Source organism: Heloderma suspectum, chromosome 1 (genome assembly GCF_057233095.1).
Source record: "Heloderma suspectum isolate Gila_16-S chromosome 1, 16-S_ref, whole genome shotgun sequence".
NCBI classification, from domain to species: domain Eukaryota; kingdom Metazoa; phylum Chordata; class Lepidosauria; order Squamata; family Helodermatidae; genus Heloderma; species Heloderma suspectum.
In genome coordinates, this window is record NC_139458.1 from 72,188,237 (window position 1) to 72,245,460 (window position 57,224).

General features: G+C 46.8%; 1 protein-coding gene across 1 annotated transcript; it reads right to left on the reverse strand.

The window, feature by feature from the left end:
• Positions 1 to 10,585: 10,585 nt before the first annotated feature.
• On the reverse strand, positions 10,586 to 56,803 carry LOC146357389 (cytosolic phospholipase A2 epsilon-like). Its single transcript, XM_084846401.1, has 17 exons — positions 56,593 to 56,803; positions 54,975 to 55,015; positions 52,614 to 52,656; positions 50,675 to 50,738; positions 48,480 to 48,637; positions 47,501 to 47,578; positions 42,011 to 42,048; positions 41,079 to 41,238; positions 36,796 to 36,932; positions 34,371 to 34,593; positions 32,365 to 32,479; positions 31,340 to 31,477; positions 30,461 to 30,568; positions 27,820 to 28,011; positions 26,195 to 26,361; positions 25,173 to 25,359; positions 10,586 to 11,614 (listed from the first exon to the last, which is right to left on the reverse strand). The coding sequence occupies exons 2-17, from the start codon at positions 54,983 to 54,985 to the stop codon at positions 11,403 to 11,405; spliced, it is 2,031 nt and encodes a 676-aa protein (XP_084702527.1). The 5' UTR covers positions 54,986 to 55,015; positions 56,593 to 56,803; the 3' UTR covers positions 10,586 to 11,402.
• Between the last annotated feature and the right edge of the window lie 421 nt (positions 56,804 to 57,224).

Sequence of the window (57,224 nt, forward strand, 5' to 3'; positions counted from 1 at the left end):
GCAGCCACATCCCATTTTTGGCTCATATTCAGCTTGTGATCTACAGCTATTCCAAGATCCTTCTTGCTTGTAGTATTGTTGAGCCAAGTATCCCTCCTCTTGTAACTGTGCATTTGGTTTCTTTTCCCTAGATCCAAACTTGGCATTTATCCCTATTAAATTTCATTCTGTTGTTTTCTGCCCAGCACTCCAGCCTATCAAGGTCACTTTGAATTTTGTTTCTGTCTTCCCAGGTATTGGCTATCCCGCCCAATTTTGTATCATCTGCAAATTTAATAAGTATCCCCTGCACCTCCTCCTCCAAGTCATTAATGAAAATGTTGAAGAGCACTGGGCCCAGGAAAGCCTTGCGGTACCCCATTCGTTACCTCTCCCCAGTTTGAGAAGGTCCCATTGATAAGCACTCTTTGAGTCCGATTCTGTAGCCAACTGTGGATCCACCGGATCGTTGTTTCATCTAGCCCACTTTGAGCTCATTTGCTCATCAGGCTATCATGGGGCACTTTGTCGAAAGCTTTGCTGAAGTCAAGGTATACTATGTCCACAGCTTTCCCACACAGTCCACAAGGGAGTCTACCTGATCAAAAACTGAGACCAGATTAGTCTAGCAGGATTTGTTCTTGACAAATCCATGTTGACTTCGAGTAATCACTTCATTTATTTATTTATTTAATTTATATACTGCTCCATATCTAAATAGATTCTGGAGCCATGAACAATAAAAGATTAAACGATTAAAGAAATAAGATACCGTATTAAAAACTGTTGTTTTTTAAAAACAGAGTACCGATAAAAACTGTTGCTGGCCAGTCAAGGAAGGTTTCCTGGAATAAAGCTGTTTTCAGGCGGCGCTGGAAACAACACAGTGGTGGCACCTGCCTGACTTCCAGCGGCAGGGAGTTCCATAGAAAGGGAGCCACCATGCTGAAGGCTCTCCTCCGGGTAGACTCCAATAGGTCCATAGGTCTATGCGGAACAACCAGGAGCATGCCGTCTGATGACCTCAGTGACTGGGCAGGTTGATAAGGGAGAAGGCATTCTCACAGGTATCCCAGTCCCAAGTTGTACTGGGCTTTCTACACTAGTAGCAAAACCTTAATCCTGGCCCAGTAGCGAATCGGCAGCCAGTGCAGTGCCCTCAGCAAAGGAGTTGCATGCTCAAAAGGGGCACCTCCTGACAACCTCCTGCTGCATTCTGCACTAGCTTTGGAGCAGCCTTAAGGGCAGCCTCACATAGAGTGCTTTGCAGTAATTCAGTCTTGAGCTCACTGACACCTGTACTACTGTGGTCAAGCTATCTCTGTCCAGGAGAGGCCACAGCGGGCAAACCAGCCAAAGCTGATAGAAGGCACTCTGAGTACTCGAGGCTCTGATTCCCCTCTGTTTGGTTTATTGCCTTAGGAAGAATCTACTTCGACCCTTCGTTATAGGGATCCTGCAGGTTAAAATGGGGGCTGCTTTCCATCTTTGTGTTTACTGCTCACTTTCCCACAACAAACCCATTAGTGTCTCCTCAGAAGTAACTCTCATTGTGGTCAATGAGGCATACCCTCTGAATGCCCACATCATAACTTACAGAGATCCCCCTCAATTGACATGGCATACTTTAAAGCTCAATTCCCTAAGTGCGGTAAAGTCTGATCTCGAGGCTCTGATTCTCTTTTATTTTGCCTGAGGAAGAAACTACTTCTACCCTTCGCTATAGAAATCCTGGGGGTTAAAATGGGGACTGGTTTCCCATCTTTGTGTTCTCCTCCTTACCTCTTTCCCAGCACAAGCATGTGTGTGTCTACTTGGAAGTAACTCCCACTGTGCTCAATGAGGCTTGCTCCTGAAATGCAGCTGCATCTGGACTTTCAGGGGGAGGGAAAATGGGGGGATATGGGGGGGAACCCTCTCTTATTGGTTGAGCAGTCAGACGACATCCACTCCACCCCCACCAGGAAGTATGTTGTGTGAATCAGTTTTTACTGGTGCAAAGAATCTGGTCAGGGAGCCCTGCGAAGACCAAAGTGCAGCAAAGCTAATTCCTTTTTTAAAAAATCCCATACTCCCCCATTAGCTTCTCTTTCCATTGTCATGGAAACACAGCCCTAGTTGAAGGCGTTCCACTGTGAATAACATTGGTCCCTTAACACATAGTCACCTTTACTTTTCTTTCTGCTTTCCAATATGGGTAGTTCTGTGAACATGGCAGCTGTACGGTGGTGGCCCCCAGGACAGTTTCTCAGATTGCCTAATGTGCCGTCATGTTCCCAGAGTTGCCTAACCTTGGCATAGAACATTGTCAGCTAACTAGTTCTGTCAGGAAGAGCAAACCTTTTTCCTCCAAGAGCTGCATGCAGTGATGGGTGGTGGGTTGTGGGGAGCAAACTGACACATGCACACAAACACTGACACATCCTTCCACCCTCATCCTTTAGCTTTGGCCCCCACCACATTCATGGCCCCATTTTATATATGATCAAATATGTCATTTTTGCACTCACCATTTTTTTTTTCACAAAATGGTGATAACGCAAGGCAGAAGCCACTGAAAAGGAGTTTGCTTGTTTAATGTATATCCCACCTTTCCACTTCCTGGAGTTCTTGCTAACCCTAAACGGGCTACTCCAAGAGTTTTATGGAGTGGTTTGCCCTGAACAAACAGATGGCCGATGTGGTGGCTTTGTGCCAAAGGAGCTCAGTTCAGTCATAGAATCATAGAATAGTAGGGTTGGAAGGGGCCTACAAGACCATAGTCATTACCATACATCCAAAGTTTTCATGTTTCTTTGTAAGACAAGAGTAAGTCACAGCTAGTAAATACATCAAACAACTGCAACTGGAGTAGGGATGGACAGATCGATCAATCTTGGTCTTGCCAAGATTGTTCCTTTTTTGAGGTTAAGCTTATCCAGTCCCATTGATGAACAAGCTTGAGATTATTATTTTTAAAATTGAGATGGAAATTTGCATGCATTTTTCATAATCTGTGCATGAATATATACATTTCTGTGCACATTTTAAATGGCTGTATGTTTAAACACCCCTTCATGGATCACTGCCTTGTTGTGGCTAGGGATGTACGAAAGTCACTTACCTTTTCGCAGGGGTGCTTCGCGGTGGGGGGGAGGCGCTTCGCTTCTCCCCCCGAAGTTCAGGCGAGGGGGGGAGGTGTCCCGCCTCGCCCAGCCGAAATTCAGGCCGGGGGGGAGGCTTCCCACCTCACCTGGCCAAAATTCAGGCCGGGGAGAAGTGCCCCGTCTCCCCGGCTGCGAAACAAAGTGTAAAAAAAAAACAAAAAACCCCGTGATAGGCTACGTAATGATTAACGTAGCCTATCATGGCTAGATTTCCAAAGTCAGTCGTGATAGGCTACGTAAATCGTTACGTAGCCTATCATGGGTGACTTTGAAAAAAAAAAAAAAGCGCGTACACAAATGGCGGCGCTCTGTGGGCGCCGCCATTTGCGTTCCTTATTTGGTCCCGGTAGTCTACATAAAGATTTACATAGACTACGGCGAAAATAAGGACAATGCAAATAGCGTTGCACTTATTTTCGCCGTAGTCTACGTAAATCTTTACGTAGACTACCGGGACCAAATAAGGAACGCAAATGGCAGCACCCATGGGCGCCACCATTTGCGTACGCGCTTTTTTTCCCCCAAAGTCATCCGTGATAGGCTATGTAATGATTTACGTAGCCTATCACGGCTGACTTTGGAAGTCTATATTGTTATTGTGTAAATTGTTACGTAGCCTATCACGGGTGTTTTTTTTCCCCCGCTTTTTTATTTCGCGGCCAGGGAGACAGGGCGCTTCTCCCTGACCTGAATTTCGGCTGGGCGAGGCGGGGTGCCTCCCCCCCCGGCCTGAACTTTGGGGGGAGAACCGAAGCACCTCCCCCCCACCGCGAAGCAAGCTGCCGGACCAGGTAAGTGCCTTTCGTACATCCCTAATTTTGCGTATAAGTCTGTGGGCACATCCTGCCGATTGCCTTTAAAAAAAAAAAAAGAATTGGCGATCAGCACAGAGGAGGCAAACGGCTCCAGTGGAAAAAGCAGCTGAGTGCCATTTTGCCTCCAATCCTCCTGGAGCGGAGGTAAGTGGTGCCGATCCACCCCATATTCCTGAGGCTGGATTCCAAAGTATCCAGCCTCATTTGAATCCGCGGCAGATTTCCCTAACATCCCTAGCGGAAACAAACCAAAGCCAAGCCCGTCAAGAGGGCATTTACATAGGAAAACACCCTGAGGGGTGACTGGAGCTCCTCCGCCCTGGGGCAAACAGCAAGAGCAAATGAAGGACAGATGCAGATAGAAAACTCCCGGCATGCCAAAGGGAAGAGGGGGGGAGTTAGGGTGCTAACTCCCTTCAAGTATAGGGACTTGAAACTGGAGAATGAACCACTCTCGTCCAGTTTAAGTCATTCCTCAATCTACTGTTTTGAAAAAAAAACACAAGGCAGGCACCTTGAAATTGAAAATAAAAACATAAGTCTGTTATCCTGAGACTCTTTAACTGAGGCAGGAAGCCTACACAGCCTGCCTGCCAGGAGGGCACATCCACGTAGCAGACCCACGCCAAGTGTGTGGTATTGGTGGGAGACATAGAGATGCTACACCATCCCCTTACATTCAGAGCTATGGTCCTGCACTGAGCACACAGCCTGACAGAATTCTGGAGGAGGAGGAGGCAGAGGAGGACATATGCTTTGATTGGAGGACCCATAGAGATACAGACATGGTAGGAGCATCGCCTTGAGTTTAACCACAGTTGAGTCAGCGTACTGAAGCTCAGCAAAATAATAATAGGAAGAATAGTAAGAAGAAGTCCTACTTATCACAATAACAATAATAAATGAAATGCCAGGCCTGGCTCAAATAAAAAGGAAGGCTGCCAAAGGAAGGAGAAACAGCAGGGTGAGTGTGAGTGAGTCAGTCGCCTGAGGGCTCCTCCTGCCCCAACACATGAGCTTTGAGAAGTTGATATATTTTGGAGACAGCCTGTCTGGACTGCTCAGAAGTAGGGGATGGCAGAGAATTCCGCCACTGATTCCAGCGAGGCCGGATTCTAAAGACCTGGAATCCGTGGCGGAATGGCCTCCTGCCCCACCGCCCCGCCCCTGCAGAATCCCCCAGGATGGAACTTACCTGGGGCTGATGTGGAGGATGCTGCGGTGGCAGTTCCGGTGGCGGTGGTTCCGGTGGAGGCAGCTCCGGTGGCTGGTCTCCTGGCTGGCCATGGCCAGGCTGCTGCGGCCGCCATTGGCATCCTTGCAGCTGTGATAGGCTACGTAAGTATTTACGTAGCCTATCATGGCTAACCCTTTTTTTCGCCGTAATAGCCTACATAAATATTTACGTAGGCTATTATGGCGGGGGGGGAAGGAATGCAAATAGCACCCACTACGCTATTTGCGTTCCCCTTTTTTTCACCGTAATAGCCTGCGTAAATATTTACGTAGGCTAGAATGGCGAAAAATAGGGAATGCTGTTTTTTTTGGGGGGGGGTAGCCGTGATAGGCTATATAAATACTTACGTAGCCTATCACAGCAGCTTGGCTGGATGCAAATGGAGGCCGCTACAGCAGCCACCATTTGAGTCCACAGCAGCCCGTGGCTGGGTGCTCCACGGAGCAGAGCCGGCCAGGCAGGATTCCAGGGGGGGGAAGGACCTGATCGCCTCCCCCCCCACCACGAATCACATCCGCAAACAGGTAAGTCACTTTCGTACATCCCTACTCAGAAGGCATAAGAAGAGCTCTGAATATACGAGGGGGAGGAGGCACTTTGTGGAGGAGGCGCTTCACCTCAGGGCAACCTGGTGCTTATCTGATCTGTCTCATATCACAAGGAGTCACCTTTGAATCAGCCCACTTTGCCTCATTATTCAGGCTTTGTACCAAGCCAGTGCACAGCCGTACTTATTACAGCCACAACAACAGATGAAATTAAAGATGTTATTAAATATTTAAAGCAGGCAAAAGCTCCAGAGGTTGGTGGCTTGCCAAGTGAATTTTACAAGACGTTTGATGATATAAACATTTCCTAGTTAAATCATTCAATTAAATTTTGGAGGGAGGCAAAACATTGGATACTTGAAAGAAATCTCAAATAGTTGTCATTCCAAAGCCAAATAAAGTTTCTCCATATATGGGCTCATATAGGCCAATTGTCCTGCTTAACCAGGGGGGTATCTCCATGAATGATTTACTGTGAGTTTGCTGCATTTGGAGGTCGTTCAAGGCACATGACACTGTGGCCATCTCACAGCCATCCCAGAGATTTTAGCAGAAAAATGTAGGGATGTACGAAACTCTTACCTGGCTCCACGCCAGGCAATCCACAGTGGGGGAGGCGCTCTGTCCCTCCCCCTGGAAACCTCCCCAGCTGGCTCCGCTCCGTGGCAACTCTGCGGAGCCGCCAGCCGGGGCCACCCGCAACCGGACGTCCAGCCACTGGGCTGCACAGAGACGAAAGTGGCAGCCACCATAGCTGCCATTTGCATCCGTGTCTTTAGCCATGATAGGCTACGTAAATATATACGTAGCCTATCACGGCTAAAGACATGGACACAAATGGCGGCGGCTACGGTGGCCGCCATTTGCGTTCCTTCCTATTGTCATGATAGGCTATGTATATATTTATTTAGCCTATCACGGCAAAAGACAGAGGTGCAAATGGCATCCCTGCATTATCACGGCCTTTCGAAAGAGGCTAATGGTGGCCGCAGATGCGGCTGCCATTCAAGGAGCACCGGAACGGCTGACAAAGGTAGGCTCCGTTCCGGGCCCATTTTGCGGGGTGATGGGGTGGATGGCTTTGTTCCGCCATGGATTCTGGGGGGCTGAATGCGTTGGCATTCAGCCTCCCTGGAATCTGTGGCAGAATTCTCCAATATCCCTAGAAAAATGGTTTTCTGAGACTATTTTTAGTCCAATTTTCCCCTTAATTTTGCTGGTCTGCACTTCTGTTGCGGTGTGTACCAACCCTCCGCATTTACTTCAGCATGATAGCTGTGCCCAGGAGTGTGTCTTTCACCTGGCCGTGACCTCACTGACCCCAGTGAAGGGGCATCCCCCAATCTTTAACATATTTATTTATTATTAAATTTATTGGTCACCCAGCCACTCTGGGCGATGTACAGCATATAATGAAACAGTTTAAAACAATAAAATCCTACAATAAAAATGTTTTCTAAAATACCCTAACCCACCCCAAATGCCTGCCTGAACTACCACGTTTTTAATGCATGGCGGAAGCTCATTAAAGAGGGCGCATGGCGGAGTTCCCTAGGGAGGGAGTTCCACAGAGTGGGGGCCACTACAGAAAAGGCCCTCTCCTTCGCCCCCACCAGTCTAGCTGTCCTGGTTGATGGGACAGAGAGAAGGCCATCCGAGGCTGATCTTGTGAAGCGGCCTGTCTGGTGTTGCTGGAGGCACTCCTTAAGATAGGATGGGCCGGAACCATATAGGGTTTTAAAGGTCAAAACCAACACCTTGAATTTGGCCCGGAAAACAACTGGTAACCAGTACAACTCCTTCAGCACTGGAGTGATGTGATCTCGCCAGCAGCTGCCTTTAATCAGGCGAGCCGCCGCATTCTGTACCAGCTGCAGCTTCCGAACCGTCTTCAAGGGTAACCCCACGTAGAGCGCATTACAGTAGTCTAAATGAGAGACCAGGGCATGTACTACCGTTGGGAGCAGATGGTCGGGAAGGAAGGGGCGCAGCCGCCATATCAGATGGAGTTGATACAGCGCTGTCCAGCTCACAGCTGACACCTGAGCCTCCATGGACAGCTGGGAGTCCAAAATGACCCCCAGGCTGCGGACCTGGCCTTTCAAGGGTAGCCGTACCCCATTCAACACCAGGTCAACATCCCCCAGCCTCCTCTTGTCTCCCAGAAAAAGTACCTCGATCTTGTCAGGGTTCAGCTTATTCCTCCCCATCCAACCACTCACCATCTCCAGACATTTGGACAGGGATTCTACGGCCAACCTGGGTGAAGATTTGAATGAGAAGTAGAGCTGCGTGTCATCCACATATTGATGACACCGCACCCCAAACCTCCTGATGATAGCCCCCAGAGGCTTCACATAGATGTTAAAGCATCGGGGAGAGGATGGAACCCTGTGGCACCCCACAAGTGAGCGGCTACGGGTCTGAAACCTCCTCTCCCAGTGCTACCCTCTGGTACCTGCCGGAGAAGAAGGACCGGAACCACCACAATATGGTGTCTCCAGTGCCCAACCCCTCCAGGCGGTCCAGGAGGATACCGTGGTCAACGGTATCAAAAGCCACTGAGAGGTCGAGGAGAACAAGGAAGGAGCATTCACCCCTATCCAGAGCCCTCCTCATATCATCCACCAAGGCGACCAAGGCTGTTTCTGTCCCATGCCCAAGCCTGAAGCCCGACTGAAATGGGTCTAGAAAATTGGCTTGTTCCAAGTGTGCCTTCAACTGCATCGCCACCACCTGCTCAATCACCTTGCCCAAAAATGGCAGATCTGAGACTGGGCGAAAGTTGTTCAGAACTTGAGGATCCAAGGAGGGCTTCTCTAAGAGCGGTCTTATCACTGCCTCCTTGAGGGCTGATGGCATCACTCCCTCCTCAAGGGAGGCATTCACCACGGCCCTGATCCCCTCACCCAGTCTCTCTCGGCAGCCCATAATGAGCCAAGATGGGCAAGGATCAAGTAAGCAGGTGGTCGGCCTTACAGATGAAAGCACCTTGTCCACTTCATCAGGAGGAAGAAGCTGGAACCGATTCCACAAAACCAGTTTGCCACAGGCCGCCTCTTGCTCACTAACTGTATCCACAGCATGCGGAGTAACACTCCTAATCTGATCAATTTTATCTGCAAAGTGCCTTGCCAAGGCCTCACAGGAGGCCTTAGAATGCTCCAGTCGTTCAGGAGCCACAGGATCAACCAGGCTCCGGACCACTTGGAACAGCCTCCTGGGACAGCACTCTGCAGACACGATAGAGGCAGCATAATATTCCTTTTTTGCTGCCTTCACCGCCACGTGATAGGCTGAAGATACAGCTCTAGTCCGTGTCTGATCGTCTTTGGAGTGAGACTTCCGCCACCGGCGCTCTAGCCGTCTCACCTCCTGTTTCAGAGCTCATAACCACGGATTAAACCATGGTGCAGTCCGAGCCCTGTTCAGGGGGAGAGGGCGTTTTGGAGCCACCTGATCTAATGCCCCAGTGATTGCGGCATTCCAGCCACCCACCAGGGTCTCGACCGAGTGGCCGTTGATGTGCTCCAGAGAATCCCCAAGCACATTCAAGAATCCATTTGGATCCATAAGACGCCTGGGGCGGACCATTTTAATGGGTCCTCCACCCCTGCGGAGGGGTTGTGGAACCGAGAAGTCTAACGTCACCAGATAGTGATCTGACCATGACAAAGGGGTGGTGGATATACCCCCGACTTCCAGATCACTCCCTGCTTCTCCAGAAACAAACACAAGGTCTAGTGCATGGGTCGGCTCACTTAGAATATGGTGCAGCTCCCAGGAAGCCATGGTATCCATGAAGTCCCGAGGTGCTCCTGTGAGGATGGCCTCTAAATGTACGTTGAAGTCCCCCAACACCAATAAATTAGGGGACTGTACACGCACATCAGAGACCACCTCAAGCACCTCGGCCAGGGAGTCAGTCGTGCAGCGGGGTGGACGGTACACGAGCAGAATCCCCAGACTGCCCTTCGGGCCCAACCTCCAGTACATGCACTCAGCAACCTTGGTCTCCCGGAGAGGGGGTCTGGTGAAGACCAAGGACTCTCGGTAGATAACAGCCACTTCCCCTCCCCGATCCCCAGCCCTCAGCTGCTGTGCATACGAAAATCCGGCTGGACACATGGCTGCAAGGGTTGGAGCAGCAGCCTCGGCCAGCCAGCTCTCCGTAATACATGCCAGGTCTGCACCCTCATCCAGGATCATGTGATGGATGAGGGAGGTTTTCTGGGTAACAGACCTGGCATTGCAGAGCAGCAAACGAAGGCCATAAGATGGAGTCATGCCTCCCCCAGCCATCCTTTGGCTCTGGACAGGCCCGGAGCTGGGGACAGATACTACACATCTCTCCCTTGTTCCCCTTACCTGGCATGGCCTGCCCCTAGCGCTCCACCAGTGCCTGCCGCCCAGCCTCGGTATGTATGTTCTGGTCCCCAACAGTCCCCCCACTGCCTCCATCAGGTGGACACATGCCCCCTCGCTCCTGCCTATCAGGCTTCTCCTAGGATAGGAGTATCTCAGGATAGGAGTATCTCAGCACAGTTTCTAATCCTTACATGTCTGATCCTCTCTCTCAGCCACTCTGGTTCCTCATACTGCTGTTTTCAAGATGTTGCTATTTTTTACTATTTTATGGTGTTAAGTTAAAATTATTTTGTTTGCTACCTTGGGTACTCCTTGAGCCAAAAGATGGATTATAAATGAAGCAATACCTGAATCTGATTTCAAACCTGTCAAGAAATCAGGTATTTCAAGATAGACAATGCACTCATAATTAAATACTCCAAGTGTGCCATTCACGCAAGAGGAAACGCAGAACTCATGGGTGTGTGGGGGAGTGAAGTGACAACATGAAGTAATACTTTGCTGTTGTTTATTCATGTCTTTGGATTTAGCATTTCTTCACATGAATGTCAGTTACTGGTAGTAAACTTTTCAGATGATTATATACAAACTACCATACAGGAAACACATAAGACAGAAGATAGATGAGTGGGAGAGAAGTATATCTAGTTATGCATACAAAGATGAGATGTCTGTAGCTTTTTGTCAACAGCACTGAAATAGCAATTAGGGAAGAGCACAGATCCAAGACACTTAAAAAAACTCCCTACGATGCATGGATTGTCCAACCATGATTTAAATCATGCAGTTGTAGCTCTTCGTGCTGTGTACTATATTTCATAGTTATCGAGAAGTGAAGTTTAATCTTAACAATATCAAAGCAGAAGATCGATAACACTTTAAAATGAGTTCAGAGAAAATAATTTGAGAACAGTACTTTGGCTAGGATTCTGTTGCTTTCATTGAACACTATATCTATTTAAGTAGGATCATTTGGAATAAAGAATCATGGATAATACAACTATTCAGGCAAACATTTGAATAAACAGGAATCTGAATACATGGGGGACATTGGAGTGGGGTATATGCCATGATCCCAACTTTTATGGGATCCAGTGCCCAGATGGACTTTCCCCTCTGCCAATGGCTTACTAGAACTGCTGCAGTTATCGTGACTATGGCTGATCAGCGCTGGGGTAACTTCTGGTAGCCAAAGTTCAGATGACTATAGTTCTCTTATACTAGCTATCCTTTTCTCCAGCTATTAGACTTCTTCCCAACCTATATGTTTTCTTTTTAGGGAACAAAGGAGGCCTATTCATGAAGACGCCTAAGATGCCTGAGCATGTCTTTTCCGTTCTACCACCTTGTGCAAAACCCGAAAGATTGTGCTCGTGTTATTCTGGACATTGTAGTTAGTTAGGTTCAGCAGCTTGTTGAAATCTTCCTCCTGCAGTGAGACCTGTCTTGTGGAATACGGAGAAAAGACACTGGAGACATCAACGCTGCCCAGTGCCATTTCACCAGCACTGCGTTCCACACCTGCAGAAGAAAAGAAGAAGGGGACGTCAGTGCCATGGCCAGGCTGTCTCCAATGGTAGAGCAGGGCAGGGAACCTTTTTTGGCCTGGAAGCTGAATTCTACTTTGGGAACGGTTTGGGGGAGGGGGCATTCCAGCAGGGGGTTGGGCCAAGGGTACAGCGGGTATGGCCAAGGATAGAGTAAGCAGGTCAAAGCAAAGAGGGCAGGGCCAATGTAGTTTGCACCAGTGTGATCATGCTTCCACCAAGCATACAAAGCACAACTGAAGTCTATGCATTCCTATTCAGGAGTAAGACAGAGAAAGAGTGCAAAGAAGTAAGCCACAGAAACAGACATTTAAAACACAAGCCTCCAGTTTCCACACCTCCTCCTTAGAGGACTGTGGCATTCTTGCCTACTCCCAGTGAGGATACCCCTTGTTTAAGGCCTTTCTCACTCCAAGCAGGAAACACCTTCCCCACACACAATCATGCTGCCACCAGGACCTTCAGGGCTCAGGTCCAACCCACACTCAGTCCTCTATGTGCCAGGACACACTTGTTTATAATATCACCTGTATTGTTTTCTTTATTACCTTCCACTTGCATAGCCAATTTGTTGGTTAAACAAATACACTTTATTAATTACAGCAATAGGTTGTTGAATAATAAACAAGTAACTCTTAGGGCACAATCCGATGACCACTAGGCAGCAGCTAGATAGCCATAGGACTGGTCAGTTCCCAGAGAACAGCCTCCCTGTCACCTCGTAGGTGGCGCGGATCATCCCTGGGCTCCAGGCTCATAACAGCAGTGTGAAGTGGGGCAAAAGGGGGCAAAAGGGGGCATTCTTGGGGGCGGAGCGGGGCGGGGAGTGAGGAAGCTGGAGCAGTGGAGGCGTTCAAGGTGAGGCTGGACAGCCATCTGTCAGGGATGACTTGGATTCCTGCACTGAGCAGGGGGTTGGACTCGATGGCCTTGTAGGTCCCTTCCAACCCTACTATTCTATGATTCTATGACGTGCCGGTACAATGCTTCCTATGCGTCATCCAGCCTCTTCACCCTGCACTCCAACATGCTGCAGCTAGACAGCTGAAATTGGCCATCTAGCTGCAAATGCAGGATGACTGGAGCGCGGAGGAGAGGATCCCCGCCACGCTCCTCCCGCCGTGCATCACCGTGGTCACCCACGAGTTCAGAGGCGCCCCGCCTCTCCACATAGGATTGCTCCCTTAATGGCTCTATCAATTTATGTTCTCTCATTCATAGTACCCTACATGACATGCTCAAACAATCTCCTCACGATTACTATAGATCTCTCTCTATCTCTCTCTCAGTTCTCAGTCCTAAAATCTTAATCTTATCCCTGTCTCTAACTGACTCACACAGCACAGCCCACAGTTTATATAACACATACACACTTCACTCCCCCCTTCACTCACTCAGCCAATCATCACACATATGTAAATCTACTATAACTATAGACTTAGAATGCATTACTATACGTAGAGATTACACACACACATAACGTCACAAGGACTAGTTTAACTACCTTTAAATTTTAAATTATTTAAAGGGCGGAGTATTTAAAGTTTAAATGATTTACATCCCTTTTTTTTTAATCTCCGATCACTGATTGGGGTTTCCCTGCAGCGCGATGAAGAAGGGCTGTAGTTTTTTGGTGCTCAGCAAGAAAATCTCAGCTCTTATCTTCCATTCATGATTGGAGATAAGAGTGAGGTTTCCTGCCCAGGACTGGAGGGAGAAGGGGTGGGGCCTGCAGAAGAAGCTTCTGGGCTGGATGGGGAACCCCCGCCTTTCTGCCCCTGTCAAACAGGTAATTAAGGCGGGGCTGCCAGAGCCTGTTCAGGAAGGAGCTTGTGGGGAAGAGGACCAGCTGCACCAGGTGGCCCCTGAGCCTGTTTCTGCCCCTGCCAAACAGGTACTTATGGTGGGGCTGCCAGAGGCAGCACCTCGGCATGCACCTCAACGTCATGCCAAGTGCAATGCTTAGCGTCGCACTTGGAGACACATGGAGGAGCATATGAAGAGCCACCTGCCACCTCTCCAGAGATACCAGCAACCAGTTACTAGCAGCAAATAGCAGCAGCAGAGGGCAGCAGTTTTAAAGACCAGGAAGAAAGGGGCAAATGCAGATCTTCTGTGCTCCTTCTTAGCTGCTACTCTCCTTTAAATATATTTTATACTGTTTTATATTTTACATCTTACATTTTAATATATGCCTGAGAAGTCTTTCAAGCAACTCAGGGGGTCGGGGAGGTACCACCATAACTGTGGTCACAGATAGGGGGAGGTATGGCATTGGGGGATTAACAGGCCAGCTGAGGAGAAGAGGGGCTAGACACCTTATGGCTATCCCCTCTTCTGGTTCTAGGGATGTCAGAGAATTCCGCGATGGATCTCGGTGAGGCCAAATGTCAGTGCATTCGGCCCCCCGAAATCCATCACAGAATGAAGCCCCCCCAACCCACAAAAGGCGCATGGGACGAAGTCCCCGCTGCCTCCACCCCACGAAAGGTGCGCGAAACGGAGCACTTACCTGCTCCCGTCTGCGCTGCTTTGCGAATGGCGGCCGTCCTGCGGCCACCATTCGCTTCCTCCTCTTCAAGCTGTGATAGGCTACGTAAATACTTACGTAGCCTATCACAGCTAATGCAGGGACACCATTTGCGTGCCTGAGGAGGCTGTGATAGGCTACGTAAGTATTTACGTAGCCTATCACGGCGGGGGGGAGGGAACCCCAGTGTATGCAAATGGTGGCGGCTACCGCCATTTGCGTACGCTGGGGGGGGGTTTCCCCCTGCCATGATCGGCTATGTAAGTATTTACGTAGTCTATCACAGCAGCGTGGGAAAAAACCAGCGTACTCAAATGGCGGTAGCCACCACCATTTGCGTACGCTGGGATTCCCCCCCCCCCCGCCGTGATAGGCTACGTAAATATTTACGTAGCCTATCATGGCTCAATACAGGGACGCAAATGGTGGCGGCTACGACTGCCACCATTTGCATCCCTGCAGGGCTGCCCAGCGGCTGGATGTCCGGCTGCGGGTGGCCGGAGCCGGCCGGCAGCTCCGCGGCTTGGCCATGGAGCGGAGCCGGCCAGGCAGGATTCCGGGGGGAGGGACAGAGCACCTCCCCCCCGTCGAGGATTCTGGGGGGAGAAACAGAGTGCCTCCCCCCCCACCGTGGATGCCCCTCAGTGGAGCAAGGTAAGGGATTCATACATCCCTATGGTTCTTCCCCCAGCCAGATGGTTCCTGGTGGCCTTACCAGCTTGCCCTTGGGTCTGGTAGTGCTGCTGCTGAATGCCAGGACGGCCCAAAATAAAATCTCCCTCATCCATTATTTGATTGTGGATGAGGGGGCTGACCTGGTATGTATTACTGAGACCTGGGTGGGGGAACTGGGAGGGGTCACTCTCTCCAAGCTGTGCCCTCCTGGGTACTCAGTGCAGCACCAGCACCGACTCAAGGGTTGGGGAGGGGGGGTTGCCATGTTCTATAGGAATTCGATCCCCCTCTCTAGGCTTCCTGCTCATTCGAGTGCAGAGCTTGAGTGCTTGTACCTTTTGTTGGGTACCCAGAACAGATTAGGGATTCTGTTGGTGTAACGCCCACCCCGCTGCCCATCAGACTCCCTGCCTGAGCTGACGGAGGTGATCTCGGACTTGGTGTTGAGGACCCATAGGATGATGGTCCTGGGGGAATCTCAACTTCCATGCCAAGGCTGCTGTATCCGGGGTAGCTCAGGACTTCATGGCTGCCATGACAACCATGGGGCTGTCCCAACATGTCATCAACCCACACATATAAAAGGACACATGCTTGATCTGGTTTTCTTGACTGGGCAGGAGGATGGTGATCTGATAGTGGAGGAATTAACATCTGTCCCCTTGTCATGGTCAGATCACTTCCTGTTGAGGTTTAGACTCTTGGCAGCCTTCCCCCTCTGCAAGGGTGGGGAACCCTTTAAAATGGTCTGCCCCTGGAGGCTAATAGATTCTAATGGATTCCAGAGGGCTTTGGGGGATTTTCCTGCTGGTATGACTGGTGTTCCTGTCGAAGCCCAGGTCACTCTTCGGAATGCAGAGATGACTCGGGCAGTTGACATGATTGCGCCCAATGCCCTCTCCCTCTGAACAGAGCCTGGCCAGCTCTTAGGGATGGACGAAAGTCACTTACCTGTGACGAAATTTCATTCGCGGTGGGGGGGAGGCGCTCCGTCCCTCTCCCCAAAATTCTGGCCGGGGGGAAGGCGTCCCATCCCTCCCCCAAAAAATTCTGGCCGGGGGGGGAGGTGCCCTGTCCCTCCCCCCCAAAATTCTGGCTGGGGGGAGGCGCCCCATCCCTCCTGCCACGAATCCTGCCAGCCGGGTCTGCAAATGGCGGTGGCCATAGCTGCCGCCATTTGCGTCCCTGCAGTCAGCCATGATAGGCTACGTAAATGTTTACGTAGCCTATCACGGCTGAGTTAAAAAAAAAAAAACGTTCGTACGCAAATGGCGGTGCCCATGGGCACTGCCATTTGCGTTCCTTATTTTGGCACGTGTAGTCTACGTAAACTACGTAGACTACAGCGAAAATAAGGGGAACGCTATTTGCGTAAACATTTATGTAGCCTATCACGGTATTTTTTAAATATCTAGCCGTGATAGGCTATGTAAATCATTATGTAGCCTATCACGTTTTGTTTTGTTTTTAACTTGGAAATGGCGGTGGTGGCAGCTGGTCGGAAGACCGGCCGCCGCTGCCAAACCGCCAATGAACCACCGCCGAACTGCCGCTGAACCGCCGCCGCCAGGGAGATTCACACAAGGTAAGTCCCATCCCAGGGGGGGCGGGGGGGCAGACCGTTTCGCCACCGATTTCAGGGGGCCAAATGCGCTGGCATTTGGCCTCCCCGAGATTCGTGGCAAAATTCTCTGACATCCCTACTTGGTATACACCTGAGCTGAGGGCAATGAAGCAAGAGGGCAGACAGCTAGAACGCAGGTGGAGGAAAACTCATGCTGAATCTGACCAAACACAGGTTAGAGCTCACTATGGAGCCTACTCTGTGGCAGTGAAGGTGGGAAAGAGACAGTTATTTTCCACCAGCATTGCATCTTCTCAGTATCGTCCAGTGGAGCTTTTCCGAGTGGTTCATGGCCTGTTACATTCTGGGCCAGGGAGAGAGACTGTGGAACCCTCAGTTGCACACTGTGACGAGTAGGGATGGGGGAGAATTTCTCCCCGAAACTTCAGGAGGCCGAATGCCAACGCATACGGTCCTCCGAAGGTTCGGGGAGAAATTCTCCGCCCCCCCACCCCCCCGCCACCCCCCCCGGGATGGGACTTACCTTTTACGAATGTCGCTCCCGGCGGTGGGTCCCGGCGGCGGTTCGGCAGGTCTTCGGCAGGGGCGGGGGCGGCAGCCGGTCTTTTGACCGGCTGCCACTGCCGCCATTACAAGAAAAGTAAAAAAAAAAAAAAAACGCCCCTGTGATAGGCTACGTAACGATTAATGTAGCCTATCACGGCTAGATTTGCAAAGTCAGCCGTGATAGGCTACGTTAATTGTCACGTAGCCTATCACGGGTGACTTTAAAAAAAAAAAAGCGCATACGCTAATGGCGGCCCCCATAGGGAGCCGCCATTCGTGTTCCTTATTTGGTCCCTGTAGTCTACGTAAAGATTTACGTAGACTACGGGGAAAATAAGGGCAACTCAAATAGTGCTGCTCCCCGGCCTGAATTTCGGGGCACTTCTCCCCGGCCTGAATTTCGGCCGGGTGAGGCGGGAAGCCCCCCCCCCAGCCTGAATTTCGGCCAGGCGAGGCGGGAAGCCTCCCCCCCCAGCCTGATCTTCGGGGGGAGAAGCGAAGCGCCTCCCCCCCACCGCGAAGCAAGCTGCGAGGCCAGGCAAGTGACTTTCGTACATCCCTAGGGACGAGTTTGCGCGGCACTTTGAAGATAAAGTCGCTCAGATTCTCCATGAATTGGACACCACGATCAATTCAGTTCCATTGGTAGAGGCGTTCAGAGCACCGTCTGGTCCAGTTTTATTGGATGAGTTTCAGTTATTGAGGCCTGGGGATGCAGACAAGGTGCTTGGCCAAGTCCGACCGACCACTTGTGTTCTTGACCCTTGCCCTTCACGGCTTATTACATCAAACAAGGGGGGGATGTCTGGCTGGGTCCAGGAGTTTGTAAATTCCTCCTTGAGAGAGGGGGTGGTGCCGGCCTCTTTAAAAGAGGCAGTAATCAGATCTCTCCTGAAAAAGCCTAACCTGGACCCGGAGGACATTAACAATTGGCCAGTGCCCAATATCCTCTTCCTCGGCAAGGTACTTGTACGGGTGGTTGCAGGACAGCTCCAGACACGCTTGAATGAAACAGATTATCTAGATCCATTTCAATTGGGCTTCAGGCCTGGTTTTGGAATGGAAATTGACTTGGTTGCCCTGTGGGATGACCTCTGCAGGGAGAGAGACAGGGGGGAGTGCGACCCTGTTGATTCTCCTGGACCTCTCAGCAGCTTTTGATACCATCCACCATGGTATCCTTCTGGATAGGTTGTCTGGGTTGGGAGTTGCAGGCACTGCACTGGAGTGGTTCAGCTCCTAGGGATGTCAGAGAATTTCTCCATGAATCTCAGGGAGGCCGAATGCCAGCGCATTTGGCCCCCTGAAAATGGTGGAGAAATGGTCTGCCCCCCCACCCCACCCCCGGGACGGGACTTACCTTGTGCGAATGTCCCTGGCGGCGGTAGCGGCTCCGGCGGCGGTGTGGCGGCGGTGTGGCGGCCGCGGCGGCCGGTCTTCCGAACAGCTGCTGCCACCACCATTTCCAAGTTTTAAAAAAAAGTGATAGGCTACGTAAAGATTTACGTAGCCTATCACGGCTAGATTTTTAAAAAACACCGTCATAGGCTACGTAAATGTTTATGTAGCCTATCATGGCTAAGTGAAGAAGAAAAACCCCCCCGCGCGTACGCAAATGGTGGCGCCCAATAAGGGGAACGCAAATAGCGTTGTTGTTTTTTTTCACTCAGCCGTGATAGGCTACGTAAACATTTACGTAGCCTATCATGGCTGACTGCGGGGATGCAAACGGGATGCATTTGCGTCCCGGCAAATCCTGCAGGGATGCATTTGTGTCCCGGCAGGACAGGATTCGTGGCCGGAGGGACGGGGCGCCTCCCCCCCAGCCAGAATTTCGGGGGGAGGGACGGGGCGCCTCCCCCCCACCGCAAATCAACTTTCGGGTTCAGGTAAGTGACTTTCGTACATCCCTATCTGCTCCTACTCGGATGGCCGATTCCTGAAGGTGGTTGTTGTTGTTCTGTCATTCAGTCATGTCCGACTCTTCGTGACCCCATGGACCATAGCACGCCAGGCCTTCCTGTCCTCCGCTCTCTCCCGAGTGTGCTCAAGTTCATATTCACTGCAACAGTGATGCTATCTAGCCATCTCATCCTCTGCCGTCCCCTTCTCCTTTTGCCTTCAATATCTTCCCCTTTCTCCTTTGCTTTTCGCTTCCCTTCTTTCCTCAGCTACTTGGAAAGCCTCATCAGACAGCCTCCTTGCTTTCTTGTATTTCTTTTTCTTTGGGATGTATTTAGTTGCTGCCTCCTGAACAATGTTACGGACCTTCATCCATAGTTCCTCAGGCACTCTGTCTATCAGGTCTAATCCCTTAAATCTATTCCTCACCTCCACTGTACATTCATAAGGGATATGATTGAGGTCATACCTGAATGGTTTAGTGGTTTTCCCTACGTTCTTCAATTTAAGCTGAAATTTTGCAACAAGAAGCTCATGATCTGAGCCACATTCAGCTCCAGGTCTTGTTTTTACTGACTGTATAGAGCTTCTCCATCTTTGGCTGCAAAGGACATAATCAATCTGATTTCGATACTGACCATCTGGTGATGTCCATGTGTAGAGTCGCCTCTTGTGCTGTTGGAAAAGAGTGTTTGCTATGATCAGCGTGTTCTCTTGGCAAAACTCTATTCGCCTTTGTCCTGCTTCATTTTGTACACCAAGGCCATGCTTGCCTGTTATCCCAGTGATTTCTTGACTTCCTACTTTAGCATTCCAAATCCCTATGATGAAAAGGACATCTTTTTTTGGTGTTAGTTCTAGAAGGTGTTCTAGGTCTTCATAGAACCGATCAACCTCAGCTTCTTCAGCCTCAGTGGTTGGGGCATAGACTTGAATTACTGTGATGTTGAATGGTTTGCCTTGGATTCGTACTGAGATCATTCTATCGTTTATGAGATTGTACCCCAGTACTGCTTTTCCCACCCTTTTATTGACTATGGGTGCTACTCCATTTCTTCTAAGGGATTCTTGCCCACAGTAATAGATATAATAGTCACCTGAATTAAATTCACCCATGCTTGTCCATTTTAGTTTGCTGATTCTCAAGATGTCGATGTTCAATCTTGCCATCTCATGTTTGACCACCTCCAGCTTACCTTGATTCATTGATCTTACATTCCAGGTTCCTAAACAATACTGTTCTTTACAGCATCGGATTTTCTTTTCACCACCAGACATATCCACAGCTGAGTGTCCTTTCAGCTTTGGCCCAGCCGCTTCACTCTTTCTGGTGCTACTTGGAAATACCCTCTGCTCTTCACGTAGTATATCGGACACCTCCCATCTTCTGAGGGTCTCATCTTCCGGCGTCATATCTTTTAGCCTTGTGATACGTTCCACGGGGTTTTCTTGGTCCGTCTCGGGTGGCCCTGCACGGCATAGCTTATGGCTTCACTGAGTTACGCAAGCCCCTTCACCACAACAAGGCAGTGATCCATGAAGGGGCCAGAAGGTGATGCTGGGTGATTACTGCTCTGTGCCATGGCAATTGTGCCATGGGGTTCCACAGGACTCTATTTTATCCCCCATGCTGTTTAACGTCTACATGAAACTGCTGGGGGAAGTTATCCAGAGGTGTGGGCTGAGGTGCCATCAATATGCGGATGACACCCAGCTCTACCTCTCTTTCTCATCAAACCAGGTGAGGCAGTGGCTGTTCTGAATCAGTGCCTTCTCACAGTAATGGACTGGATGAGGGCCAATAAACTGAAACTCAATCCAGACAAGATGGAGGTACTGTTAGTGGGTGGTTCATCTGCCCGTAGGGTTGGACGATGTCAGGGTGGAAACTGAGCCTATAGAGCCCCAGAGCAGTTCTGATTCTGAGGAGGAACAGCAATCCGTGGGAGAAGAGCTCGTTCATCTCTCACAAGCACAGCAGCTGGCAGAGATTCCTCCTGCCAGCATTCCTGGGATAGATAGTGACCCTGGCAGTGAGAGAGCGCTGGAGGGGGGCTTGCTGGATGCTCGGTGCAGACACAGGGAGCGACGACAGATGGACGGTGCCGAAAGGAGGCATAGCGCTCGTTTGGTGCGCAAACAACGGTCGCGTCCCGAGGACCCAAGGGAAAGAGGGAGGATCTCTCCATAGCCCATCAGTTCAGAGTCCTCCCGTGGTTCCCCTTCAAACGGGGACCAACTGCCTTACCTGGAGCTTAGGCTACTCTGCTATCTTTCCCCAGTGCTGTTCCTTGCTTAGTCGCTAGTGATTAGTATCTGAAAGAGTCATAAAGTAATGAAGGAATAAGCCTTGGAAAGAATCCTCGTCGTCTGAGTTGGCTATTGGAGGGGACTGCAAGAGGCAGCTAGGGCGCTCCTGACAGGCGGATTCCCTACCTGCTGATCCAGCCAGAAATCCACCCTTGTGGGGAGGCGATCCGATCCTCCCCCCAGAATCCTCTCCACTCCACGGCAATTCCGCAGAGCCACCAGCCAGCTCTGAAACACCAGTGATACGGCCACCATGCCATATCACTGGCTGAGGCAGATTGACTGCGGATGCAAATGGTATCAAGGTAGGGATGGCGGAGAATTTCTCCCTGAAACTTCGGGGGGCCGAGCGCCAACGTGTTCGGCCCCCCGAACAAGTTTCAGGGAGAAATCCTCCGCACCCCGCACCCCCCCCAGGACGGGACTCACCTTCACCGAATGTCCCTCCCGGTGGCTGGCCCGGCCGGCGGTTCGGCGGGTGTTCGAGCGAGGAAAGAGCAGCAGCCGGTCTTTCGACCGGCTGCCGCCGCCATTGCCATTGCCATGAAAGAAAGAAAAAAAAAACGCCCCCTGATAGGCTACGTGACGATTCACGTAGCCTATCACGGCTAGATTTGCAAAGTCAGCCGTGATAGGCTACGTGAATCGTCACGTAGCCTATCACGGGTGACTTAAAAAAAAAAAAAAAAGAGTGTATGGATAATGGCGGCCCCCATAGGGAGCTGCCATTCCCGTTCCTTATTTGGTCTCTGTAGTCTACGTAAATGTTTACGTAGACTACGCCGAAAATAAGGGCAATGCTATTTGCGTTGCCCTTATTTTCGCCGTAGTCTACGTAAACATTTACATAGACTACAGCGACTAAATAAGGAACGCGAATGGCGGCTCCCTATGGGGGCCGCCATTCGCGTATGCGCTTTTTTTTTTTTTTTTTAAGTCACCCGTGATAGGCTACGTGATGATTCACATAGCCTATCACGGCTGACTTTGCAGATCTAGCCGTGATAGGCTACGTGAATCGTCACGTAGCCTATCAGGGGGCTTTTTTTTGTTTTTTTTTTTTACTTTCGCGTTTGCGGCCGGGCGAGGCGAGGCACCTCCTCCCCGGCCTGAATTTCGGCCGGGCGAGGCGGGAAGCCTCCCCCCCGGCCTGAATTTCGGCCGGGCGAGGTGGGAAGCCTCCCCCCCCCGGCCTGAACTTCGCAGGGGGAGCAGCGAAGCTCCTCCCCCCCACCACGAACGGCCTTCGACGACAGGTAAGTGACTTTCGTCCACCCCTATGTCAAGGATGCCATTTGCACCTGCATTTACCTTAAACTAAGACCTTTATGGCCGTAAATGGTGTCCTGGACGCCATTTGCATCTGCAGTCAATCCCCCTCAGTCAGCACTATGGCATGGCAGCCATATTGCTGGCGCTCTGGAGCTGGAGGATCCAGCTGAAGAGGATTCCACAGGGAGACGGAGGTAAGTGTTCTGTTCTGCCATGGACTCCGAGGGGGCGGATTCTTTAGAATCCAGCCTCATTGGGGTCCGTGGCGGAATTCTCCGCCATCCCTATCTGCCCGGCTAGGTGATATTCAACCTGTTCTGGAGGGGGTTGCACTCCCCCTAAAGGATCACATTCATAGTTTGGGGGTGCTCTTGGACCCAGAACTGTCACTTGAGGCACAGGTGAACTCAGTGGCATGGAGCACTTTTTATCAGCTTAGGGTATACCAACTACGCCCTTACCTGGACAGAGATAGCCTAGCTACAGTGATCCATGTTCTGATAACTTCTTGTCTGTACTACTGCAATGTGTTATATGTGGGGCTGCCTTTGAAAACAGTCCAGAAACTTCAGCTGGTCCAAAATAGGGCCACAAGATTGTTAACAGGGACTGGCCAATGAGCTCATATTATTCCAGTACTTTTCCAGCTGCACTGGCTGCCAGTCCATTTCCGGGCCTGATTCAAAGTGCTGGGATTAACATTCAGAGCTCTTAACAGCTTGTTGTTGTTGTTCAGTCGTTCAGTCGTGTCCGACTCTTCGTGACCCCATGGACCATAGCACGCCAGGCCTTCCTGTCCTGCGCTCTCTCCCAGAGTGTGCTCAAGTTCATATTCATTGCATCGGTGATGCTATCTAGCCATCTCATCCTTTGCCGTCCCCTTCTCCTTTGGCTTCAGTCTTTCCCAGCATCAGGGTCTTTTCCAGGGAGTTTTCTCTTCGCATTAGGCGGCCAAAATATTTGAGCTTCAGCTTCAGTATCTGTCCTTCCAATGAGCACTCAGGGTTGATTTCCTTTAGGATGGACTGATTTGACCTCCTTGCAGTCCAGGGGACTCGTAAGAGTCTTCTCCAGCACCACAGTTCGAAAGCATCAATTCTTCGGCGCTCAGCCTTCCTTATAGTCCAGCTCTCACAGCCATACATTACTACTGGGAAAACCATCGTTTTGATTAGACGGACCTTTGTCGGCAAGGTGATGTCTCTGCTTCTTACTATGCTGTCTAGGTTTGAAGGATCGCCTCCTCCCATTTGTGCCTGCCCAGACCTTAAGATTATCCTCAGCGGCCCTTCTCTGTGAGCCCCTGCCAAAGGAAGTGAGGCAGGTGGCTACTAGGAGGAGGGCTTCTTCTGCTGTGGCACCCCGGCTGTGGAATGAGCTCCCTAGGTTCGCCTGGCACCTACATGTATTCCTTCTAGCACCGGGTGGAGACCTTTTGATTTTCCCAGGCATTTTAGCATTTTAGCTTTCTAGACTTTTAGCTTTGTTGTTTTAAATCTGTATTTTAAATCTCTGCATTGCTGCTAGGTTTTATTCTGGTTTTATTCTGGTTGTATTGTTATCCTGTGGTTTTAATGTTTTATATTTTTTATATTGTTTTATTATGTGCTCTTTGGTTTTAATTTTTGTGAACTGCCAAGAGAGCTTTGGCTAGGGATGTCAAAGAATTCCGCAACGGATCTAGGTGAGGCCGAATGCCAGTGCATTCGGTAATAATGGGTAATAATGGCCCTGAGAGGGGCACACAACGCTCCTGGCTGATTGCTACGCAGTAGCCAAGAAATAGGGGAAAGAGAACTGAAGAGCGGCACCAGGATTACAGAGCTGATGTTGATACAATTCCTTCCCAATCCTAAAGATGTTGATCAGTTATGACCTAGTTATTCATGGAGTCTCCTGTCCCAAATATAAATGTCCCTCAACTTACATCCCACATCTCCCATCTCTAGTCAGTTTAAGATACCACGGTGACAGAAACCCTTCATAACCATTGGATCACAAATTAATGAGGCACCAGATTGTAATTTTAAGTATGAGGTAACTAGGAAAGACATTCCATTGAACTCTATCTGACTTGCTTCTGAACAGACATGTTCAAAACTGAGCTGTAAGTTCACAAACCAAAGCAAATTCGCTTAGAGAGCAATCCTAAGGCCTTGAGATAGTGCCTGGGGGGCCATAAGATAGTTCAGATGCCTGGATCTAAGGTCGGAGTCAGCACTCGGACTTCGGACCCAGGAGTGTGATATCCTTGTCCTGCCCCCTCTTAGCCAGCATGGAGAGAACCGTGCTGGCTGCCCGTCCAAGTTCACAAAAACAACCTCAGAGAGGACAGAAAGGGGGCGGTTCTGGGGGGAGGGGAGTGGGGAAGCAGGGATAGGAGCTATCCCCAACCCTCCCCAGCCTCCCTCCCTCCCCCTCCACAGACAGAGCCCTAGCTAGACAAGCAAAACCGCCCACCTAGTCAAAATGCAGAGCAGGAGAAGCCCAGGGGTGAAGATCACCTTCGTGCTCCTCCCGCTCTGCATCAGCCTCTGAGTTGGGAGGGTAACAGGCATCCAGATAGGACTGCGCCCATGGAAATAAATTAAAATTCCACTGGAATCAATAAAGTTTCCTTCCACGTTTTTGCGTGTAAATGTATTTAGGATCAAGTACCTGTTACAAGTCAGTGTACTCACTTCGGTTTCATACCAATTGTCACAAACTCACCAGGTGCAAAGTATCTTTGGAAGGTATCATTCACCAGTGGGAAATAAATCACAGTGGGAGCTTCTGGGTTGTGCTCATCTTCAAACACATAGCACTCCCTTAGGTTTTTCTTTTCTTCATCATTCAACAGAGTCTTTGGAAATGGGATGTTTTGCTCTGAGAAGTACGTTGAGGCCCGCTCCAGAGGCTGGGGGTTGCAGAATGAAGCATTTTTTAGCAGGGGCAAAAAAGAAACCAAAGCATGATTTCCTGGGAAACAGCTATTAATTTGAAAGTATAATGTGATCATATTTGGATGCAAAGGAGAATGGTAATTCTTATACAACAAAGCCCCCAACTTTTACTAATTTTGTCTCCAGTTTATCACAAGTGGTGACTACTAGAGCTGAAACTAAATTTGGCATTCAGCAATTTGACTTTTGTAAATGCTTAACTTCTGCAAATTCAAATCTGAGATAGAAAAAAAAAAACTTAAACCTAAACACTTTAATTTTAAAGCCCTAAAATGCAATATTAGTCTGCCACATTCAATACTTTTACACCATTTGTTTTAAAATAAGAAACCTTTCAGTTTAACAGTATCCATAATTGGGAAAGATAAATAACATCTGATTTTTGAAGCAAATTTAAGGTAGGAGAATTGGAACATTAATTTTTCCATAATTAAGTTCAGTTTTACTCAGCTACTGAAATAGTTAATCCTTTCCACAGCGTTAGAAAGTGGGGGGGGGGGGTTAAGTTGGAAACTTCTTGTTAACTACTGGAATAGCTATTTGAATCAAAACATTGTGGCAGACTTACTTTGCTTTTTAATTGTGATATTAATTGGATTGTTTAGAAGTTTAATAATAATACTGGTTATTAATTTCTGAATATTGTATTTATATATAAAATTATGAATTGAACTTTTATTTCAATTATCTTTCAAACAGCTTTACAAATGAAGAAGAAAGAGATGGAGAAGGAAAAGAAAGAAAGGGAGGGAGGGAGGGAGGGAGGGAGGGAGGGAGGGATTCTTTAACCTTGGTTTGTGATCCTCCAGTATAATTGAAGTGCAGAATGACATCCACTTTCCTCTCTGGTCTCAGAAGCGGAGGGCAACTGGTATCAAAGAAGAATGCTGTATCTACAAGTTCCAGGTGTTCTGCAGGATCCCTCAGCTGATTAGGGGATTCGTCAAGCACAGTGTCTACAAAATAAGGAAACTGTCAAAAAAAAAAAGTAAGCCATGACAGTAGGGCTGGATCTACATGACAATGGAATGAGAAGCATGCCAGGGTATTCTCCAGATTTTCATGAACTTGGCTTTGGTCTGTCAGGGATGCATGACGCAAGGAAAGCGAAGTATATAGCAACAGAAAACCACTTTTTCAATCACATGGGGCTTGAAACCTTGGGGCTGGGTGGTGGAGTCTGGGTGGAGAGCTGAACGTCATCAACCCAGGAAGTGCCACGCAGTGAATGAGGCTTGTTTCCTACCCTTAGCTCCCCGGGCTCTTATGAATCAAAGAAGCAAGTAATACCAATTCTGTAACTAGCCTGCCTTGCCCATTCATCAGACTGCTATTCCTCCTCGTCAGAACGGCGATTTACCTCAATGGGACTAACTAGCCTGCCTTGCTCAGGCATAAAAGCACCATAGCTCTATTCCTCCCAATCAGAATGGCAACTTACCTTAGTGGGACTTGCCACCCTCCTGTAGGTGGCTTCCTCATCCCCTGCCCGATTTATGAATGAGAAACAGCAGAGAGTGGTGCTGCTACTGCACTCCCCGACCCCACCATCCCCGCTGCCTCTCGCTTGCTTGCTCCCTCCCTGGCTCGCAGATTACTCCAGAAAGGCAGGAGGCTCGTTGTGAATGGACAAAAAGGCAACAGCAGGAAGTGGGAAAGGAAACCTCCAAAAGCCCTTACTGCAGTCTGCAAATGGGGAAAAAAGGGCATGGGCAGGGAGGGCAGCCCCGCCTCTTGACCATGTCATTGCCAGGTCACAGCCACGTCACAGAGGCAATGCGCAGGGGGGGCAGTACCTTGGATGTGGGTATACCAGTGTATTCAGCGTGATATGACATAGCACAGCATAGGACACCTGCACAGGATCAAGCACACTGAGTACTGGCATAAAAAGGCCTTGATCCCCTTGATCCAGTGCTGGGAGCTGACTTCACTTCTGCCATGTAGCAGCAGCGGTAGCCACTATATATACTGACTTATGTCCCAGAGTCAGGGAGCAGTTCCTATGCTGTAGATGCCCACAGCGGAATAGGCTTTTTTCCGGGTGGAGGGAGCAAGTGCAGCTTCTGTTATCCCCTTGCATTCCATCCTAAGAGCCACCCTATCTCCTAAAAGGCACAACAGCTACAGCAGGACGCAAGGTCACTTTACCCCAGCCTTCCCCCACCTGGTGTCCTCCGGATGTGTTGAACAACTCTCACCGTTCTCCAGCGGACATGGCCATTGGTGGGTGTAGTCCAACACATCTGGAGAACACTGGCTGTGGAAGGCTGGTTTATCCAGTGGCTTAACAACAACAACAACAACAACAACAGTAATTATGTCCTTAATGCAAGGGCAGGGATGCAGTGAATTAGCCCATGCATTGCACATTGCTAATCACCAAAAGAAATTAAAGAATGCTACTGCCATACCTTTCCATTTAGAAAATTGTTGATTCTGTGTATATTTGTTATGCATTTGCATCCCTTTTAAAAAGTTGTGGTATTTTGACACTGATGGACGATCAGTTAAAATGTCCCGTAGAGCATTGGAAAGGCCGCCTGCAGGGGTGAACATGCGTGTTGGCATCTCATAGGGTCTTTCTGGTAAATCAGGTACTTCCTCTGAGGAAAGACAAAACAAAGCAGACAAAAGTAGTAGGGGTGAATAGGGCCAGCCCAAGACATCTTGCTGCCTGAACCACAACAGCAAATATCCCCCTCTCCAGTTAAGTGGCTTTTCTACATGAAGCTTTAAACCTGCACCATTCCCGTGGTGTCTACTTCTGTTTTCCTTGCAGAATTAAGATCTGCTCCTTTACACATTTTCCCCCCAGGGGTTTTCTTTCTCTGCCTTTCTATACATTCCATTTTACAACCACTAGGTGGAACTGTGGTATATCAGAATTGCACAATTACGTGGGATTGCTATGGTGTTATAGAGGCCATTTGGTTATTTTGGCACCTGAGGCAGAAAATCCCATAAAAAACTCTCCCCCTGCCTTTCAGGAAAAATACAATGGGTTGGATCCAGACTTGCAACACAATTCTATACACGTCTACTCAGAAATAGCCCCCATTGAGTTCAATGGGGCTTACTCCTAGGTAAGTGTGTATAGGGTTTCAGCCTTAGTCATACTTACAATGGACCCCCTGAAATCATGGCTAACCTTTATTTATAACTAAGCTCCATTGATTTCAATCTACTCTAAGCATGACTAACTCTAGATCTAACCCAATAATAATGATTAGTCACCTTTCTGCGACATCAAAAATCTGCTTTCTGAGGCAGCCACCTCACTCTTCCTAATAGTAGGACTGACCTTGGAGGTGAAGTATAATCTTTCATTTAAATTTTATTTAAAAATCAACTAAAGGGGCTAATTATTTACTGATTAAACTAATGGAAATATTTCAATGGAGGAGAAAAATGTAGAATTAGACACTTACATAGCCCCTTTGATAGATAAATAGATGGATGGATGAGAGAGAGAGAGAGAGAGATAGGATTAGTTTTTTCATTCAGTGTGGCCTAGTGGCCTATTTCGGATGATATCCAAGTGCTCATCCATGCATGCTGTGCAGTGAGAACATGACTTCCCTTCCACTGACCTCCAGTCATACCTTGTCCTCTCTCCAAGGCCAACAGACATGTCCATGTGACTGTAACGTTTCTCTAAGCCTACACATGTAAAATAGAACATGGATAGACCCATATTGCATGTTGAATTCTGGATTTTATTTGGGGTGTTGATTATACTGTTCAGGCCTACACGTGGTCGATTTTGCATGTGTATGTCTTTTTCAAATCACTCAGATACAAAGCTTTGCTTCCAATTCGAAGGAAAGAGGCAACCCAATCCCTCACCATCTTCGAAAATGAATGTTTCCAGCTCATAAGGGAGGTCTAAAGGTTTAGTCTTTCATATCTACTGCTGGTTAATAATACATCATAGCGGAACAACAGATGATTGAAAATAGTTTGAGAGAATGATATTGGGGAACAGATTACAGATACACAATGGAATACAATCTGGAAAAGAACCCACCTAATCTATTTCAGCAGCACTCAGAGAAACACATTTAAAATTAATCCATAGGTTTCCTCCGATGTCTGTAAAACTAAATCATATTAACACAAATCTTTCCCCAAATTGCTGGAGAGGTTGTCAGGCCAAATGTACTTTATTCCATATGTAGTGCACTTGTGAACAAGTGCAAATACTTTGGACAGCCTTTTTCAATTGTATTTCTCAATAGTAAAACAAAATTTTCATGGCACCCCATTATTAGCTCTTCTTTCTATTTTTAATGACACACAAAGGCAGCTGTTACATAAAGACCTACTTTTACTATTACTAGCAGCAGCAAGAATGGTTATAAAATGATATTGGAAAATGAAACAGGATACACTGTGAATAGATGGTTTCTGAAAACCTGGGAGGCAGTTCTTGGTGAAAAACTAACAAAACGTAAGTGATTGATCAGAGGGATAATCAAGCAGGACTCATTATTTGAAATATGTTTTCCCTTCATTACATACATTAATGCGGGGTCTGCAGACCAGCATCCACCAACTGCAAAATCCTATTTTTGGAAGGGTATAATAACCAGAAAGGCTAATAATTGAAAAGTGTTTATTTTGTTGCTGCAACAGAGCTCTTTGCCGTGATAGGCTACCTAAATATATACGTAGCCTATCATAGCTAATGCAGGGACGTAAATGGCGCCCGCTACGCCAGACGCCATTTGCGGCTGCAGCCTGGCAGCAGACGGAAGTCCGGCTGCGGGCAGGCCCAGCCGGTGGCTCCGTGGACTCGCCATGGAGCAGAGCTGGCCAGGGAGGATTCCGGGGGGAGGGATGGATCGCCTCCCCCCCCAGCAGACACCCCCACCCAGAACGGGGTAAGTAATCTGCCCATCCCTACTGAAAATGCTTTCCGCTGTTTCCCTGTCACTAAACATTTCCATTGTAAAGCTCAAAATTAGGCATTTCCAGGCAATCAGAGGTCAACCAACAACATTCTGCATTTCATTACATCTGCACGCATTTGGAACATGTATTATAACTTACCAATTTCAGTAATATTATCCTGGGTCCATCTGTTCCAGAAATCCTCTGAATTGTCAGCTGCATGCCAGGCATCCAAAAGATTCTTGGAAAATACACTACTCCACATCCCTTTAAAAGAAAAAGATTAATGAAGAGGAAGTATTTCCCCCTCAAGGCTCTGTTTTGTCCCTAGGACTGAAACAGGTTTAGCAAATTCAGCCCAGAGAGCTTCAGTTATTGGGCAGTATACAAATGTAATAAATAAAGATGTAATAATAAATAAAACTCTGTAAAACTTGTTACTGCATCTTCTTCTTAAGTAGTTTGATGACAGAGATGCCTGCCATTTTCACTTCTTGTGAAAGCAAATTCCATACATTCATTATTTGCTATGTGAAGAACTTTCTTTTCCCTGCCGCCTTTTTCCTAAACTAAAAAGCTCCAAATTTTAGCTTTTCCTTGTAGGAAAGTTCTCCAGCCTCTTGATCTTGATCACTTTGGTTGCCCTTTTCTGCACCTCTTCTAGCTCTACAATATTGTTCTTAAGACTGGGTGATCACAATGGTATTTCCAAGTGTGGCCATACCATCAATTTGTAAAAGGACATTATGATACTGGCAGTTTTATTTTTTGATCCTCTTCCTACTAAACCCTACCATGGAATTCACCCTTTTCACTTTTTAAGCATGGTGTATAGAGTTTAGAATTAGCTCCCATTGTTGGGAACCCAAAAAAACACAGTTAATGGAAACATAGAAACATGATATTCAGCACCATTCCAACATGCTGCTGTTTCCAAGTAGTTTAGGCTCTACTTGTACTACCAGAAACATAATAATCTGTATTCTTATCAAGCTGTCATCCCCCCACCCACCCCCACCCCCCGATATAAAAAGTCACCTTGCATAAAACAGATCCTTGATTCTGGGAGCTTCTTCATCAGGTGCCCCATGAAAAACTCACTTCCAAAATCTTCAGCACGGACAAAGGCTCCATATTTTGGGAATCCCACCTCATATGGTGTGAATTCCACCCACTCTGAAAAGAAGCCCAGAAATAACACATTTAACATCACAACTTCAGTATGCATAGAGAAAGTTGCTTTCTTGGGTACTAAAAAAATAAATCATGCTTGATGATTTGACTTGTCTTCTGTGTTTCGAGTAGCCTCATAACTCCAAAATGTGTCAATCAAAAAGGATTGGTATGAAAGTCATAATGTCCCAACCCAGAATAAAGGAAACCTCTAGGTGCAGAAGGAAATATTTTACTGAACCCAACACATTTTGATCTGAGTTTTCCTCAGGGGCACTCAAGCCACCTTGAGTGCCATTTTTTGTAGACAGGCAGGGCGCAAATAGAATTAATAAATTAATAAATTAATATGCAATGTAAAATAGCATAAAACTGCAATTGGAGGCATCATTTTTTTTTGCCTTCCTGGATGTGCAGTACGTCATACATTCTTTTCTACATGTAGTGTGGGATCTAAATGCAAGGGTCACCCAAAGGTGCCCATGGTATTCCCAGATTTGAGGTTATGTGGCATCACATATAGAAGCCAAAGAGAGAAGAGAGACACAAATGTGAAGAAACGGAAGACCTTTTAAATATTCAATACAATCAATGTTGCCATTCTGAGTCCAATAAATCACTTGTAGGATAAAGCGTAAGGGGATGCCACCAGTCATGGTCTTTCAAAACCCAGAGGTTTGCTTGGCACAGCTGGACCATGTGAGGAAAGATGAAGAGGAAGGGCAGAATAGTGTACCAATAAAGCCGCAGCCCTTGCGCTTGTGCTGAGGTTGGCCCTGTGTCATTCCAAGGAAATGAATTATCCCTTTTTTGACATGTACATACCTGATGATATAAACCTCCATACTTTCAGGCCATAACATTTTAAATATGATTTAGAAAGACGATACCTCTGAAATCTCGTGTGGTGACATTGTCCTTAACATTGAGAGCCAGGTAGATCGGCAGAGGGTTCTGACCTCTGTTCACTGCCCGTCGTTGATCTGAGAGTTTATGGTGGTTGTTCTGAGGTTTTGTGGGAAAAATAAGGCACACGTTATACATCTGATAAACTGGGGGGGGGGGTGGGAACAGTCAGCTGCATCTGAATTCACCCCTGACCTCACACCCAAATTCAGATCAACTGAGGGTCGACCTACATGTTATGGTAAGCATGTGGGGTTTTGTTTTGTTTTTTAAAAAAGATGTGCTTAACACTGGCCACTTCGTCTTCTCCCAAAAGGGAGGCAACTGGAGAATCAATCTGGTCATAGGATGACCATTTGTCCTACTTTACAGAGGACAATCTTCTATTGGAAGGTGTCCTCTATTTGGCCCATCCACACTTAGCAGCTGGTCAGCAGACTGAGCAGGCACACAGGTCACCTAGCCAGTCTTCTCCGTTATGGTGAGATGCCTTGCATGTCTATTTACAGTTATTCCTTCTGAATTTGTACCTATCCATGTAAATTGGAATATGCAAATGTCATGCAAATTGGTTTCCTGTTTTGGCCTCTTTTTTGGTGATGCATAAATGGCCATCCTAAATCTAGATCAGGACCATGGTGCATGGTGAGGAAGGGTTAACCTTTGTAGAAAACAGATCAGATACTGTTCTCAGGTGCCCACCCCCCAAACACCCTTTCATAAGCCCATCTGGAATTCTAAAATAAGCCAAGAGGTACCTTTCCCTCTCACTGGTTCTTTGGTTTATTTTGGGTTTCCAGATGGGCTTATTAAAGCTTTTTCTGGCACTTAAGAATGATTTCTCTTCTGCTTTTTGTGTGTTTGTTTTGTTCTGTTTCCCTTTCCTTCTTGCGCCTGCCGGAAATACCTCTACCCACCCAACCCACAGGCTTCAGATTGTCCTTTATGGTGCTGCTTACTGAAAATAGCATCTTTGGGGAGGAAAATAGCAACTAGGAGGTGATTTCCAAAGAGAAAACATTGTGGGAGGAACAGATTAATCCCCTCATTCCTCCATGCCATGGTTCCAATCCATATTGGGGCCTCATATGGCTTATTTTTAAGCGGTCAGCATTGTAGTTCCACACATCTGGAGGGCACCCGGTTGGGGGAAACTGCTTTAAGGTGCAATCCTATGCATGCATGTTTAGACAGAAAAAAGTCCTACTATTCCCAGCATGCCCCAGCCAGACACAATGATTAGGGAATGCTGGCAGTTGTAGGCCTTTTTTTTTCTGTCTAAACATGCATAGGATTGCACCCTTAGGCTCCAACTCTGTGCACATTTACCTGAGAGTAAGCTCCATTGAATTCAATGGGACTTACTTCTGAGTAGAAGAGCATAGGATTGCACTGTCAATAAATGAATAATAAATGCCGGAGGTGGGGGTTGTACCAATCCATGTGCTGATTTCTGTTAACCTGCATTAAAAATACAAAATTACATGCTCTAAAAATACAGGATCTGTTTAGACCACACAATTTTGTAATTTTAAAGTGATTCATTTTGTATTTTTATAGATTCCTCTGATAGATTTTTTGGTGCTGCTTTTTCATGTTTCGCATTTCTCTGCAGATGTTTACGATCCTCTCTTTGTGAGACATGTTCCATACCCCCTTATTTCATCAACAGCGTGAGAATGGCTAACCCTTTTTTCTCCATAGTTGTTTCATCCATAGTGAAGAATTTCACTGCTGAAGTAAATGTGGGAATAGACTACTGCTGTTTGGAAAGGTAGGTGTAAATACAAATGTTAAGGTGATAGAGGAAGCAAGAAGAAAAGGAGTCATCCACAAGTGTCCTGATTTTGCCCCATTCCTGAGGGCCAAACCTGATGTTCATGGTAAACCCCAGACTGAAAAGCTCAAATAGCTGAAAAGAAGTGGAGGCATGAAACAATTTGAAGGGAGAAGCAGGTAAAAGTTCTCAAAACAATCATGCATAGAATACCCCATCATTCAGCATGGCTTCAATCATGAGTCCCCAAAGGTCTATAAAGGATGTCTTATATCCTGCTATGGTCCTCTGACACAGTTCCTTGTGGTAATCCTTTAGACTTTCCAAGGAAAAGGCAGCCATTTTAGATTTGGCTGCTTGCTTCCGAGCATTCTTGATTATCTCCCCAAGATCTTTATGTGACCAGTCACCATCTTCATACAGATCTGTCATGGTCCTGGGGGGAAAAAGATAATGAAAAAGATTCATGTTGGTTGTTTTTATCCCAGAGCGTCGGTGCTGTGCTGACTGCAGACATGCTTTTCATTGAATTTCAGGCTGGCACTTCCCCCCAAAGTAGCAATCAACCAAAAGTTGGTTGAAAGTTCTGAGATGAGTTGCTGATCCCATGCTTCATATGCATTAAATAAAGGGGAAGTATCTTTTTATTATCTGAGATCTCATTACTCACAAATTTTCCAGTTTTATTTCTGTATTAATTTATTTGTTTTTGGAGATGTATACCCAAGCCCGGCTTCAATACAATGCCAAGTGTAGCTTACAACTTTTCAAAACATATATTTAAGAAACAACAAAATCAATAGATACAGCGTTAAAAAAAAAACATTCCAGCCAAGCTAAAACTCAACACTGAATTAAAAGGCCTGAGGACATAAAAAAGGGTTTTGCAGTTGCCTGGCAGTGAAATGACAAAGTAGGCACCAGGTAAGCCTCCCTGGAGAGAACAGTCCACTATCAGGCCACCACCACTGAAAAGGCTCTTTCCCCCAGTAATCACCCAAAGAAGACTTGATCTGTTTGTTTTCGCCATTGTCAAACAACTGAAACCAGCTTTAGGGGGTTCAACTTTCTGAGAACACATATGCCATATTCACCGCCGTAACGCAACCATTGTGGAAGTTACTAAAGAAAAGGCCTCAGTGAGAGTGGGGGCCAGCGCAGGAAGGGGCACTCCAAACCCTAAAGAAGGCCGCCTTCAGGACACTGGCACTGCACTTTTCTAACCCAACTAAACTATTTTACTTCAACTCGGGACTGGTCCTGAGACTATTTCAGCCATATTACTGAATTACTGAATAACATAATGAAGTAAACAAAGTGACTCCAGTGGCATATGAATCCAGGTCTTTAAAGGGGTCCTTTGTGTGGGAGCTTATTCTTTGTATATCTAATCTGTCCTTTTCCAGTGAAGGATGTATCATGTACTGGGTTCCCCTAATGCAGTCCATCCATGCTCAAAGTAGGAACAGGCCTAGTCTAGGTACATGATCCAATTTAATTGTATTCTTTTTGCATCTATCACATTGAACGAAATCTTTTTCTTTGTTCCCTTTCCTGAATTTTTCCTGTGCTTGAAATTTTCCAGATCCTACAGAAGTTGCTATTATAATTTCTTTGAAAAAAAGAAGAGCAGAAAAGACATTGTGTCTGGAACATGTCCCATAGGATCAGGTTCTAGGGTCATGAGACTTACAAAACAGCACTCTTGGTTTATAGTAGCCTTTCCCAGCCTGGTGCCCTCCAGATGTGTTGGACTGCAAAGCACATCATTCCCAGCCATGCAATTCCACACATGTTGGCTGCAAATGATGGGAGTTGCAGTCTAACACATCTGGGATGCACCAGGTTTGGGAAGGGTAGGTTATCGTGTGTGTACAACAGTAGTCACTGGCAATGCCCTGCTGCAGTACAATCGTACCATATGTGAGTGGTCCTTTCTTTGGTGATCCCTGCACAAGCCATGGCTGATTGGGTAAAAATAAACCCAGTCAGACCCAACGTAGAGATTTCCTGGCAGACAGCAAAGTCTACTTACAAGTATGTTCAGGTGTTGCTTAAATCGTGGTAAGATGTTACTGATTCTACCACCCGAGATACTGCATAAAGCTGATTTAGGCTGTCACATAGTTTGTTGCTTAGTTCTAGCGGCAATATAGATATAGTCGTCATCAGTCAGGAGGAATCAACTTCAAGATGATCCAGTCAGAGCTGGCCCTTCCATTAGGCAGTGTGAGGCAGCTGCCTCAGGCAGACAATACATAGCACTGGGGCAGTGCCAGCAGCAACCCACCATTCCCTTCCAGCCCCCTAAGCTAGCCTTCCATGCACTCCCTAAGCTACTCTTCTGCCCTCAGGTGTGGTGGATGATACTGTCCTATTGCCAGTGTTGAAGTAAATTTCATCTGATAATCCAGTCAGATTGTGTGCGGGGGGGGGGGGGGCACCATCTTGTCCTTTGTCAAGCAGCAAAGTGTCTTGGGCCAGCCCTGGATCCAGTTCTACATGAGTGGTTACAATCAGGGGAAATGCTAGCTTTGAAGTGTCCATGGAGGGCTCAATAAAATGTCCAGACACTGAACATTGTTCTTTTTACACATGTAGTTTACACAAATCACAGATAAAAAATATAGTTCCTTACCAGGTTGTTCCTGATGAACCAGTGAGATATGAAACACAGTCCAAAAGTTTCACTCTCTGGAGGCCCCAAAGGGTGCCATACATGGCTGATAATGCCCTCATCCCACCCCCTGTAGTTGTCACGGCAACCACAGGCACCTGTGCAATGAAGAATAACCAACTGTCATGAAAAATTGCTGAGAAGAGGACCCCCCAAAAGAGCCCCCTGGCACCTTTTGGACTAACAAATTTAGTGTGACATGAGCTTTCATAGATAGGAGTATCATTCATCAAATGCATGGCATTAAAATGTTGGATTTAGACACAGATGCGGGGGGAATAATCTGGATTAAAATATCAAGGAAGGGATCCTGACTAAATCAAATTGTCAAAGCTGAAGAGCAGTATCAACTCCACTCAATGTAAATACAACACAATTTTAGACAGGGGAGATTAAGGGAACATCTATCTCTCCAGTCTAAAATTGTTGATAATGTCTGTTAAAAATAACAACAGTAATAGATTTAGCCCAGGTAATATTTTGTGGCTATAAGATAAGAAGAGCCATGTTGGATCAGGCCAAGGGTTCATCTAGTCCAGCATTCTGTTCACACAGTGGCCAATTAGCTGTCGACCAGGAAACCACAAGCAGGGCATGAGTGCAACAGAACCCTCCCACCCATGTTCCCCAGCAACTGGTGTACAGAGGCATACTGCCTCTGCTACTGGAGGTAGCTATAAATACACAGAGGGGAAGCCTCTTATATATGACCAAACACCAGACAACCTAGATGATAACGGAATAAAGCTGGCGTGTGTGTGTGTGTGTGTGTACACGCACACATCTAAAGTGTGTCCTTCTGTATTGGTTTTAGTAATTGAATATTGATACTATTGTTGTTTTGTTCTACTGTTTTGGTGTTAAATGTCTGATTTTTAGCTGCTTTGGGAAGACTTTTCATCTTGAAAAGCAGTACAAAAGTCTCTTAAATAAAATAACATAGGCACTCAAATTACAGATGCAAGCAAAGTGCTTTTAGGCTGCAATTGTATCCCCACTTACCTGGGAGTAAGCACCATTGAACTCAATGGGGCTTAATTCTGATTTGACATATATAGTAGGGCTGTGCACCACTTCGGTCAGAAGCCCAAATAATGAGGCAAAGCGGGCTGATTTGGAGGTGCTTTGTCTTGCTAAAAAGCAGATCAGAAGAGCACCAAGGCACCCCAAACTGAAGCAAGCCACCTATGAGGTGCCTCGATCCACTTTGTATATTTGTAGCTCTTCTTATGCCTTCTGAGCAGCCTAGACAGGCTGTCTCCAAAATGTATCAACTTCTGAAAGATCATGCATGGGGGAAGGAGGAGGAGGGAGGGGGAAGGCAAGCAGATGTAAAAGCACCAAATGTATCAGTTTGAGAGAGCTCCAGCCACCAGGATGGGTGAGGAAGGGGAGAGGAGATGGAGGAGGAGGAAAAGGCAGGATAGTGAGCTTTGCTGTGAGTTGGCCTCCATTTGCTCATTGTGAGAGAGGTAGAGTTACAGGAGAAGAGAGGACTCTGTCTGATAGGGATGTACGAATCCCTTACCTTGTTCCATTGTGGGGCTTCCACGGTGGAGGGGAGGAACTCCGTCCCTCCCCCTCCCGGAATCCTCCCTGACCGGCTCCACTCTGGATAGGGGATTGGAGTTCCGGCCGTGGCCAGGCTGCTGTGGATGCAAATGGTGGCCGCCGTAGCAGCTGCCATTTGTGTCCAGCCAGGCTGCCGTGATAGGCTACATAAATATTTACATAGCCTATCACAGAAAGAGCAGCGGCGCAAACAGCATAGTGGCCGCCGTTTGCGTCCCTGCTCTTTGCCGTGATAGGCTACATAAATACTTACATAGCCTATCACAGCAGCTTGGCAGGACACAAATGGCAGCTGCAGCAGCTGGCTGAAAGCCCAGCCACTGCCACCGCCGGCGCCACCGGCACCGCCGGAGCCCCAGGTAAGTTTCATTCCAGGGGGATTCCACGGGGTGGCACTTGGGAGGCTGTTCCACCACAGATTTGGGGGGGGCGAATGCCAGTGCATTTGGCCTCACTGCAATCCGTGACGGAATCCTCCACCATCCCTACTGTCTGAATGTTATTTGGCTAGAGCAGGGGTTTTCAAAGTGCAGTGCCCCAGAGGGGACGAAGATGATCCACTGGGGTGTGTGAGCCACCTGATAATTGAGCAGCCCCCTGCTACCCTGACGAGCTGCTATTGTGTGCAATGATGGTGGTGGCAGTGGTGGTGGCAGCAGCAGGAATGGATGGGAGCTGAGAGGGAAGCTCCATGGCATTTATCTCTCTGCTCCAGTCCTATCCTGCCTCTGCTGCGGCCACTGGGAGGAACTGCGCCAGTCTCTGCCAGGCATGGCAGAGGAAGCCTTAACCCTTCCCATTCTCCTTTGGCAGAATGAAGCCGAGTGTTTTTTAATTAAGTAAGTAAGTAATTAATTACTTCCCTTGTTCTTGGCTCCCCTCCACCTCCCCTTCTCAATTCCTGCCTTCCTTCCCTTCCCTTCCCTTCCCATTTTTGATCTCTTTTCCCTTAAAACAGGTGGGGGGAGAAAAAAACCGTTTCTCTTCTGTTAGGATTATAGTTAGCCCCACTCCCACCCTTTGCTTGTTGTTCAGTGTTTGCTTTTCTTTTGTCCGTGTGTGTGTGTGTGTGTGTGCTTGTGTTGTGTGGACAAGCAAACAGTGTGTGTCAAAGGAGTACACACAGTTAGGGATGGGCGGATTCCCTACGTGCTTCTCCACTGGGGAATCTGCCCTTGGGGGCAGGCAATCCATCCCCCCCACCAGAATCCTTTCCGACTGGCTCCCTTCTGCGGTGATTCTGCAGAGCTGCCGGCCGGCTCCGGAGCGCCAGCGATACGGTCGCCATTGGCATGCTGTATCGCTGGCTGAGGCTGACTCTGGACGCAAATGGCATCCACTAAACCAATTGCAGCCATAAAGCCCTTGGTTTAAGCTAAATGCAGCTATTTACAGCTGCATTTAGCTTAATCTAAGAGATTTACGGCTGCAAATGGTACTCTGGAGTATCGCTGGTGCCCCGGAGCCACCGGCAGGGAGGATCTGGCTGCGGAGGGTTCCGCAGGGAGGCAAAGGTAAGGGATCCTTTCCGCCACGGACTCCGGAGGCCAGATTCTATTGAATCCAGCCTCACTGGGGTTTGTAGCAGAATTCTCTGACATCCCTACACACAGTCCACATTTCCAAAAGCAGTGGGCAAAGGACTACACACATTAACAGCTATTATTTAAATAATATAATGCTACACTGTGTGTTGCAAAGCAAGTAAGCCCAAAATGAGGCATCTTCGGGGTCTTGGCAGGGGCAGAGGTGGGTGAGGTGCTGCTGTGCCCTCCTGGCAGGGTTGCTGTGTTACTTCCTGCTTCTGTCAGTCCAGCAGACAACTCTTGTTGCTCTTCATTCAAGTCAACGTGCCCACCTGGCAGGGTTGCTGTCTCTGTTTGCTTCCTGCCTACCAGTCGATGTTTTCCCAGACAATTCAGCCAAAGAGACTCTGAGGTTATTGGCTGCGAATAGGAAAGTAGCACTATTTGCACTTCAAAGAAACCTACAGCAGAGTTTAGGGATAGTGACCTCCTCACCGCTTCAACACCTAACTTGATTATCCCTTTATGAACTTTGGTTTGAGTTTCTGGGAACAGCACATTTACCTGCGCCTAGCACAAAACCTAGTGGGCCAAACTGCCTGAATTTCGGCAGGTGGGATGCCCTCCAGGGGGGCTGAGAGGGTCCCAGATTTCAAGCACTTCTGTGGAAACAGTGAAAAGTTATAGCTCTTTATTTACAGTTTTTGTGTGTGGGGGGAATCAAATTTTAACTCCACCTAGCACAAAAACCACTGGGCCAAACTATCTGAAATTTGGCAGGTAGAGTCCCCTCCAGGGGCGCTGAGAGTTTGCTAAATTTCATTCATGTATCATAAAAACCAAAGACGTTATGGCCATTTGTGTTTTCCCATGCAAGTCAATGGGGAAACGCCCCAAACGAGTGATTTGGATGTCTGAATCTCTCTTCAGATTCAGATCCAAGTCGAAATGGAGGGGTTCCGAATCGGTCCAAAGTGGAGCGGAGCTGCTTCAGAAGATCCGAGGTGGCATCCTAAGCAGAGCGGGGTGGGGGGCCCATGCACAGCCCTAATATATAGGATTGCACTGCAAGTACCATGTGTGAAAATGTCCTCAGTTGTGCAGCAATTTGTGATACTTTTGAAACTGGAATCATGTTTCACTTACTTCATGGTCTTTCAGGCCTTGCTCTAAATGAAGAATATCTTTCAGAGTAGCAGCAACCACTTTCTTCCGCTTCTGCAGGAAATTCTTTTCATCTGGGCACAGATCATATCCTAGGCGCACATCAATGTCTTTTGGCCTTTTACACAGCAGACCCTGAGTCCTAAAGCCAGAGAAAATGTACACAGTCAGTTTTAGATGCTGCTATATCTAGGAAAGAAACACATATGTACCAGTGTTTTTCTAACCTTTGGGGCATATTTGGTAGGGTGGCCACTTCAGCATCACCAAAAAAGAGGATGAAAGAAGACCAAATCTGCATAATAAAACTTTGTATAGAATTGCAGCCCTAAAAACTTTAGAAAAATAGACAATCTGCAGTCATGGACAGTTGGAGGCCCTTTATGTTGTACTGGAACAGAATCACGTCGTATGAAGGAATTCACTAAGAAAAACAAAGCATTGTAGAATGGATTTAATATCTGTAACTTTTTTTCAGCTCGGATACTATCTGTATATTTTATTTTTAGGAAAAAAATCATTATATGAAAAATGAAACAAATCAACTACAGTTTAATCTGTTGAGCTTTGCTAAATGTTTGCAAGCAATCATTACATAGTTGTGTTCTCAAGAAAAAGAAAATGCTCCACTGACAAACAGCCATCTCTAAAAGAGGAAGAAGACTGAGACCAATTCACATATTATGTTCAGACAAACTCACTAGGAGCTGCAACTGATTGGCTTCCTGACAAATGGCCCTGATAGTGCACAGGTTTGTCATGGAACCACTTTCAATTTTTAGATGTAAAAGCTTGACATTAAAAGCATCTCAGGTCTATGAGACATTGCATGAAAGCAGACAGATCTGGACTGGAAGGATGCGAGAGCAGAAAGTGTGGGTGAGTGTATAATTGACGTTCAAAAGCTTTCTTACCAATCTTTTGACTTCACATTCAAATCAAATGTTTTGGTCTGAAAAAATACAAAATACAAATATGGTTAAAGTAGGGATGGATGAATCTGTCCATTTTGGCTTTACTCAGTTTGTGTACACTTTTTCCTAATGTACACATTGTTGTACACATTTTTTATTAGAAAACTGCATTGAAAAATTCAGTAAAGTATGAATATCCAAGTATAACTGTTTTTCAGTTTGTGTAACGGTTTGGGAAGTGCGAATTAAGTAGGTTTGCATTAAAACTGAACTAATTTCTCCCCCGTCCCTATTGTTAAGTGCCATGGGGCATTTGAGGTTTCATTCCTTTCAGATTCTGATAGTCATAGAATCATACAATTATAGAATAGTAGGGTTGGAAGGACCCCTTCATGGATCACTGCCTTGTTGTGGTGAAGGGGCTTGCGTAACTCAGTGAAGCCATAAGCTATGCCGTGCAGAGCCACCCAAGACGGACAGGTCATGGCGGAGAGTTCTGACAAAATGTGGTCCACTGGAGAAGGAAATGGCAACCCACTTCAGTATTCTTGCCAAGAAAACCCCATGGAATGTATCACAAGGCTAAAAGATATGACGCCAGAAGATGAGACCCTTGGGTCGGAAGGTGTCCAATATACTACTGGGGAAGAACAGAGGGCATTTCCAAGTAGCACCAGAAGGAGTGAAGCGGCTGGGCCAAAGTTGAAAGGACACTCAGCTATGGATGTGTCTGGTGGTGAAAAGAAAATCCAATGCTGTAAAGAACAATATTGTTTAGGAACCTGGAATGTCAGATCAATGAATCAAGGTAAGCTGGAGGTGGTCAAACATGAGATGGCAAAATTGAACATCGACATCTTGGGAATCAGCGAACTAAAATGGACAGGCATGGGCGAATTTAATTCAGGTGACCATTATATCTACTACTGTGGGCAAGAATCCCTTAGAAGAAATGGAGTAGCACTCATAGTCAACAAAAGGGTGGGAAAAGCAGTACTGGGGTACAATCTCAAAAATGATAGAATGATCTCAGTGCGAATCCAAGGCAAACCATTCAACATCACAGTAATTCATGTCCATGCCCCAACCACTGAGGCCGAAGAAGCTGAGGTTGATCGGTTCTATGAAGACCTACAACACCTTCTAGAACTAACACCAAAAAAAGATATCCTCTTCATCATAGGAGACTGGAATGCTAAAGTAGGAAGTCAAGAAATCACCAGGATAACAGGTAAGCATGGCCTCGGTGTACAAAATGAAGCAGGACAAAGGCAAATAGAGTTTTGCAAAGAGAACACGCTGATCATAGCAAACACTCTTTTCCAACAGCACAAGAGGCGACTCTACACATGGACATCTCCAGATGGTCAATATCGAAATCAGATTGATTATGTCCTTTGCAGCCAAAGATTGATGGAGAAGCTCTATAAAGTCAGTAAAAACAAGACCTGGAGCTGACTGTGGCTCAGATCATGAGCTGCTTCTTGCAAAATCTCGGCTTAAATTGAAGAAGGTAGGGAAAACCACTAAACCATTCAGGTATGACCTCAATCTTATCCCTTATGAATATACAGTGGAGGTGAGGAATAGATTTCAGGGATTAGACCTGATAGACAGAGTGCCTGAGGAACTATGGACAGAGGTCCGTAACATTGTTCAAGAGGCAGCAACGAAATCCATCCCAAAGAAAAAGAAATGCAAGAAAGCAAAGTGGCTGTCTGATGAGGCTTTACAAGTAGCAGAGGAAAGAAGGGAAGTGAAAAGCAAGGGAGAAAGGGGAAGATATATCCAACTGAATGCAGAGTTCCAGAGAATAGCAAGGAGAGACAAGAAGGCCTTCTTAAATGAACACTGCAAAGAAATCGAGGAAAACAACAGAATGGGAAAGACTAGAGATCTCTTCAAGAAAGTCGGAGATATCAAGGGAACGTTTTGTGCAAAGACGGGCATGATAAAGGACAAAGAAGGCAGGGACCTAACAGACGCAAATGAGATTAAGATTAAGAAGAGGTGGAAGGAATACACAGAAGAACTATACGGGAAAGATCTTAATGTCCCTGATAGCCATGATAGTGCGGTCACTGAACTTGAGCCGGACATCCTCGAGAGTGAAGTCAAGTGGGCCTTAGGAAGCATTACTAACAACAAAGCTAGCGGAGATGACAGTATTCCAGCTGAGCTATTTAAAATCCTAAAAGATGATGTTGTTAAAGCGCTACACTCAATATGCCAACAAATTTGGAACACTCAACAATGGCCACAAGACTGGAAAAGGTCAGTTTACATTCCAATTCCAAAGAAGGGCAATGCCAAAGAGTGTTCAAACTACCGCACAATTGCGCTCATTTCACATGCCAGCAAGGTGATGCTCAAAATCCTACAAGCTAGGTTTCAGCAGCATGTGAACTGAGAACTACCGGAAGTACAGGCAGGGTTTCGAAGAGGCAGAGGAACTAGAGATCAAATCGCCAACATTCGCTGGATCATGGAGAAAGCAAGAGAATTCCAGAAAAACATCTATTTCTGCTTCATTGACTACGCTAAAGCCTTTGATTGTATGGATCACAACAAACTCTGGCAAATTCTGAAAGAGATGGGAGTAACAGACCACCTTACCTGTCTCCTGAGAAACCTGTACCAGGGTCAAGAAGCAACAGTAAGAACCGGACATGGAACAAACGATTGGTTCAAAATTGGGAAAGGAGTATGACAAGGCTGTATATTGTCGCCCTGCTTATTGAATTTATATGCAGAGTACATCATGAGAAATGCCGGGGTGGATGAATCACAACTCGGAATTAAGATTGCCGAGAGAATTATCAACAACCTCAGATATGCAGATGATACCACCCTAATGGTAGGGTTGGAGGAGAATTTCTCCCCGAAACTTCGGGGGGCCAAGCGCCAATGTGTTCGGCCCCCCGAAGAAGTTTCGGGGAGAAATTCTCCGCACCCCCCCGCCCCCCGCACCCCCCCCCGGGACGGGACTTACCTTTCCCGAATGTCCCTCCCGGCGGCGGGTCCCGGCGGCGGTTCGTCGGGTCTTCGTCAGGGGCGGGGGCAGCAGCCGGTCTTTCGACCGGCTGCCGCCGCCACCATTCCAATAAAAGTAAAAAAAAAAAAAAACGCCCCCATGATAGGCTACGTGACGATTAACGTAGCCTATCACGGCTAGATTTGCAAAGTCAGCCATGATAGGCTACGTCAATCGTCACGTAGCCTATCACGGGTGACTTTAAAAAAAAAAAAAGCGCATACGGCTAATGGCAGCCCCCATAGGGAGCCGCCATTCACGTTCCTTATTTGGTCGCTGTAGACTACGTAAAGATTACGTAGACTACGGCGAAAATAAGGGCAACGCTATTTGCGTTGCCCTTATTTTTGCAGTAGTCTACGTAAAGATTTACGTAGACTACAGCGACCAAATAAGGAACGCAAATGGCGGCTCCCTATGTGGGTCGACATTTGCATACGCGCTTTTTTTTTAAAAGTCACCCGTGATAGGCTACGTGACGATTTACGTAGCCTATCACAGCTGACTTTGCAGATATAGCCATGATAGGCTACGTTAATCGTCACGTAGCCTATCACGGGGGCGTTTTTTTTAAAAAACTTTTTATTTCGCGGCCGGGCAAGGCGAGGCGCCTCCTCCCCGGCCTGAATTTCGGCCGGGCGAGGCGGGAAGTCTCCCCCCCGGCCTGAATTTCGGCCGGGCGAGGCGAGAAGCCTCCCCCCCCCGGCCTGAACTTTGGGGGGAGAGCAGCGAAGCGCCTCCCCCCCACCACGAAAAGCTGCAAGACCAGGTAAGTGGCTTTCGTGCACTCCTACCTAATGGCAGAAAGCGAAGAGGATCTAAAGAGCCTATTGTTGAGGGTGAAAGAGGAGAGTGCAAAAGCTGGTTTGAAACTCAACATTAAAAAAACTAAGATCATGGCATCTGGCCCCATCACTTCCTGGCATATAGAAGGGGAAGAAATGGAAGCAGTGACAGATTTTATTTTCTTGGGCTCCAAGATCACCGCAGATGGTGACTGTAGCCATGAAATTAAAAGACGCTTGTTCCTTGGGAGGAAAGCTATGGCAAACCTAGACAGCATAGTAAGAAGCAGAGACATCACCTTGCTGACAAAGGTCTGTATAATCAAAGCTATGGTTTTCCCAGTAGTAACGTATGGCTGTGAGAGCTGGACTATAAGGAAGGCTGAGCGCCAAAGAATTGATGCTTTCAAACTGTGGCGCTGGAGAAGACTCTTACGAGTCCCCTGGACTGCAAGGAGGACAAATCAGTCAATCCTAAAGGAAATCAACCCTGAGTGCTCATTGGAAGGAAAGATACTGAAGCTGAAGCTCAAATATTTTGGCCACCTAATGCGAAGAGAAAACTCCCTGGAAAAGACCCTGATGCTGGGAAAGATTGAAGGCAAAAGGAGAAGGGGACGGCAGAGGATGAGATGGCTAGATAGCATCACCGATGCAATGAATATGAACTTGAGCACACTCCGGGAGAGAGTGGAGGACAGGAAGGCCTGGCATGCTATAGTCCATGGGGTCACGAAGAGTCAGACACGACTTAACGACTGAACAACAACAACAAGCGTTGGAAGGGGCCTATAAGACCATCAAGTCCAACTCCCTGCTCAATGCAAGAATCCAAGTCAAAGCATCCCTGACAGATGGCTGTCCAGCTTCATCTTGAATGCCTCCTAGTATTTTACTTTATCCACAATTTTACAGTGGGCAAGGGATTAAGAGCAGGTAATTGACATCTTCTTAAAGCCATGCAAAATGGGACCAGTATTCCCAGACAGGGAGATCAAACTCGAAGTAGTGGATCTAAATCTCAAAGAATAGTAAAGTAATAAATTAAAATATAGTTAAGTAATAAATAAATAATGGTCCAAGGGATACAAGAAACACTCATTACATGGATATAAATTTGTGTTGGTAAGGGGCAAAGTATCTACCAGTCACTGGTCATGGACTTCAGGTAAAATAGTTTCATAACTACAGATCTTCATTTGTTAAAGAGAGAGGGAGAGGGAGAGAGGGGAGAGAACAAAATTCTTTTTATTCAAAGCAAGCAAATGAGATAAATACGAACCCAGTATTTGTATCCTCATTGTTAAGTGAACAAAATTATTCTCCAGCGTACTCTGAGTAATAATGCAAGTATGGATGAACTGAGTTGACCCAATAATTTATGGAAGGAAAACATTACGCTCTAAAACTCTTTTATCAATGCACCCCCATTTGGTCCTGAATAATGCTAGAAATACTAGCATACTTCAGACCATGGCTTCATAGCAATCAGACAATGTGAGCCACATTTATAGGAAACTGACCCCAGAAGTAAAGGACTAAAAACAGCCAACACGTGTTTGCTTTTCACTTAAAAATTATGCTATAAATGTACTCCATATTACTTCCTGAATTGGAAAAAGAAGTGTCTCTGTGTGTTTTTGTTCCAAGACCTCAACAGCGGATTCTCACCGGTGCTATTGTCACTTTCTCTTGTATAGGAAGCAAGTTCAGGGGAACAGTTGCTGACTCATTCCTCTGTCTGGAAGCCTGCATATAAAATGACAATATTATTAGGAGAAAGCATTATAAAGTCATCCATATTTCCTATCAGGAGCTTCCAGAGCTAGAACCATGTGATGAATGATGAAGGCAAAAGGTTGGGGCGCTTCCTTTGGCAGTGAAGGGTTCCCAGGTACAGGAGTGGTTCTACCTGCCCAGGTCTGGCCACTGGCTCTCCTAAACCTGTTTAGACTGGGATGTTGTCTAGATCTGCCTTGTTCTGACCCTTGGTGTCTTCTTTGGCTCGGCTCCCTCAGGTCTGAACCCTGGAGGCTCCCATTGGACAACTGCCTAGGGCTCAGCCCTAACATTGTCTCCCTCTCTCATCAGTTCGCTGGCTGACATAGTCCCTCAGTCTCTTTATGGCAGGGGTGGAGACCCTCAAGCCTGGTGGCCAAATCCACCCCTCCCCAAGTCCCAGTCCAGCTCTCCAGGATTCCCCAGATGGCCATGCCCCCTTCCACTGGCCTCATCACCTTTGTCCCAGCATCCATCATTCTGTGGTTTCCTAGCTTTTCTGCAGTATCTTCCCTATCCTACCATGTTGAAATGCCTCTCCTAAGGCTTCGTTACTGGCAGTAAGAGCTTTAAACAGCAATATCACAGAATCATAGGGCTGGAAGGGGCCTACAAGACCACTGAGTCCAACCCCCTGCTCAGTGCAGGAAGCCTGATTCCCAGGCGGTCTCCCATCCAAGTACTAACCAGGGCTGACCCTGCTTAGCTTCTGAGATCAGACGAGATCAGGCACATCCAGTGCTGGTATGTTTTGTACTTTGGCCCCATCCCAGTTTTCCTTTGGCCCCACCCACCACTTGAGAGCTTCTCCAGAATTGAATTTGCGAAAGAAGTCACCACCTCTGTTTTATGGAGACAAGAAACAACATACCGCACAGAGCTGTCTTCTTGGCAGCTCAATGTCTAGTTCTGATTGGTTATATTTGATATAGTGAAATTTAGCAGGAGCAGCAGGGCACAGCCATTTACGCAATGTGAGGTTCTGAGCTTCTTCATAGGATCCACCCACTGAAAGAGTGAATTTTCTTTCTAAAGAAAGACCCCCCCAAAAAAAGCAGAGAGGGAGGTTGATATACCAATACATTAAAATCCCTACAAAAAAAATGGTGTAAAACAATTTTCCTAAATATTATGCAGATGCTGGACACACAGGTTTGGAGCAAGACAACCCTTCTGCAAATGGAAGGACTCTTTCTGTTTGTGGAAAGGTTGGTGATCCAGCTGGGGCTGCCACTCATGCAAGGAAGAGTGGATACAATATTCTCGGATTCCTCTTTCTGCCTGCTGCCCCCTGTACTACCTTCCCCACTGTCTGGAGGGTTCGCCAACCTTCTGATGCACATTTCTGGAACATACAAGGGAAAGGGAAAATAAGTGAAAATCACTTATCACTCCACCCTTTCTGCTTTCATGTAGTGACTTGAGTTTGTGTGCCTGGAGTTTCCATGGATAAATATTGTCCCTTGTGTTAACATGGAATTCTGTGTCCAATGGACTCCATCAGAACTCCTGAGATGTGAGAAACATGAGTTATTCAGAAAGTTAGAAGTAATATGGTGTATTTGGCAACAAAGCATAATGTAAATAGGTGAGTATGGGGAGACATGATAGAGGTATTCAAAATTATGTATGGTGTGGAGAAAGTGGATAGGGAAACTTTCTTCTTCTTCTCTCATAATACTAGAACCCAGGGTCATCCCATGAAACTGATTGGTGGGAGATTCAGGACAGCTAAAAGGAAGTACTTCTTCACACAGCACATAGTTGAACTATGGAATTCAGTTCCATAAGATGTAATGATAGCCACCAATTTGGATAGCTTTAAAAGGGGATTAGACAAATTCACAGAGGATTCGACTATCAATGGCTACTAGTCCTGATGGCTATATGCTGCCTCCAGTATCAGAGGCAGTATGCCTATGTATGCCAGTTGCTGGGGAACATGGGTGGGACTCACGTTGCACTCATGTCCTGCTTGTGGGTTTCCCATGGTTGGCCACTGTATGAACAGAATGCTGGATTAGATGGACCCTTGGTCTGATCCAGCAGGGCTCTTTTTATGAACGTATATTCTTAACTAAACTGGCATTATCAATGAGAGTGGGTGTTCAATTTCACATGATGCCGTGTTCGCTATTATCATTTCAATCTGCATGTTACAAAAAGTTCTTCAGAATATGTGCATGAGATACCATTTTGTGTGACACAAACCCCATGTTTTTGCTTTTAAATTTAATTTTATTTGTTTACATACACTTAACAAAGGACTGCACAACTCTCCACCCTCCACCCCTAGCTGAACAGCCCAACAACACCCATTTGTGGGCCAGGGCCATCTCAAGGGTGGTGAACTAGGCCACCACCTGGGGCAGAAAATTCTGGGGGCACCAAACAACCACCTGAAGGTTTCCTATTGTAACAATGTGTTTGCTCATAGAGGGGCTCCCTATAATCCTATAAAAAGTGAGTCCAACATTTTAAATTAAACTGGGAGGATACTTAATAAGTGGCAGAAATGGCTCAATCGTTGAGGCCCTGTTCTGTTGCATCCAGGACTAGAGACTGGCATACAACTATTTAGTTGTTAGTTCAAAGCAAGGAGTCACCTTTCAGCCCAAATAGGGCTCCCAGACTGACACAGTCAAAACTTGCAACAATTTAAAGACTTAAAAAAATATATACACATTAAAAACCATTTTAAAACTTTAAACTTCAGAGTTTCCAGTTCACTGTTTGAATGGTCTGGTCCAAAATCTCTCAGTTTGTCCATTCGTTTGTTACCACAATGACAATCCTCTCTCTTCCCTAGACCTTGTATGAAATTTCCCCTTACCCCCTATTCAAATAGACATTATATTTCCTTCAGGGAAGGTATGCTTTTTTTAAATCAAGATTCTAATTACTGGCACATATGTCTCATGCAGTTAAAATGCCTGTGAACATTCCATGACTTCATAGCAGTTCATTAAAGAGTGGACAGGGGGAATGGCTCACAGAAAGGCAAACAAGACAATGGCCAATTTGTACCTTATTATATAAACATAACAATTAACCGAAGTAACCTACCTGTTGAATCCTTTTTCATTCTTCCCCCATTCACTTGAACGTCCAAACAGGCAACTTCACGAGACTGTAAAGAATAAAAACAACGACAATAAAAGATGGAATGTTGAACAAGTATACATTTTCATCCTTCATCCTGACTAATCGTGTAGGTGTGTTATGAGATTAAAGCAGTGCAAACGCAATAAACCAGGCTCACCAGGGCTTAACCCCTGCATCTGTTTTTTTGGTGCCAGAATTCAACCCTGGAACATGTGAACTAATGACAAATCTTCTTGAGATGGGTGCCATCATTACACTATCGAGTACCTACAATCTGCCCCCACATAAGAAGGCTCACACAAGCCTTCTGGGTCAAAGGGTGCACATTCAGGTAAATTCAGGCTTGGCTTCTCTCAGTTTAGAAATCAAACATTACATAAATTCAATGTCCCTTCCAAGTTTAATTCATAGAAGTTAATCTGCAATATCAGGCTCTCTGGGGAGCACTGCAAGCATTTGAGCAGGGGCACAAGCACCTCGCCTAAACGCTAGGGAGCAGGATTGAGGAACGCACAGCCATATGAGCCACTTTCCCCAGCCCCTGCCCCAGCACCAAGACATTTTGGGAAGATGGCAGCAGCAGTGACCACAAACCCAAAATCCCTAGTGGGAAACTGACATCATTTGTGCTGAAGAGAAGGTTTTCTTCTCAGTGGGAATGGCATGTAGAGCTTCGGTTTCCAGCTGGGATTTATGGGACTTGTATTTCCAGCACAAAATATGCTCCTCCAGGGCCTTGGGAGCACTCTCCACTGCTACCACCATCTTCCACTGTCCCGAAGACAAGCGCAGGGCCGGTGCGAGACATCCCACCTGAAGCAGGAAGATGCCCCACCGCCCTCTCTGTTCCTCCCAGCCTGGCCCCACTGCCACATCTTTTTCCTCCCTGCCATCCCTGTTGCCCCATTCTCCTCAATGCCTTGCTCTGAGGGCTTCTTCCTCAGAGGGAGGCAGTGAAGGCAAGGTGGCCCTGGAGACCAACTGTGCCATAATGGGGGAGTCCTTTGCTTTGAGAAGCCCTCAGGGTAAAGCGTCAGACCAGGCTTGGCACCGGAAGGCCAAATCTACCCCCACGTCATGGGAAGGCCAGCCCTGATTCAGTTAGAACACTCACGAAAGCTTGACCTCTTTCAGGGCATGAAGTGGGCATGAATCTACCTGTCTACCTATGAGTTCTGTCTCTGTCACACTCTACTGTCCCTGCCTCCGCCCCAGCCCAGCCCCAAAGTTGGGAGGAAGGCTGGGGATTGTTTGGCAGCTGCATGGCCATGGTCCCTCAAGTTGCTTGGCAACACAGGGCCGAAACAGCTACTGGCTGAAGGTGCCTTGGAAAGGCCGGCATGGGGTGGGGAGTTGTCTTGGGAGCTGGTGCTTGAAGGCACCCTGAGCATCTTTCAAGCAGTGGTGTTGAAGCTGGGATGCTCTTCTTCTTGCTGGCCCTTCTTAACAGGTATGCAGCTTTAATTGTGTGTGTGTGTGTGTGTGTGTGTTGGGGGGGGGGGGAATCTGCTATTAAGTGAAGATTTATAACTACAAATATTTTCCCAGTGCATGTAGGACTCTGTACAATTAATGGAGGTGGAGGGAAGAGATGTTAGTCATAGAGAAAGTTAAATTGACTGTAATTTTCCGAAATCAATGGTTTAGGAACCTACGACATGAATAATGCCACTTTTTATTTTTGCCACTTGGTGGCGTTCAATAGATGGTAGAAGAGCCAATGAGACTGGCAACTAAGTATGGCTACTCCAGTCCAAGCTTCCCTCAGCACAAGTAATTTCAGGGAATTATCACAGAAGAATGTTTGCTTGTGTGTGCAGAATCTGAACACCCTCACTTTTGGGGACCTTAGCTCTACTAGTTGTGCAGTTAAGTAAAAATAATACAAGAGTAAAATTACCACTAAGACTCCATTAGTAAAAATCTTTTCTGGAACATCTGGACTGAAAGGGAAAAAAATAAGAAAAACAATCACACTATTTCAGTACCGAGCAATTTACATGTACTCTGTTTGCTTTTTCCTGTGTCGGAAACCTGTGTCTTGTGGCTTCCCATTGGCTCTACAGGTTGGCTGGCCCAGCCGGATGTTTACGGGTGTCTCTACATTAAAGAAAGAACCCGCAGTCCTCCCATTGTGGAGCCTTTCCACATTTACCGTGGGCTCCCAGACAGCGACCACGTGATTGCTGAGAGGGCACGTTTTTAATTTTCAGTGTTCCATAGACTCAATGAAACAGTGCCATCTAATGGCTGTTTTAATAGCGCAACAGTGACTGCACACAATAAGGAAAACCCAGGATGTTTTATTAGCTCATTATCTCCTGATAATTTTTAACATGGAATAACCGGGAAATACTGCTGGATGTGCCCTGGAGGCTGACGATGTCATGAAAAGGACCCGCAAACTTCAGTGAGTGACCTACCATGACTGCACAATAAAAGCCTCATGGGATGGCACCCAAGATGGCTGGACAAGAAATGACATGGCATCATTGCTCCAATCCGTGATCATCCTGGTTCAGCCCAGGAGCCCTTTAAATGGTCTCCTTTCCAGAGCAGGGGGAAACAGGATACAAGGGTAAGGCCCAGTTCAGGAAGAAGCCCAGAACAGTGAGTGAGCAAGAGGAGGCTGGAGGCCAGGAAAGAAGGGAACCACTCTGAAGTGTTCCTTCCTGAGGACATGACACTGGGAATGGAATGAAGGAAAGCTGGGGGGGGGGGCAACTGAGAGGCAGGATGGATGCTCTCACAACAAGGATGGAGGCTTCTTCCCAGACCCCAGCCTTGTGCCCTCTAGAAGTTTTAGATTACAACTCCCAGCATTCTTGATCATTGGCCATGTTGGCTGGGGCTGATGGGAGTTGAGGCAACAAAAGCTCCAGACAAGCAGGTTATGTAGTGAGTCTCCCTCTCCAGGAAGAACAGTATGTGCGGGGGAGGGGGAGATTTAGAGGTATGGCTGGCATATGCCAAAGATTGGAGTTATGGCACCCAAGGCAATCCCTGTGCCATCTGCCTCTTATTGGCAGCTTCTTGCGCCTTATTTTTGGTTGATCACAACAATGCTGTAGCTGGAAGTACAGATTGGCAACTGGGCATATTTTGTAGGTATCACATTGTTGCCTAGGATATAGACTGGGGTGGGGAATATGTGGCCCTCCAGACGTTGGTGTACCACAACTCCCATCAGTCCTAGCCAATGTAGCCAATGGTTAGGGATGATGGGGGTTGCAGTCCAACAACATCTGGAGGGCCACAAGTTCCCTATCCCTGATATAGACTATGGCCATGATCCACCCATTTCTTATACACAGAACAGTTCCAATACATGCTCAGAGCTTCCCAACCCATTAGAGCAGGGATGGGGAACAAGTGGATGCCCAGATGTTGCTGAACTATGATTTCCATCAGATCCAGCCCACTATGGTCAACAGCCAGGGATGATGGGAAGTGTAGTCTAGCAACACCTGGAGAACCACAGATTGACATGCTTAGCATTGACATAGTTGGACAGCTATATGAATAACCTCCATTGATAACAATAATGGATAAAAAAATAAATATAAAATCACTCCGTGGACATGCAAAGCGTATATTAAGATTCTCACTGGTCACACTCAAAGAGAGGGAGAGAGGGAGAGTTCCCCCCAGGATCTCATACAGAAGTCTTTGCCTCAGATTCCCCACCCCTTTATTAGGGCTTCTCCATTCCCTTCCATGGAAGCAGAAGCTCTGCACACAAGAATGTTAAACAGAGCTGGCCTTCCACTGAAATGAATGGGGAAGGCTGATTGTACAGGAACTCCATGTGTGCCCTAGAGCACATCTGAGGCTCTGGACAGGGAAGATCACATACAAAACTAGCATATGACAAGCTAGGACCCTTCTCCCCATGATATCTAGTTCTCCATGTGTAAGGAATTTTATAGGAAGGAGTATTTAGTCATGAGATTCCTCCATCTGTATTCTAAATGTGGAACAGTTTACGAGCAGTTTTACCATGTGATCTCCTGGATATATTTTCCTAGCGTTGTGTATTATCTATAGGCAGTGCCCAAGCCATTTACTAGCTGTTGTCATGATCAATTTGTTAACCACTAGTGTGCGTCGTAGATGGCAATCACACAGAATCATTCAGCCGCCATTATTGCCCCATGGACTGACAACCAATGATACCTAGCTAGGTGCTAAGAGAGGTGCAAAGCAACCTTTCTATCTACGCTATGTGCTTCAGCGTGGTAGTTTTGTTAATGGCTCTTACCTGCTCTCCATTGTAAATTCAACTTCTAGTTCCTCTTTACCCTGCAAGTTTCAAAAACAACACTCCAGTGACTACATGTTCACACATTCCGCTTAATGATCGGAAACCGATACTAGAAGATAGACCATATGAGACAGGACAGTCAGCAAGCAATGCTGGACTGTGGAACATGGGGGAATCAGTATTAGTTTATACATACATTAATCAACAAACAAACAAACAAACACACTAGAGGGAGTGGGAATTTTGTTTGTGAGCTGCCCATAGAACTCAGATTTTGAGGCAGCTATAGAAATACGGTACATAAATAAGTCATGCCATGAGAAGTTGGGAAAACCAACCAGCAGCCACAACAGTAGCCTCTTCCATGACAGCAATAGCAGGGTGAGTGGTGTGCTGATGTCCTGAGTTCTAATTTAGAGAAGAGCTCACCATACACCACACTCCTGAATCCAGAGCTAGGTATTTGAACTGAAACGCAACATTTGGAAATACCAGCTTTTAAATCCTAAATCTAACTGCTGATTTAAGAATTAAGGCATTCCAAATACTGGAAACAATAGGATTTGGCATACCTAAATCTGCACAGGACCAAGCATCTGGGTTCATGATAAAGGGCTATTTTAATTAACTTTACAAATAATTTTAAAGGGTTAATAAAAGCCTTTCAATTTTTTTTTTCTCGAACATATCAAGGTAGATGCAATAATATTCCAAGATGGGGTGCTGGGAGTTGTAGTCCTCCACACCTGTAGGGCACCAGGTTAGGGAAGGCAGCACTAGCCAGTTTAAGGCACAATCCTGTGCACGTTTAGACAGAAAAAAGGCCTACAACACCCAGCATTCCCCAGCATAGGATCGCGTCCTTATTGGTGTCTCAGAAGCTAACAGGGTCTTTTCGTCAGTTACTCTGGGAAATGTAGGCTTAGCCTAGGCAGCATGAACAGCTAACAAACATGCTTGGCCAGTGATCTCAGCAGTTAGTTACTTGAAATCAGCAGGACTCAGGGATGTGTGAATCAGCAAAACTCAAGCTTGTTGAGGTCCTCTGATTTCCACCTCGAACTTTGTTCTGCCTCGTGTCCATACTAGATTACGAGCTTTGTGGTTTTTTCACATGGAAATTCCTCTGTATTTTTGTCCACATTTTCCAAATGTACACATCAATAGTTATCATTTTTGAAATGAATGCATTTTCTTCCCATTGATTAAAGCACGTTTGTGTGCATTTTTCCATGTGCATTTTAAAAACAGGCACATTTTTAATTTGCATATTTTCAATGCTTTTTTTTTTTGGTTGAGTAAATTGTATTGCAAGCTCAGAAATGTATGGACTTAAGACCACAGAATGCATGTGGATTTGCCTTCATTTCCATGAGGTACAAATTGGAAAAATTCTGCTCAGAAATGAACTGAATCATAGAATAGTAGGGTTGGAAGCGGCCTATAAAACAACAAATCTCTCACCCACCCCTAGTGGAACTTTATTCCTAAATTACCTTGGCACATTTTTTTTCTTTTTCACTGGACTGTGGCTTCTAAACACTTGTACCAAAGTGTTTAGAAATGTGGCATTTTCATCCAGTGTCCCAGCATGCTTTTTAATTTCAGTACTCACCTTTGGGTTCAGCTGAAAGTTCAGACAAACTGTTTCTCCAAGCTGGATTTTAGATACATCAAAGAAAACAGTGAGGAGATGGTCATCCTGGGTGTGTTTATCTTCATCACAGACTTTAAGCTCCAGAATGTTCTAGAGAAAGCAAGAGAAGAGCATTAGAATTAGAACCACGGTTCTGACCGGCATCCATCCAGGCTCGGCGCACGCTCTCTCACCATCTGAGGTGTGAGAGCACACGCCCACCTGCACCCCTTCCCCTTACCTCATTGTGTGCCCCACCCATGCCTTTCCCTTACCTCATCACGTGCACCTCACCTCTTCCCTTTATCTCATCATGCGCGCCCTCCACTCCTTCCCTTTCCCTTATCACATATGCCCGACACTTCCCTTCCTGCACTGCGCATCTCTCACCCTTTCCCTTCCTTCATCATTTATTTATTTATTTGCAACATTTGCATACTGCTCCACTTCCAGACAGATTTCGGAGCAGTGAACAATACAGATGGGATAAAGAATAAAAGAATAAAAACACCAAGTCAAAATAATTACTATTTTTAAAAAGAAACATGTGTTCTCCTCCCAATCTCCCCCCCTCCCCGGTGCCTCATGAGAGCCCATCCACCCACCCCGCC

What these genes read in the sequence shown, in the direction of transcription:
- LOC146357389 (XM_084846401.1), bottom strand. An exon ending in AATGTGAAGTCAAAAGATTG is followed by an intron (nt 41,239 to 42,010) that starts GTAAGAAAGCTT and finishes CTCTGGCTTTAG; the next exon opens with GACTCAGGGTCTGCTGTGTA. An exon ending in CTGGAGGATCACAAACCAAG is followed by an intron (nt 25,360 to 26,194) that starts GTTAAAGAATCC and finishes TGCAACCCCCAG; the next exon opens with CCTCTGGAGCGGGCCTCAAC.